This window comes from Callospermophilus lateralis, chromosome 18, assembly GCF_048772815.1.
Source record: "Callospermophilus lateralis isolate mCalLat2 chromosome 18, mCalLat2.hap1, whole genome shotgun sequence".
Taxonomy (NCBI): Eukaryota; Metazoa; Chordata; class Mammalia; order Rodentia; family Sciuridae; genus Callospermophilus; species Callospermophilus lateralis.
This window is the reverse complement of record NC_135322.1, coordinates 41,617,309-41,689,397: the sequence shown is the minus strand read 5'-3', so window position 1 is coordinate 41,689,397 and position 72,089 is coordinate 41,617,309. Positions and strand designations below refer to the sequence as shown.

At 43.3% G+C, this 72,089-nt stretch overlaps 2 protein-coding genes across 2 annotated transcripts; one reads left to right on the top strand and one right to left on the bottom strand.

Moving 5' to 3' along the window:
* Positions 1 to 35,157: 35,157 nt before the first annotated feature.
* Prss54 (serine protease 54) lies at positions 35,158 to 45,619 on the top strand. Its single transcript, XM_076839453.2, is given in 7 exon segments — positions 35,158 to 35,196; positions 35,198 to 35,246; positions 38,825 to 38,996; positions 42,616 to 42,874; positions 43,418 to 43,549; positions 45,029 to 45,337; positions 45,404 to 45,619. Coding segments are annotated over 7 exon segments (1,173 nt in total). The 5' UTR covers positions 35,158 to 35,160.
* Positions 45,620 to 46,066: 447 nt separating this feature from the next.
* Positions 46,067 to 68,631, bottom strand: Cfap263 (cilia and flagella associated protein 263). The gene is made up of 9 exons (XM_076839467.2): positions 68,531 to 68,631; positions 66,837 to 66,963; positions 65,949 to 66,107; positions 63,821 to 63,976; positions 62,746 to 62,826; positions 59,096 to 59,251; positions 54,199 to 54,306; positions 47,547 to 47,702; positions 46,067 to 46,153 (listed from the first exon to the last, which is right to left on the bottom strand). The coding sequence occupies exons 1-9, from the start codon at positions 68,629 to 68,631 to the stop codon at positions 46,067 to 46,069; spliced, it is 1,131 nt and encodes a 376-aa protein (XP_076695582.1).
* Positions 68,632 to 72,089: the final 3,458 nt, after the last annotated feature.

Here is a 72,089-nt window from a genome sequence, read left to right as displayed (position 1 = left end):
GAGAAGGATAAGCTCAAAGTTGCCATCAAGATGTATTTCAGACCCGCCATCCTGTCCTGGAGTCACAGTCACTCAACCCCTCTTTGTTTTCTGAAATATAAATTGTGTTCCAGTAGTTGTCCTGCATATGTCTTTCAGATAAAATTTATAATACTAGTTAGCCTCTTAAAATTCCAAGAGTAACCATCTTTTCTGAGATGATCTAGCCCAACATTTTTTCCCCCTATTTAATTGTGTCTGTAGGACTTTCTCCCCTTCTGTTCCTAATCAAGGATTGTGAGAAGGAAAGACTTTCACCTGGGAGTGAAATCAGACTATACCGAGCTTGTCAATCCAGTTTATTGATTAGTAGAGTCAGGACACATATATATTTTTTTCTTTCTTTTTTTTTTTTTGGTAGCAGAGATTGAACCCAGGGGCTCTTAACCACTGGGCCACATCCCCAAACTTCTAAATATTTTATTTAGAGACAGGATCTTGCTGAATTGCTGAGGCTGGCTTTGAATTTGTGATCCTCCTGCCTCAGCCTCAGGACACATACTTTCATATATTCTGGAAAAACCTATAACTGGTAGGCCCAGAATGTCTAATTAATCATTAAAGATAATATCCAAAATCCCCAATAATTGCAATATAATTCCTAATCAAAACCATTTTTAGGTATTCATCTCAGTTTTAAAAAACAAAATATTGGCATTTCCTGCTTGAAAATGATGTAGAACTTCTAATATTTTAGGATGAGAGCCTGCTTGGGGGACTGTTTTACATTGTCAGACTGACAGGTTGTTTCTGGATATGACACCAAAATAATAATAATAATGGGTTGGAGAGGTTGGAGGGGAAGGGAGGGGGCATGGGGTTATTAATGATGGGGGAAGTGATGATCATTATTATACAAAGTACATATATGAGGACACGAATTGGTGTGAATATACTATGTATACAACCAGAGATATGAAAAATTGTTCTCTATATATGTGGAATACTGTCACATATAAATAAAAATAATAATAACAAAAGGTAAGTTGAAGTAGTTGAACTTAAAATTTTTGTACAGCAAAGGATACTGATAAGAGTGAAAAGACAACTCTCATGGGATGAGAGAGAATATTACAAACTACTGAAAAGAGATTAAGATCCAGAATATCTCAAGGACCCTATAACTCGACAACACCCCCCAAAAAATGACTAAATTAAAAATGAGTCAGAGACTTGAATAGGCATTCTCCAAAGATGATGTACAAATGGCCACTGCCCACATGAAAAGGTGCCCACGAAAATCACAACCACAATGAGATGCCACTTCCTACTTAGAAACAAACAAACAGGAAAACAAACTAACAAACACAAATCCCAGGAATTAGCAAGTGTTGATGAGGCCATGGAGAAACCGGAACCCCGGGGACTGAGAGTGGGAATGTAAAATGGAACCACTGTTATGAAAACCAGTATGAGAGCTCCTCAAAAACTCAGAGACATGTGATCCAGTGACACGAGCTGCCCGTGGGCTGTGTGTGGATTGTGTTGCGCAAAGTAGCCTCTTGAGGGGACAGGCCTGGCTCTGCAAAGTCCCTGTAAGGGATTGAACGCGTGATGCAGGTGCGCCTCCCCCTCTAGCTCTGCCTAGGATTCTACGCAGCACCTGTGATGGGTGTGGCTCCCAAGACGTCAATCAATCTGCTGACCTGGAGACGTCTCCTAGCAAGACTCCACCCTCAAAACCTTATCCCCCTCTGATGCTCCCGCTACAAAATAAAGGGATTCCGGGCTCACGCTCTCTTTTCCAGGCCTCTTTGGAAGCTGACCCCGGTTTAAAAACTACTCTCTCTGTGGCGTGATCTTTTGCTGCTTTCTTAGCTTATGTTGCAGCCAGCTTTTTAAACCCAGCTCATCCCGTCTGCATGGGTTGTGGATGAGAATCCAGCAATTCTACTTCTGGGTAAACACCCAAAAGACTGGCCGCAGGGACTGGAACAGACACTGTACCCCGATGTTCATGGCAACATTATACACAGTCGCCACAAGGTGGAAGCACTCAAATGTCTATCAACAGATGACATGCAGGGGAATATTATTCAGCCTTAAAAAAGAAGCTGTGTTTCATATTACAACATGGATAAATCTTGAGAATATGGTGCTAAGTGAAATAAGTCAGTCGCAAGAAGTATATGATCCCACAAACAGAAGACCCCCCAGAGGAGTCACATTGGTAGGCAGAAAATGGAATAGAGGCTTCCAAAGCCTTTCAGGAGGCAAGAAATCAGAATTGTTTAATGGGTACAGAGTTTCAGTCTTGCAAGATGCAAAAAGTTCTAGAAAGGGATGGTAGTGATGGTTACACAATAATGCAAATGTGTTCAATGCCACCAAACTACACAATTAACAATGGTTAAATTGGTAAATTTTACCACAGTTAGGGCTAGAGTTGTAGCTCAGTGGTAGAGCACTTGGCTAGCATGTGTGAGGCACTAGGTTCAATTCTCAGCACCACATAAAAATAAATAAAAATAAATAAATGTTATATATATATATATATATATATATATATATATATATATATATATATATAAAGTTTAGGCTGGGCATATAGCTCAGTTGGTAGAGTGCTTGTCTTGCGTGCACAAGGCCCTGGGTTCAATCCCCAATACCACCCCCCCAAAAATTATAAAAATAGAAATAAATTTAAACAAAATTTGCTAATTAAAAATAGGTGGTTAAAAGAAATGATTTCTGAGAGAAATGACTTCAGAAATTAATGCCATTTAAAAGCATTGTGTTAATTCTTACCAATAATGAAATTATCCTTTTCAATAGTATTTCCAGAATTTCCTGATGTGGGTATTGTAGGTGCCTGACAGACTAACTTTATCTCTTAGGAGAGGACAACTTCAAATAGGTGACACAATTAAAAAGTTTAAGAGAGAAGAGAGAAAGTTCCAGAGGTGTCCAGTCCAGGGGTGGGAAACTGTCTAAAAATGAAAGATATGAAAAATCTTGACATTGCTCTGAATTGAAGAATCTAGCATGTGTGGGGCACTGGGCTCAATTCTCAGCATCACATATAAACAAATAAATAAATAAAGGTCCATCATTAACTAATAAAAATATTTTAAAAAGATATTGTACTTTTATCAGAAATATTTCAATAGAATGGCAAATTGGGGAAAATACTGCAAGATCAATCTTTTTTTTTTAACACAATGCCTTTATTTTTATGTGGTGCTGAGGATCGAACCCAGGTCCCGCCCATGCTAGGCAAGTGCTCTACCGCTGAGCCACAATCCCAGCCCTGCAAGATCAATCTTAAAGAACTATTTATTTGATAAAGCCCTCCTATTGACAAACTAAGAAGTCCAATGAAATCAAGAAAAAATGGACAAAGGAAAATAACCAGCAGCTTCAGAAAAGAAAATAAAAATGGTTTTATGATGTCTCATGAAAGAAAATAGTTTACAGCCAGGCACAGTGGCACACGCCTATAATCCCCGTGGCTTGGGAGGCATGAAGATTGCAAGTTCAAAGCCAGCTTTAGCATCCTAGCAAGGCCCTAAGCAACTCAGTGAGACCTCGTCTCAAATTTAAAAATTTAAAAAAGGGAGGGGGTGGGGGGTGTGGCTCAGTGTTTTAGACGCCCCTGGGTTCAATCCTTGGTACCAAAACAAACAAAAACTTATCAACTCTTACTGAAAGGGAAAAATGAACGTTTATGTTTTTATGTCTCAAAATGGCAAAAGTTTCAGATGATAATGATATAAATGTGAGGGAGACTAACACAGATTGTTTCTGGAGAAAATAGTGAACTCAAGCTTTAGGCTGGGAAAGGAAGTAATTTCAATATAATTTTTAATGTTGGAGAGAGAGAAGAAGACAGAAGGGGGAGTTTTGAACAACAGGAAGTTCCAGAGGCTGGAGGAAGATAGTCCTGTTGCCTGGGTTACTGGAGGGAGGCTTTGTCAGGGACAAGAGCAGAGAACCCAACCTGGAAAAATGTGGTGGTTCATCAAAGTGGAGATGGAGGGACTTCTGCTTTTGAAACAATGTCTAATCTAAATGCTACATTTTCATCAACTGCATCAGACTGCAATGCTGAAAAAGGTCTTTTTATTAGATCCATTATAGCCATGGGAGGAAAAAAACCAACAGACTATTCTTGAAAACTCGCCATTCTTTCAATTTCCAATCATAGGAACTAAGGTCTGTCAGTAGCCAAAAAAAGAATTCTCTGGGAACTGGGTCATAAGAAGTTCCAAGGCAATTTCCAATGTGCACAGTCCCTCTGGGCTGCTCTTAGTCACATGGGATGTGGTGGGAAAAACTCCTAATTAAACATCAGATCTGCTGCCTTTAGCCCCAGCTGTGATATCCAAGGTGATGCAGGCAAGTCTCTAACTGCCCCCACTTCTGGAAACCTAGGGTGGAAACATCCAAACCCTGTCCTTTCTCCCTCTGGTTCTCTATCACGTGCTATCAGGGCTAGAATACAGAGTAGTCACCATGGTTTTCTGGGAGGCAGCAAAGTGGAATTCAACGGTGTACGAGCAGAGAAGGTACCCCCAGGCATGGAGACTTGCCCCTCCCTGCCAGGTAGGTAGGACAGAATTCTCTCTCTGGAAAAATGGCTGAGTGAGAAAAGCAGGTGTCCAGGTTGCTGCCCTGGACCGCTGCGCTCCCTCTAGGCATTTCCTCTTGTCCACCACTAGGAGGTGATCTCATGAGTGCTGTGCAGTCGCATGACCTGGTGCTCCTGGGAGCTCACAGGTGCCCTGAGTAGTCATGCCTATTTTCACCCTTCCAGGTTTGGAATAGTTCTCATTGTGGAAAATTGAAAGGGTTGCAGGTTGGTCATCTTTCAAAAATCATTGTGATCACAATTTTCAGACAAGCCTGGTGCGTGCTCATGTTGTCCTAGTTGCTCAGGAGGCAGAGGCAGGAGGGTTGCCCAAGCCCAGGAGTTTGAGGTCAGCCTAGGCAACAGAGCAAGACCCTGTCTCAACAAACAAACAAACAAACAAACAAAATACATTGTGATTACAGTTTTCTTCTCTGAAGCCTTGATGTCCTTGAACTTCCATTTAAAATTCAAGCTCACAAACACTTTTTTATTTGGCTTTTGATAGTTCTGGGGATGGAACCCTGGAACACTCTACCACTGAGCTGTATCCCAGCCGTCTTTTGCTTTTTATTTTGAGATAGGGCCTTGCTAAGTTGCTGGAGCTGGCCTTGAACTTGGGATCCTCCTGTTTCAGCCTCCTGAGTTGCTGGGATTCCAGGGATGCACCATCACACCTGGTAAATGCTGACTTTTGAGAACATTTTCAAATCTATCATAAATAGGGCTTAAACATACTGTCTGCCAAGTGAGGTTTTATCTTTGCCAACTTAATTTATTTCTCTTGTCTAGAGATTTGAAATCTAATCCCCAGCTGCCTCTCTATGCCACTTGACACCCTTAAGACTCTGTAAAATAATGGTCTTGGAGAATTTGTTTTTCTAGCAACAGAGAATTTCCAATACATGAAATCTTACTTTTGAACTCTAATGCGAAAGCAGGTGCTAGAGCTAAAAAGGGCTACATTCATACTTTGGGGGTTCACTCTGGTCTATAAGATGCTGCAGGGAAGCCAGGGTGTGACTGGAATAACAAGTTTCCAACAGAAACAATGTTCTAAGCACTGCCATTCAGTTATGGTGACAGCCACAGGTAGACCCTTTCTTGAAAGGCCAATCTGCTTTGAGAGTTCATTTCCCTGAGCCAAAGGGGAGGCTGCCACCCTGCCTTGTTGGAAGACAAATGAAAAAGTCACCTGTTACCAATTAAGAGAAGAAAGAAAAACACATATTAATTTTAATTAAAGTTTTAACATTCTCAATAGGTTAACAAAAATCAAGCAGTGTCGTGCCCCCTTCCCTCTCCCGCCCCAGCGTTTCCTCCTAAAAACAACCATCAGCTCCGTTTGCTACTGAGCGCCTTTTCTCTTATTTGCAAATGGCAGTTTCTGTGCCAACTAATTATCAGCGTTGAAACTTTTTAACTGAATTATTTACAAAAAATATTTATTTTTTAGTTGTAGTTGGACACAATACCTTTATTTTATTTATTTATTTTTATGTGATGCTGAGGATCGAACCCAGGGTCTCGCACGTGCTAGGTGAGCACTCTGCCGCTGAGCCACAACCCCAGCCCTAATTCTTTTTTTTAATATATATATATATATATATATATATATATATATATATATATATATATATATATACAGTATATCTTTATTTTATTTATTTATTTTTATGTGGTGATAAGGATCGAACCTAGTGCCTCACTCATGCCAGGCAAGTGCTCTGCCATTGAGCTACAGCCCCAGACCCTGTTTATCTTTTTTTTTTTTTAAGTTTTTTAGTTGCTGATAGATTTTTTTTTTTTAAATTTGTATGTGGTGCTGAGAATGGAACCCAGTGCCTCGCACATGCTAGCAAGTGCGCTACCGCCGAACCCCAGCCCCAGCCCGAGGTTGATCTTAACTCTTGAACGTGACTACACCAGGCCACCCTTTTTGCAAAAGCGTGCGTAATGTTGCAAGCAAGACCGCCACCTACCGGCGGAAGGAACCGTTGCAATAAGCTCCAGCGTGGCGCTCGGTTGGCGGGGCTGAGGGATGACATGAAGGAGCGAATCGGGGAATGGCTGATTGAACGAATGAATGAGCGAGCGGTGAATGCGGAAGAAATGACGCCGTGGGCGGGTGTGGGAATGACCAAGTGAATGGAAGCGAGGTTCCTCCGTCCCGGTAGTATTTCTTCCATCCATCGCTTGCCCGGGGCTTTCATAAGGGAGCTGATGAAGGTTTCTTCGCCAGCGGGGCTTCCTGCAGGTTGTTCCTGCAGAGAGAGGAGAAGCTGCAAGGCTGGCAGCTGGAAGGTGTTTCCAACTTGTCGATCGATCGTCAGGCTTCTCCGGCTGTCCATCCAGCCTCTGCACGGTGGATCCCGGGAGAGCGTCAAGGCTCTAGTGATGCCCGAGGCTCACACCCAGGGCCAATTGCTCTGGGGAGAAAGGCGGGGGGCGTGGAGGGATTTAGACGATCCAGATGATCTAAAAGTGCAGCCAAGATCAGAAACCTCTGCCTTAATGCTTGGTTGCAGCATTCTCGAATAATTTCATTTTTAAAAGTTCTAAACCATTCGGAAGCGGGTCCCAGTATGCCTACATTTGGAAACAGGGGAGTGTAGCCCAGCCCTAAGCCACACTGAGCTGGCTCTAGATTTGATGCTATTCTCTGAACCTTATTCCCTTGGGGTCTGACAGCCCCTGGAGGAGACCACCCGCTCTCCCCATCCATTGGCTGAAGAAGGGCGTGGACTAGCGGTGAGGAGAGCTTTACCTGAAGCCAGGAAGCAGGGCCTTGAGGTCCACTTGGCTTAATGCAGCTGATGTGAGACATTAGATGGACTTGGAAAAGCGGAAGGAGCATCTTTCTTTTCAAATCTGTTAATAAACAGAGCAAATGAAGCCAGCCTCATGATCGGACATCCCAAGCCTTTCCTAGCCATGCAAGGGTCTATTAAAATGCACCAACAACACATTTCACATTTATAGTTAAAACGTTTTTTAACTTCATATGTTTGTTTAGTTAGAATTATTATATGTTGCTGTTGAAAAAACAAAATGCCTAATCCTTGTTTTCATTAAATATGCTTAAATATTTGCTGTTTGGGATGTTATTAGGCTGGTAATATTTACTGTTTCTCTTAATTACAATGTGACAAAAATAATCCACTTAAATATTCATGACTAATTCTCAAATTAGGTATGATCCTGTCCAAGGACTTAGTTTGGATTTATAAAATTTTATTGAAGGAAAATACCCATTATATTAAACGTAACCATTTGGGCTTTTTTTAAGTGTACAATTCAGTGGAGTTAAACACATTCATGACATTGTGTGACCATCACTATCTAGTTCCAGAACTTTCCCACCATCTTTTGTACCTACTAAGCTGTCATTGTTCATTCCACCTTCCCCCACATGATTTCATTGATATGAAATACCCAGAACAGGCAAATCTATAGCTATAGAAAGCAGATTCATTGTTGCCAGAAGCTGGGGATGGGGTGGGGTTGAGAGAAATAGCAATAAAAATATTCTAACATTGATTATGGGAATGTGTGCACAAATATGTGGATCTAGTAAAAATTACTGAATTGTATACCTTACATGGGTGAATTTTTGGCATGTGAATTATATCTCAATATATCTACTTAAAAAAGCGCCAAACTTCCAGGTATGGTGGTGCATGCTTATAATCTCAGCATGTTGGGAGTTTGAGGCAGGAAGATTGCAAGTTTCTTCCACAGTTTAGCTATTGTGAATTGAGCTGCTATAAACATTCATATGGCTGTGTCACTGTAGTATGCTGATTTTAAGTCTTTTGGGTATAGACCAAGGAGTGGGATAATTGGGTCAAATGGTTGTTCCATTCCAAGTTTTCTAAGGAATCTCCATACTGCTTTTTAGAGTGGTTGCACCAATATGCAATCCCACCAGCGATGTGTGAATGTGCCTTTCCCCCCACATCCTTGCCCCCCTCAGGTTTTTAACTGTTCAATAACGTATTGTTATCTACGGGCACTCTGTCAAAGAGCAGTCTCCAGAATTTACTCATCTTCTGGATTGGCAATTCTTTATTCCCATCTCCCCCAGCCTTGGGCAACCACCATTTTCTTGTTTCTCATGTAACTGGAGTCGAATAGCATTTGTCCTTCTGCAATTGTCTTATTTTGTTTAGCATAGTGTCTTCCAGATTCACCCACCTTGACAGACAGATCATATGTGTGTGTGTGTGTGTGTGTGTGTGTGTGTGTGTATTGAGCTACATCTCCAGTCCTTTTTATTTTTTATTTTGAGACAGGATCTCACTAAGTTGTCTATACTGACCTCAAACTTGTAATCCTCCTGCCTCAGCTTCCCAAGTAGCTGGAGCATGTACCACTGCACCTGGCTAGAATTTCCATTTTTAAAGGCTGAATACTATTCCATTATATATATGCCACATTTTGTTCACCATTCATCCATCGATGGACTCTCTTATAACTTTTTCCATTCTTATTTGAAAAAAAAGCCTATTCTTTCCAAAAGTCAGAATTCAGAATATATAGTAATTATATTCTCCTTATCTTTAATACCCTGCTTTTCCCCCTTTGCCTAATCCAATGAGGACTGAATAAGTGGGTGGAAGTGTACCACTACGTTCCTGTTTCTATTGATTTGTCTTAGTTACTTCCTGCAATTATCTTTACATGTGTAACAGGATGATAAAATGGGCCTCTCTTTTAGCTTTAGCTGAGGTCCCAAAGTGGGGTGAGATAAATGCCACAGGTGCCAAGAGCCCACCTCTGTAGAAATCAGATTGTCTATATAGGAAATGCTAAGAGGCTATAAAGACAACCAACTTTGGGGCTTGGGGTGCAGCTCAGGGGTAGAGCACGTCAGCATGCACAACGCCCTAGTTCAATGCTCAGCACCCAGGAGAGAAAAAAGAAAGAAAAAGAACAACCTTATACTTAGCATTGAACAAGATTAAAGTATAAGAATAACTTATGGGGGATGGGGTTGTGGTTCAGAGGTAAAGCGCTTGCCTAGCATGCGAGAGACACTGGCTTCGATCCTCAACACCACATCTTGGATTTTGTCCATCTATAACTAAAAAAGAAAAAAAAAAGAATAACTTATAAAAGGTTCGTGTGGTAGAATTTTATTCCATTGTTAAAAGTTGTACTTTTAAAGAATAATGATGTAGAAAAAAGACCATAACCTATTATTGAGGGGAAAAAGCAGGACAGAAAATTATATGATTAAATCTCATGTTATACGTGTATATGGAAAAAAGGAAAGAAATGCCCCAACTAGGATTTCAAGTACTTTTTCTCCTCCTTCTCCTCTTTCTCTTCTTCCTCCCCCACCTTTTCTTTTTGGCACTGGTGATTGAACCCAGGGGTACTCACTCTATCACTGAGCTACATCCCCAACCCTTCTTATTTTGTTTCAAGACAGGATCTCGCCAAGGGTCTCAGGCTGGCCTTAACTACCTGTGATTCTCCTTCAAGGATTTGGAAAATGACAACTTCCCAAGACTCTGTAATCCCGGAGAAGAAAGAGAGGAAGGTGGCAAAACACTGATCCTTCCCCAACAGATCCTCCCCAGTGACAAGACAATCTTTAGGAAGGAGGCGGATATCAATCCTAAAATGACAGTCCCTGGGAAGAGGGCGAATATCAATCCTTTCCTAGTAAATTCTTTCCCAGTGACAATGAAGCCACTCAATAAACCCTGTCCCAGTGACAATAAAATGACCCCCAGAGAACAAGATAAGCACTGAAGGCTGAGTCCTGGACCCTCCAACCTCTCCCAGTAAAAACAAGGTTAAAATTTTTACAACCCTTTTCCTGAATGCCCAAACCGACACATTCTGCTGAAGTGATAAAGTCACCTCTCACTGTAACCTAGAAAAATCCAGACCCCTTCTGTAACTGGGGGGCCATTTTCTACCCCAGAAGTGAGCCCCTCTGATGGCTGACTGCGCTGCTGAATAAAATACATTGCTGATCCATGAAGTCTGCTCCCCTCCCGGTTATTTGTGCTTTCATTATGGGGTCTAAACCATTTTGGTTATTTTTTAAATGTTTTTAATTGTTGATGGGCATTATTTTATTTTTATTCATTTATTCATGTGTGGTGCTAAGAATCAAACCCAGTGCCTCACACATGCAAGGCAAGTGCTCTACCTCTGAGCCACAACCCCTGCCCCAATTTTGGTTATTTTTGCTTTCATTCCTGACTCAGCTCCCTCAAGTCACAGTGCCCAACTTTTTTCTTCTTCATATTTGTCTAAATTTTAGAAATTTTCCACAATAAATATGTCTTGTTTTTTTTTTTTACTTCTGGGATGAGAAAAATAATGTTTTTTAAAAATAGTGTAATCACCTTCTTTTGATACCTTTGCTCTCCAATTTATGACCAATCCATGAACAAAAACCAGTAATTGGCTTGGGATCCATCCTTCTCTTACACCAAGCTGCAGAGGGAGCTGGGGACCAGGGCTCCAGGCTCATTAGCAGGCAGGTTTGTCTTGTTTTCCCTGTAAATGACCAGAATCTCCTAAAAAGATGTGTAAAGTTTGCCCACTTTGTTCTCATGTGGGTGCTTTGTAGCTGGTGCTGGGACTGATGCAGTACTTCTACTGGTATGTTTAATCAAGGCTCAGAAAGTCCGTTGCCATAGACACAGAGGACCAGGATGATGTGACTATTGCCATTTGCCTCATGAGCTGGTTAAAACTGACCTTTAAAACGTAAGCTTAATTATCTTCACTGCCAAAACAGGCCCCAGGGACTATGTTTTATGAATTCATGTTTTGACAATCATTTCCTTCTTTCCTCATCATTAAAACTTATTTTCTGGAACTGCCACGGAATGCACACTGGGACTCTTTAAATGGCACATTTTCCAAATCTACACAAGACCAAAAAAAAAAAAAAAAAAAACTCATTTGCACCCTGCCTTCTCCCTGGAGAGGAGGAGGGAAAGGAGGTCCCAGGAAGAAGGAGGCCCTGTCCCTCACTCTCTTGCTCCTTTAGTGGGCTTGCCTGTCAAGGTCAACACAGCTGGAGGCAAAGATTAGAACCGACCTCGAACACTCCACTCCTTCCTCAATACAGCAACATCTTGTTTTATAAGAGCTGAAAATGGATTCTATAATGAAATTTGCTGTGGTTTAAGATGGGAAGTATCCTCATAACTCTTGCTGGTACCAGCCACGCCTGTGCACAGCTGCAGAGCCCCAGGGCTCACTCTAATTGGTAGCCACCACAGTACAGCTTCATTCATTCATTCTTTGAACAAAAGATACAACAGTAAACCAGGCAAGGGAACTAGCTCTGTGGATCTACTTTGAATGGGACAGGCTGATAGGAAACAAGTACTCTCAGAAATAGTTTTCCAATCCCCCTGGTGTGGGAGGAAGGAAGGAAGCCAGAAGAGTCTATTTCTGCTCTATGGGGTAGGGTGCAAAAGAAGGCTTCAGGCTAAGACTCCCCAAGGAAGTGACATTTAAATGAAGACCTCAACAATGGCAATTTTCTATATAGGAGATGACTTAGGACAGTTATCAAGTTAGAAGGGGAAGGGGCTGTTGAAACTGTCTATCTCTAACGAAACAAGGGAAGGGGATGGATAAGGCCCCCCTCAAACATCCTAACTGGACATGATGAATGAGATGACCAAAAAGAGAGAGTTTGAATGTCCTGAGGTCAGTGTTCTAGTGGGTTATTTGGATAAAGGATCTAAACACAAATTATGTTCATTGTAAAACAGTGGTTCTCAAACTTTTGGTCTTAGGACCCCTTTATAAAAATTATTGGGGCCAGGCATGGTGATCCATGCCTGTAATTGCAGTAATTTGGGAGGACAAGGCAGGAGGATTGCAAGTTCAAGGCCAGTGTGGGCAACTTGGTGAGACCCTGTCTCAAAATTTAAAGAAATAAAAAAATAAAAAGGGCTGGGGATTTAGAGCACCCCCTGGGTTCAATCCCTGGTATGACTAAAAAAAAATTATATATGTGTATATATATATATCTCCAAAGAGCTTTTGTTTATGCCAATTATATCAACCCTAAATAAATTACCTATTAAAAGTTAAAACTGAGAACGTTTAAAGCTATTTTCTATCAATACTTTTATATGCAATAAAGTAATATTAACACAATATAATTTTGTGAAAACTAACTTCATTTTTCCAAAACAAATCAACAAAATTCAGAAAGGAGTCACATTATTTTACATCTTCATCGATCTTTATGATATCTGGCTTAGTAGTGGACAGCTGGATTCTTAAATCTGCTTCCGTATTCAGTTTCTTGTGTTGAAGTATGTTGTAATGAGCAAAATTGTGCCTATCCCCTCCGTCTCCTAGTTCCATGAAGTCCAGCCCAGCACATCAGAATGTGGCTATTTGGAGACAGGTTACTTGAAGACATAATTAAGTTGGGGGACATTGGGGTGGCCCTAGCCCACTATGACTGGTGTTTGAGATGTGTGGACTCAGGCATGGGAAGACATGTGAAGACACTGCACTATCACAAGCCAAGGAGAGGGGCCTCAGAGAAACCGCGGACTGTTGATCTTGGACTTCTACTTTCCAGAATTGTGGGAAAACGAATGTTTGCTTTCTAAGTCACCCACTTGGTGGAGCTTTGTTTTGGTATTTGTTCCAGACTAATACTAATGGAAAAAGTTTGGCCTCATACAGATAAATAGCTAGAAAAAGTACACTGTTTATTTTATTTTTTTAAAGAGAGAGAGAGAGAATGAGAGAATTTTTTTAAGAGAGAGTGAGAGAGGAGAGAGAGAGAGAGAGAGAGAGAAAGAGAGAGAGAGAGAGAGAATTTTTTAATATTTATTTTTTAGTTATTGGCGGACACAACATCTTTGTACGTGGTGCTGAGAATCGAACCCGGGCCACACGCATGCCAGGCGAGCGCGCTACTGCTTGAACCACATCCCCTGCCCTGTTTATTTTATTTTATTAAATTATTTTTTTTTTTTAGTTTTAAGTGGACACAATATCTTTATTTTACATTGATGTGGTGCTGACGATCCAACTCAGTGCCTCAAGCATGCTAGGTGAGCACTCTACCACTGAGCCACAACCCAAGCCCTAGCCTGTTTATTAATGGTCTTTTTAGATCATTGTTAATACCCATCTTTGATAGTGGACTCAAACTTGTCAATTGATAGTTTATCTTATAGGTGAGTATCACTGTGCACTCTGAAACCTTATGAATTAACTTTTTGTTCTCTTATATTAAAAATCTATTGGTTTGCATCCTTTTTTTGAATGGGTCTTTACTCATGCATGATTTTATAATATTATGTTTTGGTCATTTGGAAAATATTGATTCATTGAGTTATATAAGGCAAATGTCTGGAAATTTTTTTGAACTTACATTCATTGATGTCATCAAGCATCTAATTAAAAAAGTATGGAAATCTCAGAAACCTGTCAAGCTCATTGTAGTGGATACACATTTTCCAAATGCTACTTTTCATTTAAAAGCTCAAATTTTATCATTGCTAACAAATAATTTAGTTGTTTTCCTTAAGTAACAGGCTTGCTTTCTTTTCAAGAAAATGTTTGCTGAATACCTTAGTCTGAGAATCTATGTGTGTCAATCACTTTTTCAAATAAAAATGATATTTCATCATAAAGGGGGTTAGTTGAGCTAGTAACTCAATCACAAAGTTGTTTTTCTTTTTTTTTTTTTTTTTCGGGGGGAAGGTACTGGGGATTGAACTCAGGGGCATTCTACCACTGAGATACATCCCAGTCCTGTTTTGTATTTTATTTAGAGACAGGGTCTCACTGAGTTGCTTAGTGCCTTGGTAAGTTGAACTCATGATCCTCTTGTCTCAGCCTCCCAAGCCCCTGGGACTACAGGCATGCACCACTGTGCCCAGCACAAAGTTGTTTTTCTTGAAATAACCTTTGTTCTTTAGTTTGTAGAAGAAGTTTTCTAGTTCATCACACAGAATATTAGAAAATCGTGGACTTATGTCAAAATTTAGTTGAATTAATAATTTAAATGATTTCATTAAAGACATCACTAAGCAAAACTACGATCCCGCTTCCTGAGTGTGTTATGGTAAACCAGGCCAGCTTCATCTTCGGGCCTTCCAATCTGTTTTACTTTCAAATGTATCTCAAAGTGGACCACTTTCTCTGAAATCCAGTTTTACCTCCCAGGTCTGTGCTTCCACCTTCTCCCTTGGATTATTGAAGAAATATCCTAAGTGGACTTCCTGTTGCCAATACTGTAGTCTTTCTGGTCTGTTCTCCCCACAGCCATCTACTCCTCTCCACACTCTATCCCAAATAAGACACACACACCCTGCCTCTCACCTAGCTTTATTTTTCTTCCTAGAACTTATTGTGGACCTTATATTGTATCTGAGTGTGTGTGTGTGTGTGTGTGTGTGTGTGTGTGCTCACTATTAGCAGGACTATTAGCAGGTGAGCTCCCTTGGTCAAAGACTATTTGGTTTATACATCTAGAATTGGGTCAGCACATAGCAATTGCTCAATAAACATGAGTTGGATTTAAAAAAAAAAAGTGAATGCTCGAGAAGGCCAGCACCCAACTAAACTCTCCCTACTAACCCGAAAATGACTCTCCTCTTTCCCTCCTTCCCTCCATTCTTTCTTTGTGCTTTCATGTCAGGCCCTATGCTTCACATACAGTATAAAGGTCAACCAGACACACAGCTCTCCCTTCAGGACTCTCCAGAAGACAGACATGTGCCCAAACAGTCCTGATGTGGTCCAGTGCATCAGCACCCAGCACTTGGAGTAACAGAGACCTGGGTTCAGAGTCTTGGTCTTAACCTTTCCAAGTCTCAGTTTCCTTATCTATATTGCAATAATAAAAGTAGCAATGACTGCTTAGGTTTGTCGTGAAGATTAACTGAGCTAATAAAAATACATTTTGCATATTGATGATTAATTGATCATCTCTTTATGGTGGTGAAGATGGTACTGGAGTATTAAAGACCAGATCCCAAACAAACACACAGAGGATTCACAGAGAGACAGGGACAAGAGGTAGGGGCAACTTCCAGGAGGAGGGAATGTGAGACTATGTCGTGGGACTGAGGTGGGGGAGCGATGGGTGTGTCCCTAGACAGGTTGACAGAAGCTGATGGCAGAGACTTTGAGACCACACTGAGGTGCAGAGGGCTTCTTGCCTGTGGGTGAGGAGGGGAGCCCTAGACAAAGCAGCACAGGGTGTGGGAGTTGGGGGTTGGATGAGGCAGGGAGACCAGTGAGGGGCGGGCCCCACACATGTCATGGGGATGGGTAGGGGGAGGTGGGGATAGCAGATGGAGGCGAGGGAAGAAGCCGGCACTCAAAGGAGCTCCAGTTCCCTGCCAAGAGCTGGACCGAGATGATGAAAACTCTCCTTGCTTTTCCCCCATTTCTTCTGTCAGTTGAAGTATTTGTTGCCAGAAATTTCCTGCCACTCTCGTCTCTCTCAGTGAGAGGAGGTAGGTAACCCGGGGGGTCTGTTTCTACAAGGAGGGGGAACACACCTTAACAGCTAGTCTGACAGATGGATCCTCAGTCTCTGACATTGCTTTATTCTATAGCAAGGGACACATGGAGGGACATGTGGAGCCTTTCCTTAGATAGTTGGTTGATTGGGCTACGTCATGCTTCATTCCCCAAAAAAGATCCTCTCATTCTAGGTCTTAGTCAATACGTGTTCATTGGCTGATAAATGTTAAAGATATCATGTAGTTTTTGAGACACAATAATCTTTGTTACTAATTATTTATACTAGAAGGTTCTTAAAATTAACTGCTCCTTTGAGTCCCACTGAAAGGCTGGAGGGACAACAGCCTACATTCTAGAAATGTTCTTTACTATATAAAACTGACACAGGCTTATTAAAGAAAAAGCACAAAATTGAATGAAGCCAAAATAAAAGATTCCCATCTCCTTCCCACCACCCCCGCATCCTTAACCCACTCCTCCGAGGTGTGGATGTAGCTTGTCAGACATTTTCTAAATGTATCTTTTTATAATGTACTTAAAAAAAAAAAAAAAAAAAAACAGAAATGAGCCCACACTCTACATCCTGTTTTGTAGCTTGGTTTTCTCCACAATAGATGGCCTTTTGGAAGTCCGGGCACTGGGTGTACCCCATTCTGTTTGGGCTGCTGAGTCCTCTCTGTGCAAGATTTGTTCTTACGGGACATCTTTAGTAGAAAAAAACAGACTTCAATTCCACCAATTTAATTTGCACTGGGATTCTTGGAAAAAGGACTGTTTTTATCCTTTGTAAAGTACCGGCCTGTGGCCAGATGCCAAGTGCCTCTCACTTAGGGAAACTCCAAACCCCCTTAAGGAATTAGGAGGTCCCAGGCAGAACTGGGCAAGGGCTAGCCCCAGAGAGTAGGAGCAGAGGATTTGTTTCTAGTTCAGATTCTTGCAGGAGATCCCAAGAGCCCCAACAAAACATGGTTAAACACATTTTGCATTTCCTCCAGGACTTTGGTCACTGACATTGAGAAATATAATGGTAAGTTGATTTTTATTGAGAAGTTCCTCCCAGGAAAACCAACTGTAGCATTCACTCAGAAGGGTCTGAGGATGTTTCTTTGGTGATATGGAAACACACAATCCATGCCACTTATAGAGTTCTATATAAAAACATTTGCCACCGCATTATTAATATTTTAAAAACTGGTAACAATTTGAATGTCCATTGGCAAGGGAGTGAATAAATAAATTGAGGTGCATTCATAGAATGGAGTATTTGATATAATGAAAACATGTGAGTTGGGTCTTAAAGTTGAGTGAAAGAGCACGTAGCAGATGGTATATATGGTGTAAGACCACTTAAAAACATGCAAAATGTTATAGATGCATGTAATTTGTGGTGAAAAAATGTAAAAACACAAGAATTATGGTACTGATGACCTTGTAGAGATAGGAAGGGAGAAAACTTACCAGCTGCCAATATTGACGACTTCACCCACAACTGTGATGTTAATTTCTCTTTTTTTCTTCTTTTTTTGAAATTTTCAAAGAATCTATTGAAGCCTTTCCTTTACCCACCCCACTTTTTGGGGCCCAGTTTTATGCATATATAACTGAAAAATATTGTATATATTTATGATGTACAATGTGGGGTTTTTTGGCGGTATTGAGGATTGAAGCCAGGGCCTCACGCATGCTTAGGCAAGTGCGCTATCATTGAGATACATCCCCAGCCCTTTTAATTTTATTTTTGAGACCAGGTCTTGCTAAGTTGCCCAGACTGGTCTCAAACTTGAAATCCTCCTGCCTCAGCCTCCTGAGTAGCCGGGATTGCAAGTATGCACACTGTGCCCATCTACAAGGTGATTTTTGATATACATATATGTTGTGAAATGATTGTCACAAGATAATATATTTGTGACATCATACAGTTATTCTTTGTGTGTGGTGAGAATATTTAAGATCTATTTTCTTAGCAATTTTCAAACATATAATTCATTATTTTTATTATTATTATTAGTTGTAGTAGTAATAGTAGTACCAGGGATTAAACCCAGAGGAATTTAACCATTAAGCAACATTCCCAATTTTTTTTTTTTTTTTTTTTTTTTGAGACAGGGTCTCACTAAGTTTCTTAGGGCCTCACTAAATTGCTGAGACTGGCCTTGAACTTGAGATCCTCCTGCCTCAGCCTCCTGAGTTGCTGAGATTACAGGCATGCACTGTACCTGGCCACAATATATTAACTATATCCACCATGTTAGTACAGAAAATCTCCAGAATTTATTCATCCTGCCTAACTGGAGCTTTGTACCATTGGAGTGTCTATTCCCCCGCCCCCGTTCCTGACATCTACCATTCTATCCTTTGCTTCTTTGAGGTTGATTTTTAAGATTCTACATATAAGCAAGATCATGCTGTATTCTCTATTCTGTGCCTGACTTATTTCACTTTAGCTTAGTATCCTACAAATTCATCAGTGTTATTGCAAATGACAGGATTTTCTTCTTTTTAAAGACTGAATAACATTCTGTTGTGGATAAATACCATGGTTTCCTCATTAATTCATGTGTTAATGAACACTGATGTTGATTCCTTATCTTGGCCTTGTGAATATTCCTTCTTTTAGCTATTGGGAACGCAGATATCGCTCTGATATGCTGATTTCACTTTTTAGCTGAATATCCAGAAAATGGCGTTGCTGGATCCCATCCTGTTGCTGGAACGTGGTTTCAGTTTTCTGAGGAAGCTCCATATTGTTTTCCATAATGGTTCTACTAGCTTAATTTCCCAACAGTAGTGGACAGCGTTCCTTTTCACCACATCTTTTGATAATAGCCATTCTAACAAGGGGGAGGTGATACCTCATTGTTTTCATTTGCATTTCCCAAATGATTTAGTGATGTGCAACATTTTCCACATGCTTTTTTGTCCATTTTGTATCTCTTCTTTGGGAAATGCTTGTTCAGGTCCTTCATCCATTTAAAAACATCAGGTTATGCCAGGTGCTGTGGCTCATGACTGTAATCCCAGCCGATCAGGAGGCTGAGACAGGAGGATTGCAAATTCAAAGCCAACCTCAGCAACAGTGAGGTGCTAAGCAACTCAACGAGACCCTGTCTCTAAATAATACACAAAATAGGTCTGGGGATGTGGTTAGTGGTCAAGTGCCCCTGAGTTCAATCCCTGGTACCCTAATAATAACAACAATAATCATCATCCAGTTACTTGTCTTTCAGCTACTGAGTTCTTTAGGTAGTTTGGATGTTGACCCCTTATCAGATGTATAGCTTCCAAATATTTTATTCCCTTTTCATAGATCATCTCTTCACTCTTGGTTATTTCTTTTGCTGTGCAGAAGCTTTTTTAGTTTGATGTAAGATCCACTTGTCTATTTTTGCTTTTATTGCTTTGGGGTCATGTCCAAAAAAAAATTGTCCAGGCTGATGTCAAGAATCAGCTTTTTCTCTGCTTTTGCCTAGTGGTTTTCCAGCTTCAGAGTGTGTGTTCACATCTTTGATTCATTTTGAGTTGGATTTGGTACACTGTGTGAGACAGGGGTCCAAGTTCACGCTTGGGCTTATGGGTGGTGTTTTCCCAGCACCCCTTCCTGAAGAGCTGCTCCTGTCCCCATTGTGTGCTCTCCGTGCTTTGTCAAATTTTAGTTGACTTCCTTGCTAGTTATTAAAGCAAAGGTGGCTTGGAGAAAACTGGAATAAAAGTGCTGTCCCGAAGGGATATTCCTTAAGGGATTCGAACTGAGTAATGAAAAATTCATCAGCTTCTAACAGAAGCAGAAACAGAGATACACAAATGGAGGGCAAGTCAACCGAGGCTACAGGGAGGCCATTGAACTATTATGACTACGACAATCGGGTCATTTGGGGACAAAAGCTGTTTGCTAAATTCAACTTTTGACATTAGAAGTGGAGAAAAGTACAAAAACAAAATAGCATGAAATTAGGGTTTTCTAGAATTAGACTTAATTCGGGGTAAAGCCCTGTGTGAATCCAGTAGAATGTGCAATGAGTGCCTTCTAGAAGCCTTTTTGGAAGCAGCAACTTCATAAACTGCTCTGACTTAGAGAAAGAATAAAGGTGGACTCAGTACAAACTCAGGGCGAAAAGATCAGAGAGGAGGATGACCTCCAGCTGTTGGAGTGGGGAGAAAGTTTCATGCAGAATGTGGCATTGGACATGAACTCGAAGGTTGAGAGAATTTGGTCCCTTGAGGTTGCAAGGAAACAGCTTGAAGGAAGCTTTCCCATCTGGAAATGGTAAAATGTGGGCCAACGAGGACAGCAGCATAGTTAAGAGAAAAGGCTCTTCCCTGGGTTGTTAGGTAGGTCAGCCATGAACATGTAGGTGGGGGAAGAACAAGGAAAGGTGGAAATTGGTAGCGAAGACATCAGACATAGACATCAAAGAGGGTCCTTAGGTCACAGGGCTGGGAGTCACAGGGAACTTATCAAAAGAAACATCTGGAACAGGTATGTCAAAAAGCTCCCAGCCTTAGTTAGTTATAACCCCTTAAGGGAACTACTGTTTCAAGTTCATGTCATGCCCCATCCCTGTGGCCAGGTCATCAGGACACACCCTTTGTGACCAGTCATCGGGACCCTCACAAAGGAAATCTGCTGAAGGCTATAGAAAGAGAAACCAACCATTTAAAGGGGAGGGGAATAACTAAGAACAAAGGAATCCCAAGCCCTTAAAGACTCCGGACTCTAAAATCAATACCGCTCTCTCCTCTCCAGAGGCAGTTATACTGTATGGTATCCTCGTTTCTCACTTTTCTACTATCCCCCTGTCTATACTGTGTGACTTGATTGAAGTTCTTCTTGGGGGACCCCCAAGAATGGGTGGCTATAGACCCCCACTGCTGCTTGAGCCCATGGGCGGGTCTCCTTTGCTACAGGTTCAGGTCGCAAAACAGAGATGTACAGAGGGTCTTTTAAAGAAATGGGGGTGGGTAGCTGAGATTTTGCCAACACTGACCATAAGATTCCAACTTATTCCTAGTGTGAAGCACTTAAAAATAAAGTGTTGCTGGGTTCATACCTGAAATAATTGAAACAAGAAATTTAGATAGATATTTGTAATCAATGTTCGTAGCAGCATTGTCACAGGAGAGAAGGGACTGAAGCTCCAAACCCCAGTTCTGGTCTCCCCACCAAAGAAAATTAAAATTCAGACACAAAAAGTCAAGTAAGAGAACTTGAGTATGAGTGAAAGTATGGCTCAACCAAAAAGAACAACCAGAGAGAGAGAGAGAGAGAGAGAGAGAGAGAGAGAAAGAGAGAGAGAGAGAGAGAAGAGATCAACAATGGGTACAATGTTGCTTTTAGATTTATTGCTCTTTGATGTTTGCCAGGAGAATTGGGTTCTACCTCCTGCCATCTTTATCAATCAGATGTTTATCTCCTTCCTCACATCTGGTGGGGGAGTTTTTGACCCCAGCTGGTCTTCTTCAGACCTGTCATCATCATGACAGGTGAAGGCCATCCTATTCAGAGAGGATTCATCTACGAGCCAATCCTATGTTAATGTGGGCACTGGGGGTCCGTGGCTGGACAGCATTTCCCTTAGTGTGCCTGCACTACTGAAGAAACTTCTCTTCTGAAATGTAATGAGAAACCTGTGACCATAAATCCCAGCTTTACAATGACCTCAGTAGACCCTGCCAGGAGTTAGCCCCATGGATCTTTCTTTCTTGACCCATTTCTTATTAACTCCCTTTGTTTCTCCCTGTTTATTCTCAGGGTCGGTACACCTTTTGTTATTCTTTGGGTTACTTCATTGTTCATTAAAGGCAATTTCAAAGAAACCCCATGATCTTGCTTTTATTGGTTCCCATTTCCCTGTTCATTACTAATTACTACCTAATGAGATTACTTGCAGTAGTCAAAAGGCAGAAATGGCCCAAATGTACATCCATGAATGAATGTAGACAACACGATAGGTATTTGTATAAAATGGTATATTATGTGCGGGTTTACAAAGGAATGAAATTCCAACGCAGGCTACAAGGTGGATGGATATTAAAGACAATATGCTAAATGAAATAAGTCAGACATCAAAGGACAAATATTATAAGATTCTATTTATATGAGGTAGCAAGAGTAGTCGGATTCCTAGGGACAGAAAATAAGGTGGGGGTTACCAGGGGCTGGCAGAGGGGGGAGTGGGGTGCTGTTGTTTACTAGGGAAGGCGTTCCACTTACCAGCTTAGTAGGACCCTTGGAGAGAAGAGCCCCTATCTGGATATAGGGGCTACATCAGAGGGAACAGATGGACCTCATTCATGAAGAATTGTGGCTGGTGGTTTTGACCTGTCTGGTGTTTCCTTGGAGGAACAGCTTAAAGGGCTTACCTTTATCAGAACCCTTGCAGCTCTGGGCAGCTCTCCAGTTACATGCTGATCTGTTTGTTGCAGCTACCCGAGGCCGTGGATAATAGTTGAGAGGAAAAAAAAATGGGGCACAATTTTGGAAGAAAAACCTGGGGAATTAAATTTTTTAGGGAATAAGAGCTTTGAAAAGCTCTGACACTTTCCCAGGAATCTAGAACAGAGAATCAACAAAGAGTGGAAAGTATAAAAAGAAATCAAAGAGAAATTCTGAAAAGCACCATAACTGAAACAAAAATTCAACAGAGGATTTCAGTAATGGATTTGAATAGGCAGAAAAAGAAATCAGCAAATTGAAAGCATGGTCCATATCAAGATTATTAAAAAACAACAAAGATAAATGATCAGAGCCCAAGAGACTTATGGGACATCATTAAGCATATCACATATGTACAATGAGAGAAAAGGAGAAAGAGAGAGAGGAGTGAGAATATTTTTTGGTAATGGTTGAAAAATCCCCCAATATGATGAAAACTATTTATCCACACATCCAAGAAGCACAACAAACTCCAAGTAGGATTAAACACAAAGAACAGCGTTACTCATGGCAGCCCAAAGCAGAAACCCCCCAAATGTCCATGAAACTGATGAATGGATAAACAAAATCGTGACATTCCCATTCACTACATAATATCAGGGTAGGAAACATTGATACATGCTATCACATGGATGAACCTTGAAACCATCATGCTAAATAAATCAAAGGAGCTAAACATCAAAGACCACATAGCATAGGATTCAGTTTAGATGAGTGTCCCTAATAAGGGAATTCACTGAGGCGCCAAGTAGATGAGTGATTATGAGGGCTGGAGAGGAGGAGGAATGGCGGGGGATGACTTAAGGGGCACAGGGATTCTGTTTGAGGTGAGGCAAGTGTTCTGGAAGTAGATAGTGCTGATGATTGCACAACACGGGACACCCTAAAGACCACAGAACTGCATGTATACTTTAAAATGGTTTTAGAATTGGTACTTAGGTGTTAATGGGAATTTTAACTCAAAAAAAAAAAAAAAAATCCAAAGCTGGGTGCGGTGGTACATGCCTGTAATCCCAGTGGCTCTGGAGGCTGAGGCAGGAGGATTTCGAGTTTAAAGTCAGCCACAGCAATGGTGAGGCAGTAAGCAACTCAGTAAGACCCTGTCTCTAAATAAAATACAAAATTGGGCTGAGGATGTGGCTCAGTGGTTGAGTGCCCCTGAGTTCAATCCCTGGCACCCCACCCCACCCCCAAAAACTGATTTATAAGATAATAAAGTGAAACAAAAATAAATTGCATATGAAAAAGTAACAGCAAAATATGTATTTCTGCTCTGCTGCTATGATTTTTTGGGAGATGACTTCCATCCCACTTCTCCACAGTCAGCAGCTGTGACCTTACTTGCCAGTCACAGGATATCCATTTCCCAATCTCTACAGGTTTCTAGGGTTTCAATAAAATAAATGGGATCAATGGGAACGCCATCGTGTGGCCAGGTCAAGAACCTGGTCCTTACATGGACTCCATCATCCCTGGGAATGCTTTCCTCCCCCACCATCTCCATAATGTCTTAAACCAGGAGTTGGCAAATCCAACCAGAGGGACAAACCCAGCTGGCTGCTGCCTGTTCTTGCAAGGTCCAGTAGGGTTGGTTTTCACCAAACAGACGGGAGGAAAGGGTGGGTGGGGGTCACCCAGCATTGCTTCTTTGGCCTGGTTGTCCCCTGACCCTCACCCAGAGGGCACCCTCCCGGGGTCCTCATGCCTTCCGCAGCATCTTATTCTTCCCCGTGAGGCTCCTGCCCCAGGGAAGCTGTGTGATTGGTTGATTCTGCTTCTCCCCCAAGGTGGAGCTGCCTTGAGGGCTCGGACCTGTCACCCAGTGAGATATGATCTCCTAAAAAGAATCTCATTTTTCTCAGTAGATCTGTATCAACAACAACAAAATCCTATTTGATGATCATTTTTCCATAAAAAACTTTGGAATTTTTTTTTTGTTATATAAATACCTACATAATATCTTCAATTTTGCTTCTAGGGCCCTGTAAAGCCTAAAATATTTTCTACCTGGTTGCTATGGTTTGAATATGGATAGTGTCCCCCAAAGGTCTGTGTGCTATAAAGGCTTAATCCCCAGGGTGGCGCTCTTGGAAGGTGCAGTGAACCTTTAAGAAGTGGGACCTAGTGGGAGACCCTTAGGTCATTGGGACATGCCCTTGAAACAGATTATGGAACCCCAGTCTCTTGGCCCCTCTCTTATTTCTGGCGGGAGATGTGAGCACTCATTCCTACATGTGCTCTGTCCAAACCGATGGAACCACCTGATCTTGGACTTGAATTTCCAGAACCACAAGCTGAATAAACCATTTTTCTTTGTAAGTTGATTGCCTCATGTATTTTTACTATAGTTGAAGCTGACTAAGACACTGGCTCTTAACAGAAAAGGTTTTCTGAGTCTTGAATTATTTCCTACCCTCTTTCCATCTTCCCTCCTTTCTACCTTTCCCCTCTGCCTTTTGTTTCTTCTGTTTTCTGGGTGTTATGGTTTAGATATGGTGTCTCTCAAAAGCTCACGTGTCAGACAATGCAAGAAAGTTTGGAGGAGAAATTATTGTGTTGTAGCCTTAACCTAATCAGTAAATCAATACCTGATGGGATTAACTGAGTGGTTAACTGGAGGCAGGTGAGCCGTGGCTGGAGGAAGTGGTTCACTGGGGGCATGTCTTTGGGGTATATATATCTGGAGAGTGGAGTCTCTCTCTGCTTCCTGATCATCATGTGAGCTGCTTCCCCCTGCCATACTCCTCCACCCTGATGCTCTGCCTCACCTTGAGTCCTGAGGCATGGAACAGCTGTTTATGGATTGAGATCTCTGAAACTGTGAGCCCTCAAATAAAATTTTCCTCCTCTACAGTTGTTCTGGTCAGATTCTTTAGTCACAGCAGTGGACAGCTGACTAAAACACTGGGTTTCCTTCTCTTCTTGCCATATGACGCCTACATTTCATTCCCCAGAAGCCTGACTGGGCAACTCCAAGGCCAGTGGCTACAGATGAAATATGTGGAAAGCCCTACATAGTGCTTTCTCATTTAACTGGGGGCTTTGACCTCTTAACTACAATCCATTCTCATTTCTACCACGAGGTTGTCCACAATGATGGGGAATCCGTCTTCCTGAGGGCCACAATCTCAGGGGAGAACTCAACATGAGATGGGTCATATTCCTCCCCTCTTACATGCAACTCTTGAACCATCTCTACCTTAAAATCAAATTCTGGTTTGCTTTGTTTTCTCTGCCATGTATGCATTTGTCAGACTGTGTTGAGTTCACCTAATAAAATATTTGCATATTGTCTCAGAAAACAAAACAAAATCCCCTTTAATAAAAACTTCAATCTACTGGATAATAAATACAAAATAACAAAGGACCCTTTTGTTCGAGTATTTATTTGTTATGCTACTTTTATTAAGCCATAAATCATAACCGTAAGTTTTCCTTTTTTTCCAGTAATTTTAAATGTTTAGCTTAGAAATTAATATTTGATTTAGTAACATTTGATTTAGGCGATTGGCATGAGATAACCTTGTTTTAAAGGATGGGGCATGCTGAATAAATACGTCTTTTCTGCCGCAGTCTGGCTGGGCACAAGTCACGAGCCACTCAAGCAGGAACAAACTTTATTTCCAAACTCCCCCAAACGCCACGCCACCCACGAGGCCCCCCTTCCAGGGACACTACACCAACTGGAACTCCCTCCACTGAAACTTCACCAACCAATGTGAACACCCCAGAACTCCAAAGTAGCAGGCGCCCGCCTGAGGCGGACAGCAGGGGTCTATATACAATTGAACACACAGCCTGTTTCAATCCAGCATCATCCAGTCACAGCAATTATACACAGCTTAACTTAATTATCATCATCTTAATGGCTCGCCTCTAAACCATTACTTCTGGCAAAATGCCAGGGGCCATTCCGACTGGGCTGTGGCTCTCAGCACTTTTCTCTGGAGGGGAAAGCGAGTCTATTGATTTTATTCCTGTGTCCCAGAGATGACAAATACAGTTTTCCTTATGAAACAACTTTGACTGATAGGTAGTGAAGGCCTGTTCTGAGGATTCCAAGGAGGGAGACGCTCAGGCTAAGAGGGGCAGGATGCAGGTTTAGTAGGATGTGATGTCAGCTCAGGGCATGACGTTGGGGAGCTGCAGTGTGGGTACCAAGTATCTGCAATCCTGGTCAATCACTTTATTTCCTTTTTATCAAATGTCCCAAAGACCTCACTCTTTGATACTGGAAATAGATCTCTTTACTTCAGACACAGTCCCAGAGAGGAATCAATGAACTGAGCTCCCTCAAAAGTATTTTGAGGATGGGGCTGTGTAGAGCTCTTGCCTAGCATGTGTGAGGCACCGGGATCGATTCTCAGCACCACATATAAACAAATAAATGAATAAAGGTCCATCAATAACTAATAAAAATTTTTTTAAAAAATTTTTTGGGCTTTTTTTTTTAAACAACTCTTTGTTTTTGATAAAAGCTTATGTTTTTATAAGTAAAACCCAAAGTGCCATTCATAACTTAGTGGAAATTGCTCCCAACATTGAAAGTATAATAATTTTATGTCTAAAGTGACAAAATCAGGCAGCATACTATAATTTGAGTTTTCTTTGTGCCGTTTATGAAATAACTGGCAAGTGAAAACATACCTTAGCTCCACTAATTGCCCTTAGTTGGAAAAGGCATCTTCAAGAGCTGAATGCTTCAAGTTTTATAGATGACATCAGGGATATTTTGATCAATGACGAACAAGTGGCTTTTAGGGGCTTGGATTAGGGAGTGGAAATCTTTAAGAGGAATCTTTGAAATAGATTTTAACTTCAGCTAGGGAAAAATGCTTTAAAAAAATTTTGTAGTTGTAGATGGATGAAATGACTTTATTTTATTTATTTTTATGTAGTGCTAAGGATTGAACCCATAGCCTCACACATGGCAGGCAAGTGCTCTGCCACTGAGTTATAGCCCCAGCCCCACAAAAATGTTTTTTCCCCTAATTTAAAAAGTAAATTTTAGCCAAAAATCTTATCTTTGTTTCTGGACTATTTCAGACAGGGTCTTGCTAAGTTGCTTAGGGCCTCGATAAATTGCAGAGGCTGTCTTTGAACTTGGGATCCTCCTGCCTCAGCCTCCCAAATTGCTGGGATTATAGGTGTGCACCACTGCACCAGGCTAATTTTAATTTTTCATTCTACCTCTAGCAAGTCAGGGTCAATAATTCATCCAATTTTTCTCTAGCAACATGTCATTAGTGTTCATTTTGTAAATGTAGAATCCGACATATTCAGTCTTGCCCCACCCGTTTTAGGTGCCTGTATATTTATATCACCATCATAGCAGGTATCTGGATATTCATAGTACTATTGCTTATTGAATCAATACCCTATTAGTGGACATTTGGGTTGTTTCCAATTTTTTCCTATAAAACTACAGGTAATGCTGTGATCATTGTTCTAGAGGTGCCTCTGTCATTTTGAAACACTGTAAGTGTGTATCTAACCTCTTCCTTTGGGTGTGGGGAACAGGCAGTGACCCAAGGTCTGGTCTAACTTAGAGACTTGGGAGTTAGTGAGGCTGGCCTATATCCTTCTTATATCAACCTGGATTAAATAAAACATTTGTGTAGGACTGCTTATGCTAGGTAATTTATTTTATTTTATTTTTTACTAAAATAATGTAATTTTGTTTAAACTAAATCACAAGCATTTTTACATATTTGGCTGGGTGAAAAAAAAAAACCTGTGGGACTACCCTTGCTGGGAAGGAGGAGGAATATGACTGGGGAGTTCAAATGGACTCCATGGTGATGTTCCAGTCTAGTTTATATGCTGTGTTGTAGGTAATGGGAATGCTGTTTTTTGTGTGTTTATGTTGTGTATTAGCCTGTCCTCCATTGCTATAGCAAAATACCTGAGGCTGAGTAACTTGTAAAAAGGTTTGTTTGGCTCATAGTTTTGGAGGCTGAAAGTCCAAACATCATGGCATGGGCTCTGGTGAGGGGGCCCCTGCCAGGTTGCATCACATCATGGTGCACGGCATCATGAGAGGAGCACGTGCGAGAGGGAGAGGTCACATGGTGAAACAAGAAGCCAGAAAGAGGGAAGGGGCCAGTCTTGCTCATTTACAACAACTGCTCTCTCAGGAATTAACTGGGGTCCCACAAGAACAATGCTAATCCTTTCTGAGAGGCAGCACCCCCAAAGACACCACCAAACACACGACCCCTTAGGGGACACACTCAGACCATATCCCAGCCACAGCATATTGTCACTATATACACTTAAGTGTCTCCTACTATTCGTAGGACATAGTTCATAATGTATTTTTAATAAAAGAAAGAAATTCTTGAGGTGTCAACCAAGATGAAATTCAAGTTCACTCTATGGGGACCCTGTTTTCCAGTGATTGCTGCTGTTCTTATTGTTGATGATATCTTATTGGCACTAGTCATTTATCAGACATGGAATAAAATAATAGACATAGAAGATATTCTGAGCACAAGACTGGTGGATCAATCAGGTTATCTTTTTCTTCTTTCTTTGCCTTTTTCTTTCTTTCTCTTTCTTTTTTTTTTTTTTTTTTTTTTTTGCACTGAGGATTTAAACTCGGGTTCTTTTCCACTAAAGTACCTTATTATTTTAATTATTTTGAGACAAGGCCTCACTAAGTTGCTTAGGGTCTCATTAAATTGCTGAGACTGGCCTTGAACTTGCAATCCTCCTGCCTCAGCCTCCTGAATTGCTGGGATTACAGGCGTGCGCCATTGTACCCAGTATCAGTCAGGTTTTCTTTGGTTGGTAACAAAGGAAACTTCCTCCGGCTGCTATGCTGGTGAGATTTCACAGGAGAAACATCTGTGGAGGGTGGGATGGGGACGTGCCCTTGAGGTGGCAGCAGAACCAGAACCTTCTGTTGGCCTGAATGAGTGGGTCCATCCGCTTCAATCTCTCTGACCCTTGGCTCAAGGCTCAAGTTCAGGGATGAAGGGATCTGACAGATCTGGCTGTGGCTGAAGGTCCACCCGGGGGGCTCATGGGCATGTCGATCCTGTGTGTCATTATAGCCCCTATTCACAAAGAGAGAGGGGTGGCTGGGGGAGAAAGGAAGGCTAAAGAGGTTCAGCAAAGTGTACAGTGATGAGAAATGGAAACAAATACTGTAACTCAGAAATAAGAGTGGCTCGAACTCAAGTGTGATTCATTTGTACTGGAATAAGTGAATCCAAGGGTATGATGACTTCGAGTCAGAAAGAGAGAGAGAGAGAGAAAAAAAAAAAGCAGCCAGAAGACAGGATGCATAAAACCAAATAGCAACACCAAACCCAGGGGTGCAAACAGGAAATATGAGACCACTCGAAGTTACATTTCACTCCACCGGGAAGCCACTAGTACATCTTCCAGCACATGGTGGGTTGCAAAGCTCAGCCCCTTTTGACTTGGAGCATCACTGCAGACCAGGTGGCCTGAGAAGGCCTCTCATGCAACACAGCACAGGGGACACCCCTTTGAGTTATCTTTAATCTCACAATCCCCAGGAGAAGATTCCAAGAAAAGTGAGCTGAGGTCAGAGCTGCACCAGCTGGGAGAGGAAGGGTCGCCTTAGGGCAGGTGTTCTCAGCAGCCCCAGCTGTGAAAACAAACCAGTGGAGAGAGCAGGAAGCCAAGCCACAGGCCTGGTTAGTGGTGCCCTCTGGGGCCAGCAGAAGCAGGAGCAAATTCTCTCTGGGAGAAAGTACGTTCAATTTAGACCCTTAGGGCACCCATATAGGCAAGAGGAAAAAAGTAGCAAGTATTTTGAAGGTACAAGGAGCCACTTGTGTGTGCCAGGTAGGAGACAAAACAAAAAACTACTTTAGAATCCCTCCACTTCTCAAAGAGCTGACCTTGGAACTGTCAGAATCCAAATATAGAACAGATATATGTATATATGAAGTGTTTGATGAAGGATGTATTAAGGAACATAAGACCCCAGGAAAATATAATCAGAAATAAACAGAGACCTTAAAATGGATCTTCTAGAAATAGCAAAAAGAAAAAAAGTTTCTTTGTTGAATTAAAAAAAACAAACAAACAAATGCACCAAACAAATAAACAAAAACATCTCCAGAAGGTGGTTGAACAGAAAATTAAAGATGGATGAAAAGAGAATTAATACACTGAAAAGTATATCACAAGAATCACCCAGAACACAACACAGAGTGATAAAAAGATAAAAATATGAAAAGACAAGAGATATGAAGAATAAAATGAGAAAGTCTAGCATATACCTATTTGGAACCCCAGAAATAAAGAATAGAGAGCCTAAAGAAGAGGCATTATTTGAAAAGACAACAACCAGAACCCATAAGAAAATATAAACACACAAATCTAGGAAACATGTGTATCCTGAACAGAACAAATGAAAAGGGATTCATGCTTCAACTTATAGTGAAGTCATAGTGTACCAAAAGTTCTTAAAAGGAGCCAGAGATAAAGAACAAATACAGATAAATAGTCATTATAGTCCGGGAGGAATTAAAAAAAATGAGTCATAGTTAGAAATCTCCACACAAAGCAAATATCAGACCTAGAGAGTTTTCAAATTAATTCTGCAAAATTTCAGTGAACATGTCATTTCTATCTCCCTAGCTAATTCCATGAAGCCAGTTTAACTAAGAAGAAGAGTACATGAAGAGTACATGAAAGAAAAATTCGCTGCCAGTATAACTCATAAAGATGCTCACCAAAAATCCTATTTGAAACATTGATGAATAATAGTGTTTCAAAAGAGAAAATAATGTCCATAAACTTCATTAAGCACATTAGCAAATTAAAGAAGAAAAAGCATATCCTTATCTCAATAAATGCCAAAAAGTCATGAAAAAATTCAGCCTTAGATTTTTATTAAAACAAAGTCAAACTTAGAAATAAAAGGGTTATTCCTTAGCCTAATTAAGTAAATCTACTTAACAACTTCTATCATATGTTATTTTAAATGGGAAGAGTTAGAAGCCTTTCCTTTGACCATGAGTTTGGTAAGGAAACCCTCTATTGCCAATTCTATTCAGCTTTGTACTAAAGGTCTTAGCCAAAGCAATAAGACAAGAAATGAAAGGAGTAACAATTGAAAGGGAAGAAACAAAATTTTCATTACTTGCAAGTGATATGATTATTTATGTGGAAAACACAAAATAATCTAAATAAGATTTTTTATGATAAATTTACTATAGATTAGTACAAATTCAAATAGTAAGAAATGGCTTTAAAGCATAATAGTAAGAGAAGACATCATTTAATTGAAACCAAAAAGTATAAGATATCTAGGCATCAATTCTATCAAAAGATGTACCAGGTCTATGTGGAAAAATCATAAAATTTTATTGAAAAATCTTAAAGGAGACCTAGTTAAATGATAGATATTTTGTATTTATGGATAAAAAGATTCAATATTGTAAAGATGTTAATCTATCCACAAAAACTGATATTTAAATGCTATGCAATTCGAATACAAATCTTCGCAAGGTTTCATTTGTGTATGTATATAAGTTGCCAAGTTGTTTCTAAATTATATAAAAGTACAAAGTGCCAAGAATATTCAAGATACTGCTAAAGAAAAATAATTAGGTAGGATATTAAGACATAAAAGGCTGTAATATTTTAGATTGTGTGGAATTTTCACAGGGCAAATGACAAATGACCAATATAATAGGAGAATGATCTTGGACACAAACCCAGGGATAAATGGAACTTTGATATATATATATAAGTCGCACTGGAGACCTGTAGACACATATAATGCTGGCTCAACTGGGCATCCAGTGAGAAATGGATCCACACTGTGCACCTCAAAAAAAAAAATCTAGACAGAGGACTTACTGTGGAGAACTATAAAGTTTTGAGAAGACAAAGTGGAACTGATCTCTCAAATGTTCAGCTACTAAAGTGTTTCTTAAATAAGGTGCCAAGGGTCCTAACTGATACTGGGGATTTATCCCAGAGAAACTCTTGCACATGTGCTTAATATAGAGTTTAGGAATTACATCATGTAGATAAACCTATTAAGGAGCAATGGAATAAGAAATGCATTCTCTCCCAGGAGCAGGAGAAAGAGAGAAGAGGAAACTTTTAGTAAGTACAAGATGATAATCATGTTTTCTAGCATTTCTGTTGTAAGTTTAGTGATGTATAGAATTTAATAGTGAGAAATTGGTGCCAGGCATGGTGGTGCACATCTATAATCCCAGTGATTTAGGAGGCTGGGGCAGAAGGATCACAAGTTCAAGGCCAGCCTTAGCAATTTAGCAAAGCCCTAAGCAACTTAGCAAGACCCTGTCTCAAAATTAAAATTAAAAAAAGGGGGGGGATGATATACTCTGGTTTCTTTTCAGATGATATAAATCTTTTGTTTTTTACTAAAAAAAAGGGCTGATGATAAAGTACCCTTGGGTTCAACAATCCCCTGTACCCCCCAAAAAAAATTGAATGGAAAGTTTAATGACATATAGAAAATTTACAAATATTCCTTTTAAATTGAGTAACTTACAATCTAAAGTTTTCATTGGAGTTCAATTTACATTAAACTTTTCACTGCACTAAAATTTACATTAATAGACACAGCAGACATGGTATAAGTATTCATTATCAGTTAGTCCCTATGACTGTTGATTATAATTTGACTTTCAGGGTACAGTGACTTAAAAGCAGTCCATGGATTTGATCCACTTACCATTTCTGCTTACAAAGGCAACATGTGGCCCAGACTGACAAACCCAGACTCGGAGATGGCTCCCCACCCTGGAGTTGTAAGACCTTGTTTGGTCCTGTTCTTGTCACTTTCTAGGTTTGTGACTCTAGGGAAGTGACTCCCACACTCTGAGCCACCATGTTCTATCTATAAAGCTTAACCTTCTTCTTTCCCTGGTGACTTGGATTGTGAATGAGAAAATGTTCATGAAAGTTCTTTGAGACCTTCAATGGGGAGTAAATGGAAGGTAGATAAATGGAGTAAACCAACTTTCACTTTTCCCACTGCCCATGTTTCCCATTCTGTTCTCCCAGCAGAAGTCATTCCCGCCTGGGGTTAATGGTGATAGGTGCAGGTGTGCAGGGCATCCAGGGGACCACCAGAGCCAGGAGACAGCAGCCCCTTTCTGACTGGGGCTTCCCTTCCCATCCCGCCATTTTGTCTCCCTCCAGGCATCATTACCCATACAGCACATCTCTTCTGAGCACTAGTGCCAGGTGCTTGTGAGCCTCTGTGGCTCACCGGGTTAAATCTTACCCCCGTGCTGTCAACACTTTCCTTGAGTCCCGGCATTCGTGCTGAAACCAAAGTTGCTCATAAATGGCTGAAGCACAGATTCCAACTGGCCCCATGTCTTAGCCCAGCAGGTCTACTGGGCTTGAGCCCACTGAGCTAAAGAAAACTGGGCTGACCCTTGAAGAACCACACTGGGATATAGGATGCTGAAGGAACTGGAAACCTCCAACCTACCCCATTTGTGGGCTTCCTGAGTCCAGCAGTCTGACAGACTTGGGTAGCTACAGGGTGGGTACTGAGGGCAAAGACAGACCCAGGCTACCACCAGTGAGAACTCTGTGATCTCGCAAGAGATGTCTCCCCAGCCGGACCTGGGCAGAGCCTGACGAGGTTAGATGTCAAGAAGCTTTTCATCCCAGGTCTTCCTGAGTTCCCACATCCAGACGTTTGCTTGGAGGCACCATGGTAACCACGATGCCACAATGGAACATTCTTCCCGAGGTAGTAGAACAAACTCCTCTGTTGAGCTCTGCTGTGTAAGGCCGCCAGAGTGAATTCATTTCTTCTTTAGTGAGAGCAGTTCATGGAAGAACTCTGAAGACCATCCTGAGGACCAGGAACATCCGGTGTCATGAGGAGAACAAGGTGACTTAGAACGGTGTACCCCGGTTTCTTAGGGCATCATGCATTGCTTGAAGCAAGGGTGCTGGCCTGGAGATGTGGAATGACACGAAGAACCCAAGAGCCTGGATTCAGATGGTCCTGAGATCAAATTTCAGGTCCACAGCTTGGGAGATGTGTGACCTTGGGCTGGTTTTTCTCAATGTCTCTGAGTGTCACTGTGTGAATCTGTAAAATGAGGCTCATGAGAGGGTCTATTTCCCTGGGTGGTTGTGTGAATGAATGAGCTACATTCTGGGGCTGCAACTTTGGAAAGGTACTGGCTGTTGACTTAATTAAGCCAGCATGACTTAATCCTGCAGAGGTGAATAGAGGGGTCAAATCACAGGAGAGACCTGAGCCTGGGGTGGGCTTCCACCCAAACCCTGCTTTTTCTCTCAGCAGCATTTTATGGATACAGAGTTACTGCAAGGGTTGAATTCCATGAGGCAAAACAAACCCTTCTCAGAGACCTAACTCTCTAGGACGTCCAAGGGTCCAGGCTGCATTGAGAAGAAAACTGTAAAAAAGTGGGCTGCCTTCTCTCCTTGAGCCATCTTACGAACTGCTAGCTGGACATCGTGCCCCTTTACTGCACAGAACCAAGCACTAGGGATGTGACAGGTTGGTTTCGAGGGTCCCTGCACTCACCCCTTTGTGGGGGGTGAGGAAGACCCTGGGTGTGTTTGCCGGGATGTGCGGTCGCTGAATCTCCTGTCTCCCCAGCTGCCCATGGTGTCCGCTGTGGTCCTCTCTGGGGATGGCAGAGATGAGAGGGGTGCTGCTGGTGCTGCTCTGCCTGTTCCAATCCTCTGCCGGTGAGTGGCCCGGTGAGTGACTGGGGAAGGAAGACACAGGGCAGCGGAGAGCAAAATAGCCCCTGGGACTGCTGTCTTGTAACCCAGGGTGCAACAAAGTCGGGGGGCTCAGCTGACCCCACCTGGGCCAGGAAGTGAAGTAGTCCTCAGTGTCCAGGGAGGGACTCAGGGAGCTGACACAGCACTTTGCTCTGACAGCAGGAAACAGGCATCCCCATGAACCGTAGGGTGTGGATGCAGGAAAGTGGCTTCAGAAGCCCAATGCCAGGGCTACTCCTTAGGGTAGGAAAATAAGCCTTAGGCTGCAGAGAGGGATGCCAGGCAGAGAGTCAGCAGCCTGACCGACCCTGCCCTCTGCCAACTGTAACCACCTAGTATGGGGCTGCTCCTGGGAACAGCGTGGGCTCCTTCTGCTGTAGGTGGCCTGCAGCCTGCCAGCCAGAGCCTCAGGTGGCAACTGTGGCAGCTGCAATCCCCTCCTCGCCTGATCTCCAGGATCTTTAGGACTAAGAGTTCCAACCCGCAAAAGGGTAGGCCGACAGGGGCCGGCTGACGACTAAGCCCACTACATCAGGACTGGCCCCACTCTGCGACCACCACAGCTGGCTGGGCCCTGCCTTCCCAGGAAAGATGGGAGACAAGACAGCGCCCACCCCCACGCACATGCCGGAGCTCTCCACCTGCCTCAGTCTCCTCCACCTCCACCGCCTCCTTGCAGCCCCAAGGAGACAAAGAGATGCCTAGAAAACACAGCTAAGTGACCCAGATAGACATTTTATCTCTGCATCCGATCTCATGACAACTTGGCTTCCCAAGGGTCAGTGAGGTCAACTGAGTGGGCCAACTAGAGCTTTGGAAAGGCACAAGCCATCACATGCACAAGGCACCTGGGTTAGGAGGGATTGATCAATGCCTGGACTCTGAAGATTGCCAAAGTCCCAACAAAAAATCAGACTGTAGATAAGGAATCCTACTTTTGGTGGTTCCTGAAGCACTTTGTGGCCTTACTGTACCATCTTGCTAACAGTGAGCCTAGTTATTGTTCCAGCAAAATCTCCAAGGGTCCCTTAATGAGATATTTGATCACATGATGTCCCATAATAGAGAGGTCCTCTGTGGTCTTTTAATGATACTATATTGTAGGTGACAAGTAACCCATGGTATCATGATTTGGAAACTCTGTCTCTGGCGCTGACAGGAAAGGTCACCTCCCAGACTTCACGGCAGAACTCTCGGCTCCTCTTCTGTATACTCCAGGTGCACTCTCTCGAGTCACAGATCTCCACATGGCCATCACTCATCGGCCTGTGCCCACACCTGGCAGGGCTCTGTGATGGGGAGTGCATGGCTGTAAGTGCAGTCACCAATAGTAAAATTCATACAGTCTGGGGGTGTTCATCATGTGACACCTGTGACCCAAGGCCACCAATTTAGAAGTAAGTATTGGTGCTTGCAGATCTGGATTTACAAAGAGCAACCAAAGCAATCGTTTGATTTTAAAAAATACAGTTGTCCATTCTGCCCTGAGGTTGAGCATTATCTGTCTTAGGGATACCGCCTGCAAAGCACCTTGTGTGATCTTCACTACACCTCTAAGAGGTGTGCGGGTCCTGGACCCTGCCCCATGTTTCAAAAGAGGAAATGGAGACTCAGAGAAGTGAAGTGGCTCCCCCACATTCTCACAGCTGCCTCAGAGGCTGACTTGAGTTTGGACTCTGCCTTCAGGCCCTTCCCAAACACACGTTAGACTCTCTCCTGAGAAACTACCCTGAGTAAATGCAGTGCTCAGATTCTGGTAAATGTAATGCACGGCCAGGACAGACACTCTCTCACCCACCTCTGCTTAGGGGCATTCTGGGTCCAAAAAGTAGACAGGGACCAAGTCCTGTGGGGGTGGGGCTCCTCAGACAAGGCATGTTGACTGGGGAAGGAAGACACAGGGCAGCAGAGAGCAAAGTAGCCCCTGGAACTGCCGTCTTGTAACCCAGGGTGCAACAAAGTCGGGGGGGGGGGGGCTCAGCTGACCCCACCTGGGGCTTTGAGCACGTCCATTCCCTTCCCTTTCTTTTTCCTCCTCCCTCTTTCTCTCCCTCCCTCCTTCCTGTCTCAAATATGTTTTATTTTTAATTTTCTTTAACTGTCACATAAAAATTGTACTGATTTGTGAGGTACTCCTTCCCAATTGGATCAATTTTTTAAAAATATTTTTTAGTTGTCAATGGACCTTTATTTTATTTATTTAAAGGCGGTGCCAAGAATCAAACCCAGGGCCTCACATGCTGGGCAAGCACTCTACCACTGAGCCACTGCCCCAGCCCCTGGATCAATCTTAAGAGTCTTCCTTTTCTGACATCCTAAAGCTCCATGATTCCATGTGTAGAGAACTTTTTTTTTTTTTTTAATTCAGGGCAAGACGGGACCACCCTGGACCGACCCAGTACTAGTAGGGGAGTATACTATTTAAACCATTAATCAACATTTAAATCTCACTGGAAACAAAGTCCAGGCTATCCAAGAGATTGTCCAGTTCAATAATTGGAAGGCAGACGCTGAGCAGGACTGGTGGGGGACACAGACAACCCCCAGTGGCCAGAACCTTTTAGCCCCCCAAAGACAAGAGGTCAGGGAGCCTTAGCTGGCAGAGCCCTTTTGTTCATGAACTAGGTAACTTACTGAGCAACTGCCAGGTGCCAGGCACCATGTTAGACCCTAGGGATCTATTCCAAGTAAAACAGACCCAGCAGCAGGGAGAGACGCACAGCTTGCTGGGAGAGAGCAAGGGTGGATTCAAGGATACAAACTGTGGCTGGAACATAAACCTTGAGGTTGAGAGGTTGGAGTCTGGATTCGTCTGGAATGGCCCCATAGGCTACCAGCTGTGTAAACCGACAAGTGCTTAGTCACCCTCACCCTTGATTTTCTCACCCAGGAGCTGAGAGTGGCAACGCCCAACCTTCAGGGTTGTTGGGGGGATCCTGTGAAGTAGGGAATACAGGCAATTACCAAATTTTTCTCAGGACCCTTTAACACTCTGAAAAATTATCAGCAATGTCCAAAGACTTTTTGTTTTATGGAGCTATAGCTTTCTGTATTTACCATATTAAAAAATTAAACTAGGAAAAACTTAAAACACAAGAACACACAAATTTACACACACTATTGGCCATCTGAGGGATGACATCATGAAGCCTCTGGAAAATTCCACCTACAGAAGGAGAGTAAGAAAAGCAAATCATAGTTTTAACCTGGAAGAAAAACATCTTGACTCCCCAGGTCCCAGAGGACACTTTGGGAACGGGTGACGTATTCAGAAGAGCTCAGGTATTGCCTGGCATGTAGGGCTGCGTGCTCAATAAATGAGCATTAGTATCAATGTTGGATGTGACGTTTTGGTCCAAAGATGCCATCAAGCATCTTTAATGTGGAAGACCACCTAGGAGAAGGAAAGAAAAGAAACAGGGTGGTAGAATCATGATGAGCAAGACGGAGAGCCAGCTTGAGAGGGGTCCCAGGGCTGGTGGCCCTGTAGGCGGCCACAAACCCCTTGCCCCACAGTAAGGTCCGCACTCCCTCTGCAGGTTGCGGCCTCCAGAAGTCCCCACTTAGGGACCTTTCCGAGGAGGACCTGGTCACCAGCACACAGTTCCCCTGGGTGGTGTCGATACAGGACTTGCAGTACACCCACCTGGCGTTCGGCTGCATCCTCAGCGAGTTCTGGATCCTCACCATCGCATCTGCCTTTCAAAACAGGCCAGTACCTCTGCCTTGGGGCTCACGAGGCCAGAGGGTGGGGTCGCAGGGTGGCTGTTCTCTTCTCAGTCCGGAGACACCTTGCAGGATAGGGTTGATTTCCACTGCCAGGGGGGCTGGATTCTGGCTCACCACCTGCTCTGCCGCATCTGGGGATGTGGCTCAGTGGTCCAGCGCCCCTGAGTTCAATCCCCGGGATCTCCAGCCAAAAAAAAAAAAAAAAGTCGGTGCCTCTGTGATTATAGTAAAATCAGAATGCATGTCCTGCCCGTAGAGAATGGAGCAGAAGCCACTTTGCTCCTCAGTTGCCACTCAAAAGTCCCCAGCACAGAGGCACCCTGGCGTAAAACCCAGTTCAAAGCCACTTTCGTACAGTGGCACTCCAGGGCTAAAATTTGTATCAATTTGCTAGGGGTAACAAAAGAAATTTGTCATAGTTTGGGTATTGGCAGGTTTGATTTCTCCTGAGTCCCTTCTCCTCGGCTTGTTGATGACCGCTTTCCAGCAGTGCCCTCGCGTGACCTTTTCTCTCTATGTGGACATCCCTAGTGTCTATCTCTAGTGTCCTATTGAATTAGAGACCTGCCTCTTTAACGTCAATGACCCTCTCAGTGGCTGTATCTCTAAATACAGTCCCATTGGTGGTCAGGGTTTCAACCTATGAATTTTTTTTTTTTTGGCAGGGGAACACAGTTCATTCCACAACATCCCCCAATACAGCTACGAACACACCATCTACCTTATTCCTCTCTTAACTTTTTTCACTTGATAATTTTGGAGAATTTATCTTATAGATAAGAATCATATTTGCATATTTTATGACCTTTTTGCCAGCTGTATAATACCCCATTGTGGATATAATATAATTACACAGTCCATTAACAATGGAAATTTAAGCAGGGTGTGGTGGTGCCTGTCTGGAATCCCAGGGGCTCAGGAGGCTGAGGTAGGAGGATCTTGAGTTCAAAGCCAGCATCAATAAAAGTGAGGCACTAAGCCACTCAGTGAGACCCTGTCTCTAAATAAAATACAAAATAGGGCTGGGGATGTGGCTCAGTGGTCAAGTGTCCCTGAGTTCAATCTGCAGTAACGCCTCCCCCACCCCCAAAAAAAAATGGGAATTGAAATTGTTCCAACTTTGACTAGTACCAAAAATGCTGCAGTGGACTTGTACAAACATTATTTCACACACATGCAAATATAGTGTAGTATGAATAACCTAGGTGTGGAAAGACAGAATTAAAAAAGACATGCCTTTATATAATCTCCATTGCTCTTGCCAACGGGCCCTGCACGGAAGTTCGGAAGCTCTGCTTTTCCGTTAGAGTTTTCATTGTTGCTATTCTCTATCACTTAGTCCTGGTTTTGAGTTTTGAGTTCTGGTTTTGAGTTTCACTTTGACTCAAGTGTCTTATTAAAGACAGAGTTTTAGAGTATCCAGATGCTAGGGTCCTCTGTTAGTTTTTTCCTAACATTATTCGAATTATGCTGCATAGCGAGTTATTTAGCCACTTGCTGAGGTTGTCTGTTATATGTGGAACATGCTAATATTTTCCCAAAAGTTCACTCTCTGTCTTTGATGTATAATTTGTTACTTTTTAAAAAAAATGGGAAGAGGAGGTCTACCTGATCAGTGTACTAGACTGACAGAAGTGAGTTGAAATCTCCTACTGAGAACAAGCCTGTTTCTCCTCTTATTTCCTGTGATTTTTTTACTTGGGCACTGTGTCACTTTGCCATAGACTGAATTCTTTGTCGTCTCTAAGAGCCTTTTGTCACCTTACTTAATGCTCTTCTCTGAGCCGATGTTTGGGTTTTGACTCCTGCTTCTCTTTCTTGTTTCAGGTTGCATTTTCTGTTTTTATTTCTTGTTTTTCTTTTCACTATATGACATTTCTTTTGCTTTAGGTGTCTCTGCTGACAAATTTGTTTCTTCATTCTGCTTTTCAGAATGAAAATCTTCTTTAGCTTAGATCTGTAATTTCATGCAAGACCCCCAATCCTCTGCTTCTTTCTGGACAGTTCTTTCTAGATTCTGCAGTGGCCAATGCCAGGATTTCTATCTTTTCACTTCTTTTCTCCTTTTTTATCATCCAGTTTTAATGGATTACATGGGTATGTTGGTGTTCCCTTCATTTCATTGGTGTATTTACATATTGCATTCTTTCTTTTTTTAAATATATATTTATTTTTTAATTGTAGTTGGACACAATACCTTTATTTCACTTATTTATTTTTTATGTGGTGTTGAGGATCAAACCCAGGGTCTCACCTGTGCGAGGTGAGCTCTCTACCCCTGAGCCACAACCCCAGCCCCAACATTTTTTCTTATATTAGCTGTAAAAGAATAATAGTTTAGACTCCTAAAAAGATGAAAACATTTACATACCTATCTCTGACTTACTTTCTAACTTGTTATGCTATTTGATTTTTGCAAGGGTTTACATTTTTGTTATAATCTATAAACTTTTGAAAGTTTTTTGTTTTAATTTTAGTCCAATATTAAAATGAATTTCACATACCCCAACAGTCCTTTGTCTGGATTTCCTCCATTGGACACTAGGTCTGGCTAAAATGCGTCTTTGTGTAGTTTGTGAAAAGGCTCCCAAGAACCACATTTCCTTGGTCTTTGCATATTCAAAAGCATTGTGCTGTCCTTAAACCTGGATGATCACTGAAGGACAGATTTCATGCCTTATGATTTCTTTCTTTTTGAAGATTTTAAAGGCTTTGCCCCACCTACTCCACTCTGGTTTCTAGAACTGAATTTTGCTATAGAGAAGTCTGAGCTCGCTCTATTTTCTCCCCCTGGGTAGAGTGACCACTCGTTCTTGTCCACCTGGGAGGAGTCTGGTTGAGACCTGCTGTCTCAGATTCCTGCTGTTAGCCCCTCCTCTCATATCATAGCTTCTCAGAGTTAGACGGTAAGTGATATGACCCAATTTAGATTGACTTCACTTTTGTTCTTCTGGGATAGCCAGGGACTTCTTGTCACCTTAACTTAAACTTAACTCCATCATTAGTAAAACCAGAACTTCTCCAAAGTGTATTTACAAAGTATCAGATTGGAAAGAAGCTTGTTTTAAAGTGTCAAGTGCTAAAAGCAGGAGGCTTACACAATGGGTATAACCATGTTTTTAAAAACATTCATAGAAAGTTTAACATTTGTAACAAGGTGTTGGAACAAAGGGTGTGAAATAAAAGATCCTTCAGGCTCCCAAGGGAAGACACCAGCCTGGAGACTGATCTAAAGGAGTGAGTAAAAATAAACCCAGGGGCCGGGCATGGTGGCGAACACCTGTAATCCCAGAGGCTCAGGAGGCTGAGACAAGGAGGATCTTGAGTTCAAAGCCAGCCTCAGCAAAAGTGAGGCTTGCCAAGAAACTCAGTGAGACCCTGCTTCTAAAGAAAATACAAAATAGGGCCAGGAATATGACTCAGTGGTCAAGTACCCCTGAGGTCAATTCCCAGTACCCCCAGTAAATAAATAAATAAATAAGCAAGCCCAGGGAAGATGAGTCGGATACCCATATTCCAGGCTGGGAAGTAAGGCAACTGGAAATGCGAAGCTCCTGGTTGCCTTAGCTTCTCAATGTTCTCTTTCTTCCTCTCTCTCCAGGAAGTCTGCCATAGTTATTGTTGGTATAGCTAACATGGATCACAGAAATATTGCTCACACAGAGTATCCAGTCGATACCATCATCATCCACGAGGACTTTGATAACCACTCAATGAGCAATAACATAGCCCTCCTGAGGACAGACTCGGCCATGCATTTTGACGACCTGGTCCAGTCCATCTGCTTCCTGGACAGAAAGCTGCATAAGCCACCAGACTTGCAGAACTGCTGGGTGTCAGGATGGAATCCCACGTCTGCAGTTAATGCAATCCTTCTCCTAGAGGAGGCTGTGTGTGTGCTGGCAGTGGGGTGACTCAGATGAACTGTTCTAGGGCTTACTGTAATAATTCAGGCTATTTGAAGTTCTGGAGTTGGGCTGGAACCCTCACCCAATCATGGAATCTCTATATTACATGGGTCCTTTTTCCTCTAGGCCTATATCCAAACTGGAAGTACAGAGGTAGTGGACAGCCTGAGATGTGCACAAGGTTATGGGGGGTAGGGAGTGGGGGTGGGGATATTATTCCCTAGATTAGAGCTGACTGTCCAGCCATCCCTGGAAAAGAAACAAGGCAATAGACATTCTCTAGATGTGGAGGAAGGGTGCATTGTTCTCTGCCTGTTTACACATTCAAGTCCAGAACGATGACAAAAACTCAGACATAGGTTCTGGTTTCTAGAAAGAAAAGGGATTTATGGGCACATCAACCTGTTGTCATTTGGATATGTGAGTTGCAGCTGCACTGACACAGGGGACTGCCTTCTTCTTAATAATTCTTGGGCTCTCTGTTGCATGGTCCAGACAGGAAATCACATGACAATGAGTATCCTGAGGAGAATCTCCGTGAAAGACATTGACCTGTGTCCCTTACACCTACTCCAGAAAACAGGATGCGGCAGTCACACACAACGGGAAACCGAAGCCGTCTGCTTGGTAAGAACAATAATGTAGAACCTGAATCCTGAGACTGAGCCTTGGGTTCGTCCAGGTGGGCCTGGAGGCTCCTCCTCCCTGCATGGGAACCTCCGCGGGGGCATGCCGTGGGATTCAGGCAGATGGCTCAACACAGATCTGCTGAATGAACAAACCAGTTCCCATGTTCAGTGTGGCATGATTACGCAGGTCTAAGTCACAGATTTTTAAATGGGCTGAAGGTGCCAAACTCCATGTGCAGATATATCTGAGCAGGTCTGTAGGAGAGGAGTCACTGAAACCAGCCTCTGTGGAATCTAGACTCTCCTCTAGTGCTGGTCAATGTCAGATATTGGGGTTTCCTCCTGTGAAAAGCCCTTCCCTCCCCCTGTATGAGGGCTGTACAGATAGGCCCTTCCTGCAGAGTTGCTCTTTCTTCTCTTTACTCTCACCTCTCTTCTGGAGTGACTTCCTCAGGAAAAGGGAGGCTTATTGAAGGAGGATACCCCAAACAGACCAAACACCCTGGCCTCACCCTGGGAAGGGGCCGCAGTGGCCACTCTTCTGCCTCTCTGCTTCTCCTGGATGAATCTACTCCTTTTGTCAGACACTCGGGGTCTGCCTGCGTTCAAACAGTGAGAGCAACATTTCACTGCCTGCTCTTCCAGCCAGACAGGCCTCACTGGTCCACTTTGGCTGAGTAGCCATTGGAGGACAGCCCTCTTCGCAGACCTAAGACGGGCCATGGGCTAGAGGTGGATGTGGGACATTCCTTTAAGAGGAGGCCTGGAGTGGGGAGTGGGTGGGACAAGTAAGGTAAATCATACCTAGTAATGGTCTTGTTGCTTTTCCCATTTTTCTCAACTTTTTTGTGGAAAACTGGTGGCCTTTTATAGACATCAAGATGATAGAGAATGCATCCTGTGTGCACGGTACCATGGAGCTTTGCATGTGTTAGAGGCATTTACTGTGTCCCCACTTGGACTCAGAGAGAGCCTCGTTACTTGGCTAGGGTGGGGAAATCTGGGAGGCCAGCCCAGTGGGCATTCCCTGGGGGCTCTGCCCCACTCTCTAGCCATTCCCTTAGGAACTGCAGGTGGAAAGGGGCAGCTTAGGTGAAAGATGGGAGCAAGCTAGGGAGGAGAAGGGGAGAACAGCATGCATTCAAGGACAGTAAGTAAAACCAATATTTGAGGAATGAGAAGCCCAAAGAGGGAAGATATAGTCAAAGTACTGGGGACATGAAAGGGACAAGAAAATGCAGTATGAACCAGGAAACTTCAGGCAACCGTAGGAGTCCACAAATAATTTGCATAATAAAAGGAAAATCATGTTGGAATTTGTGGTGGTGGCTGTCTAGATTTGAAATAGTATCCCTCAATTTGCCCTATTTCCAGGGAGAACCCGTGTAAAACATTTCTAGAACAAACAGCACAAGGATCTATTAAGAAAAGAAAACATGTTTTTCTAAGACCTGAAGCCTTCTGTCCTTTGTCGCAGGGGGAAGCAGGAAGCCCCATGATGTGCCAGCTACAGCAGTTGGATCTGTGGATCCTGAGAGGAATCCTGACCCAAGGTGGAGATACATGCCCAGGCATCTTTATATACACCAGGGTGGAAGATTACAGCGACTGGATCATGTCCATGACTACCAGGGATGACCATCCCCTGTTCTCACTCCAACACTGGGACAATTTTATGCCTCGTCCCTCTTTCGAAGAGCACGCTACCGTGACACGGAGCACACATTCTGAAGTGAGCCACAGGAGCACACATTCTGAAGTGAGCCACAGGAGCACACATTCTGAAGTGAGCCACACCAGACGGTCCCAAACCTCCTTCCAAGAACAAAGTAGTTCCACTATGACTTCACAGCTGAGGAACAGCACTAGAGATGAGCTAGACTTTAGGGAAAAGGGTCTCCGGGAATCGGGCAGATCTTCGGAGGCGGCCCTTCAACCCATGTACTATGACTATTACGGTGGGGAGGCTGGGGAGGGCGGGTCTTTTGCAGGTCAGAACAGGTTACATCAGCCTCAAGAAATCATCTTGGTTTTCTTCGTGCTTGTTTTCTTTGGCAGCGGTGTCTAGTCTAAGGGGAGCTAATCCACCAAACTGAAGAGGAAGCTCAGGATGCCACGTGCCAGGCATTCGCCATGATGCTGGGGTGTCTGTTTTTGATAGTTGCACACCTGGGCTGCCACGGACGGCCCCACAGCACACACTGGGCTGGCTCTCCCTCCTCTGTCCCACTCCCACATGCGGAAAGGTCACTTTCATTTGTGCTTGTGAACTAAACGTGGGCTAACAAGTGTCAAACCGTTAGCGTGCCCTGTGGTTCTTTCAGTGACAATGGTTCCAGGGGCCAGGTTCCAGGGGCCAGGCGGTGAAGACTCCCCGTGGGCAGATGTAGCCTGGGAGGTGATGGCCAGCCTGGCTGGGGATTCGGGACACCAGTGAGAGGACCCTGTGACTAGAAGAGAGGGGAGTGCTTTAATGGATCATTTCTTGGTCAGCCATCCGTGCTCCTGCCCCTGGCTATTTCCCAGGGGAGCCAATTGCTTGCAATTCCTCCTGGCTTGCCTTTATTTTATCCCAAGCCTTGCGGTAGCCTTTCAGGGACATCTGCAAAATGGCAAAAGGGGAGGGGGAGAAGGTCAGTTGAGGAAATCTGAGTGCCTATACCTAATGGGGCACTCATCCAGCCTTGCTACAAGTGTGGGCCACCTGTAGGGGGCAGCACTCTGCCCTGCAGCATGCCACCAAGGGGAAGTGGCCATCAGGAGATCCTTCTAGGGAGCCTGAGGAGTTGCAGATTCCGGCTGGAGTCTGGGGGGCCCAAGTTTGAATCCTAATTTTCTCCCTGCCACCAAGTGACCAGGGAAAAGGCAGGAGAAAGGAACAAGGGAAGTGGAGTGAGGTCCTAGACGTGAAGACACCAAGCCCCCAGTTTTCCAAGCGGCCTGACCCGGAAGCTATTTAAAGGATGTCTTCCAAGTGGCCTTGGTTTGCATCCTGGCTGTGGCAGTCTTGACACCAGTGCAGTGTCTCTACATTGCCCATTTCTCTTCCACAGCTCACAGGGAGCCAGGGCACTTCCTGGGCACACAGGACCATATTCAAAGGCTGTGGGATTAGTTTAAGACAAAGGCCCACGGTAACTCTGTCAATGTATGGAATCGGGTTCTGAGTGATATTAAAAATCCATTGTTATCTCATTTTTTAAAAACTGGCTTCTCCATGTATAAAGTAGCAACCACCAAATTACCTATGGTGTGGAGGGATTCAGAAGCTTCTAGAATTCACTAAGAAAACAACTCCCTGGGAGTAGGTGGTGCATGCCTGTAATCTCAGTAATTTAGGAAACTGAGGTAAAAGGATTCAAGTTTGGGGCCAGGCTCAGTAACTTAGCAAGACCCTGTCTCAATACAAAAAATAAAAAGGGCTGGGGATGTAGCTAGGAAGGAAGGGAGGGAGGGAGGGAGGGAGGGAAGAAAAGAAAAGGAAACAAACAAATAAAAACACTTGACTGCCGGATGTGGTGGCGCATGCCTGTAATCCCAGCTGTTTGGGAGGCTGAGGCAGGAGGATCGTGAGTTCAAAGCCAGCCTCAGCATCTTAGCAAGGCACTTGGCAACTCAGTGAGACCCTGTCTCTAAAATAAAATATAAAAAAAGGGCTGAGGATGTGGCTCAGTGGTTGAGCACCACTGGGTTCAATCCTCGGTACCAAAAACAAAAACAAAAGCCTCCAAACACTTTATTACTACAGAGTGTCTCCCTGATACCTAAAAATACTGTGTCCCTAATGGTGAAAAAGGAATTGTTGGTTTTTAAAATCATCCTTCATTTTGGTTTAATAGTTGAAGCAACTGCTAAGATTTCTCACAGATGTAGCCCACCCAAACATCCATAGTCAGCCCCCCAAACAAAATCCTAAACAAAATGTCACAGGCAAGAAAGACTGACAACCCCACGGAAATGTGGAGTCCCAGCCCACGGGGCTCTCAGGGGCTCACCTCTGCGATTTCCACTTTCCTTTCCCACATCTTGATGGTCTTCTCCATCTCCACATTGAGGATCTTCTCCCGGAGGTACATCATCACCTGTGGCGCCCGGAACTCGGCCAGCTGCTTCCGCAACTTCTTGTTGGCAGCCTCGGCTTTGGCCCGGTCCTGGGTTGGAAAGGACCAATTACCCCAGGGAATCCTGGTGACTTCTCCTCTGAGGACTTGCTGGCCCTGCCATCTCTCCCCAGAGGCTCCATGTAGTTCAAATGATAACGGTTCCATATTCAGTGGGCAGGGAAATCATGAAGTTCTGCTGAGTTTTTTTGTTTTGGGTTTTGTTTTGTTTTTAACAGATTGTGATGTCTTAATCCAGTTCAGAAATACTAATCTTCTTTCCCTTCATTTCCCTTTTTTTCTTTTCTTTCTTTCTCTCTTTTATTAAGGAATTCTTAATTTGTATGTATGTGAAAAATTGTGTATTGAAGTACACTTTGATCAGTCTCAATTCACTTTCCTGTCTTCTTTTATTGTAAAATACATATAAAATTTGCCATTCAATGGCATTACATACACTCACACTGTTGTGTGACTTCTCCACTATCCATCTCCACAACTTTTCCATCTTGTCAAACTGAGACTCTGCTCACTAAACACTAATTCACCATTTCCTCCTACCTTCACCCCTTGGTTACCACCAATCTTCCTGTCTCCATGATTTAGACTACTGTAGGTCCTCCCTCTAAATGGAATCATACAGTATTTGTGCTTTTGTGACTGGCTCATTTCATTTAACATAATGTCCTCAAGATTCATCCATGGTATAGCATGTATCAGAACATTGTTGTTCTTCTTTTTTTGAACTCAGGGCACTTGACCACTGAGCCACATCCCCAGCCCTATTTTGTATTTTGTTTAGAGTCAGGGACTCACTGAATTCTTAGCACCTCACCATTGCTGGGGCTGGCTTTTAACTCACGATCCTCCTGTTTCAGCCTCCCGAGCAACTGGGATTATAGGCACGTGCCACTGCACCCAGCATGTCCTTCCGTTTTAAGGCTGATTTTTTTTTCTTTGTACTGGGAATTGACTCTAGGGGTGCTTTACTACTGAGCTACTTCTCCAGTCCTTTTAGTTTTTTATTTCAAGGCAGGGTCTTGCTAAGTTGTCAAGGATCTTGCTAGTTGCTGAGGTTGGCCTCAAACTTGTGAAAATCCTAATTCAGTCTCCCAAATCACTAGGACTACAGATGTGCACCACCCTGCCCAGCAGAGTTAGAGAAAGAAACCACTAAGAAGAGTCCTCTTGCCAGAACTATACTTCCAGCTACTTGAAGGCTGAGGCAGGAGGATCCACAAGTTTGAAGCCAACTTGGGCAAATCAGTGAGAACCTACCTCAAAATAAAAATGTAAGAAGGGCTGGGGATGTAGCTCAGTGGTTGAGTGCTTGCCTAGCATGTGTAAGGCCCTGGGTTCAGTCCTCAGCATCACAGTGTCACACACACATAAACAAAAAGAAAAATCCTCTTGAGGTTTGGGCAAGCTTCAAAGACTAGCAACAACTTGCCCCTGCAAAGGGCCCTGACTTTAATTGGATTGGGATGTGATCAATTGATGTCTTGGGGTGTTGTTGAAAGCAATAGAGAAATTGGGTAGCAATTAATAGAGATTAATAGCTAGGTTTGATGCCAAATGAGGCAGCCAGAAGTTTGGCAGAAAGATGAAAAACCAAAGGGAACTCAGCTGAAAAAGAAATCAGCTCTGTTGTCAGGGAGACTGTATCAAGACCAAGGCTGCACCCTCTGAGAACAACATCAGAGGTCACTAATAGCAAGGGAAGCAGCAAACTCCTGACCTAGTCTAACCAAGTCAGCAAACGATGACAAGCCAAGAAAGGAGGACAGGGATTACCCAAAGTCACCATATCATCTAAAATGTATGCTTTTAACAAAAAGTATGAGATGATAGACAAAGAAATAGGAAAGTGCAACCCACACAGGGAAAGAAGCAGGCAACATAAACTGTTTTGGGGAAGTCCAGATGGTGGACTTGATGATCTTCAAAGCAGCTATTCAAAGAACCAAAGTAAATCATGTTTGAGGACTTAAAGGAATACATGATGATAATGCCTCATCAAGTAGAGAATATCAATTAAAAGACAGATTATTTAAAGAGAACCAAATGGAAAATTGGTTTTTAATATAACTGAAATTTAATATTTTTTAATATAACTGAAAGTAGAATTTCCCCACAAGGGAATCAACAGTAAATTTAAACCATCAGAAAAAAAGAATTTGGGACTGGGGTTGTGGCTCAGTGGTAGAGTGCTTGCCTGGCATGCATGAGGCACTGGGTTCAATTTCTAGCACCACATTAAAAAAAATAAATAAAATAAAGGCATTGTGTCCATCTACAACTAAAAAAATATTTTTTAAAAAATCAGTAATCTTGAAAGTAGATTGATAGAGATTATGCAATATGAAAATCAGGGACAAAAAAGAACAAATTAACTGAATGTCAAAAAAAATATGGATATGCATGCAATGCGAGTGACAGAACAAGAGAAGAAGAAAGGAACAGAAAAAATATATTCACTTGATGGCTGAAATCTTCCCAGATTTGATTTTAAAATTATATCCCCAAAGAACACCTCCAAGTATGGTAAACACAAAGAAATCCACACAAGGCAAAGAGATTGTTCAAAGCAACAAGAGAAAACAATTCACCCTGTATAAGATGAAAGAAAGCCTAAGGAGATTAACAGTGGACTTTCATGTGAGATAATGGAGACTAGACGGCAATGGGATGAAAGGAGAAAAAATTTAAAATGACTCTTACCATAAGTTTTATATCCAGCAAAAATATTTTTTCAATAATAAAAGCAAACAATTGAGCACACAAAGATCTTGATTTCTAATGCTATTCTTGAAAGGAATCAGGACTTCTTGGGGGGATGGTCGATTTGGGAGCTGGAACAGGAATCCCAAGATGAACCTAGAGACTCTTGTAGTGCTAGGAAGATGGCACTTCAAATTTCTTCATATTTTTTTTTAAATGAAGAAGTAATAAAAACATTCCCAAATAAACAAAAACCTAGAGAATTCATTGATTGCAGACCTGCTTTATGAGAAATGGTAAAGGAAGTTCTTTAGGTTGAAAACAAGTAACAATAGATGGTAGGAATTCAGAATTCACATTTTTTTAAAAAAAAATAAATTTTTAAAAATGTAGATAATTATAAAAGATAATATTATTGCATATTTCTTCTCTTTTCTGATTTAAATAGCAAGTGCATAGAATAATACATGTGTATTAAGGAGGGTCTATAACATAAAAATGTAACATATTTGATGGTAACAGCATAAAGGCGGCAGGTTGAAACAAAACTGTATTTAAATAAGAAAGTAATAGCAGATGATAATTCAGATCCACAGGAAGAAATGGAGAAAAACACAAGAGGACCCAAAAAAAGCTATTATAACAAAATCTATGAACAAACTTCATCTTCTTTTTTTTTCAGTTTTGAACCATTTCCTTACACCGTTTAAAAAATTAACTCCAAATGGATCATAAACCTAAATGAAAGAACTAAAACTATAAAACTCTTAAAGAAAGCGTAGAGGCAAATCTCTATGACCTTGGATTAGGCAAAGGATTCTTAGATATGACACCAAAGAACAAGTGTAAAAGGAAAAAAAAAATTGGACTTCACCAAAATTAAACTTTGGTGTGTTGTAAACAATAATACCATTAAAAAAGTGAAACAAAATCCACAGAATGGGAGAAAATATTTGCAAATCATATATCTGATAAGAGACTGAGTCCAGAATAGATAAGAGTCTTATAACTCAAGGATAAAAAAGTAAATAACCCAATTAAAAAATAAGCAAAGAACATGAGTATACATTTCTCCAAAAAGGTATAGACATGTGACCAAAGATGCTCGTCATTAGAGAAATTCAAATAAAACCACATTGAGATACTACTACACACCAACAGCAATGACCATTATTTTTTTTTAAAATGACAAGTGTTGATTAAAATGTACAGAAATTGGAAGACTTACACATTGCTGGTAGGACTCTAAAATGGTGTAACCACTTTGCAAAACAATTTGGCAGTTTCCCTAAATGTTAAACATAGAATTACCACATATAACTCATGGTCTCCTTTGAGGTATATGTCCAAGAGAAAAGAAGACAAATAGTCACAAAAAAACCTGTTCAAGACCCAGCATTATTCATCTTTGCCAAAAAGTAGAAACCCAAATATCCATCAACTAATGAATGGAAAAAATAAAATGTGGTCTATCCACACAACAGAAAATTATTCATCCAAAAAAAGAAACAAAGTATTAATGCATGCTACAAGGTGAACTTTGAAAATATTATTCCATGTTAAAAAAGCCAGACATGAAAGACCACATATTCTATGACTCCTTTTATATGAAATGTCCAGAACAGGAAAATCTGAAGGAATAGAAAGTAGATTAGTAGTTGTCTGGCTGGAGAGGAAATGAGGTAATGTAGGGAGGAGAGGACTTATAATAGATACAGGGCTTTTTCTTGGGGTGATGAAAATGTTGCAAAAAGTTATTGTGCTGATAGTTAACATAATTCTGAATACACCATAAACCTTTGAACTATATACTTGAATGGGTGAGATAGGTGAATGATATGATATGTGGGTTATATCTCAATAAAACTGGTTTCAAAAAGTTAACAAAGAGAATCCCGGGCATTTAAATACACTGAGTAGTGAATGGTAGGCTTTTAAAAGTCGATTTTAAGTTTTACTTGTTATCTAATCATTATCAACCCCAGGAGAAAACAAGTAAGTGGCACAAGAATCCTTCGTGGAGTGAGAACACTGGCTTCTGTTTCAGCGTTGTCACCTGTCGCTCTGTACTGAGGCTGGGTCTTTTGCAGAAAGGGTTGATTCTCCATTGAGGCTACTGTTACGGTTTGGATCTAGAATGTCCCTCACAAGTTTGTGTGTTGAAAAGGTCTCTGATGCAGTGAGGTTCAGAGGTGAGGATATTGGGCAATGATTGGGTCGTGAGGGCTCTGACCTCATTGATATGTGGGTGGACCATTGGGAGGTAGGACCTAGGTGAAGTAGGACACAGGGGGTGTGCCCTGGAAGGGTTTATCTCATCCCTAACCCCCCCCCCTTCTCTCTTTCTGCTTCCTGGCTGCCGTGAGCTGACAGCTCTACTCTACCAGCCCTTCCACCATGATGTTTCTGCCTTGGAGCCAGCTGACCATGGACGGAATCCATTGTAACCATGAGCCAAAAGAAACCTTTCCTTCTCTAAGTTGTTCCTGTCAGTATTTTGGTCACAATGACAGCCTGACTGATGTAAATATGATGTGGATGGCATGACAAAACTGAGTCACAAGCAACCCTGTGGGCCATTGGGGGCAGGTTTGGGGCCACACTGATGGGCACACTTCAGACCTACTCAAGACAACAACACTAATTGTACTAATGGCTTTCGAGTTGACAAAGCATCATTATGTGTGGTCTCACCTGATTGCCACAACAAGAGCTGTGACCTCTATGTTACATTTTGAAAACCGGCCTGTCTCATTTGAAGTCTTATCCAGATGGGAGAGAGATATATACAGCTCAGTGTTAGAGTGCTTGCCTAGCATATATGAGGCCCTGGATTAGATCCCCAGCAGTACCAGAAATTAAAAAAATAATTAAGTAAAGGTTTATTCAAGACCAGAAGCTGGCAGCATGAAACCCAAGGCCAGGCCATTTAACTGTGGTGCTCAGTGCTCTTTTTCTCCCATCCTTCCCAAAAGCTCACTTCCTATGTGTAGCTGAGTCACATCCTGTGTGCATTCAAGTTACAAAAATTCAGCTCCATGTGCTCAGAAAATAATGCAAGAGATAACTTGCAGGCCAGAGGGCTAGAGATATGGCTCAAGCGGTAGCGCGCTCGCCTGGCATGCGTGCAGCCCGGGTTCGATCCTCAGCACCACGTACAAACAAAGATGTTGTATCCGCCAAATACTAAAAATTAAATATTAAAAAACAAATTCTCTCTCTCTCTCTCTCTCTTAAAAAAAAATCTTAAAAAAAAAAACAAACTTGCAGGCCAGATATGTAGGGAGGTCAGCTGATCCCTCTTACCTTTCCACACAGTGACCACAGGTTCTGGAGTGAGCCTGGGGCAGAGGTCATAGGTCTGCCATCCTTCACAGATAGGCACTGCACCGAGGAACCAAGGTCAGTGCCAACCACTGCACCAAGAAATATTTTTAAAAGAGCATCTCTCTCTCTCTCTCTCTCTCTCTCTCTTATTCAAAACATCGTATGTTGTCAAGTGTACTTTTGTCATATCAGTTATATGACCATGTTATATATATTTTCTATGCAATTGCAAGACAAAACTGTGAATATCATATTTTATGGATGCATGTGTTCTGTGGACTCTGTGAGATTTTTAATTCACTCTGGACCCTCACTCCACAGTAAATGTAACACTCCTGCGCTGTAAGTCCACCTTCTGCTTTGATGGCTCAGAGCTCTTTTGATTTTTCTGGTCTAGGCTTCCCGAGATACGTAACCAAGTACCTTGGATTTGGGTGGCCATTCACACAAATCCTCGCAGACAAGAGACAAACGTCAGAAACGTCTCGCCCTCTCCTACCTCCTCTACTTGTATGGTTTCTTTATCAATTTTTTCAAGAAGCTCTTTTCTCAGCAAGATCTCCTTGCCCAGAGAGATGAACATTTCCATCGCTCGGTGAAGCTTGCTCTGAAACACAACAACACAGAGAGTCTTGAGCTGAGAGGCCTCTCAAAACGGCGGGAGGGTAGACAGCAGAAAAACAGGACCATCCAGGAACTCGGGCTTGCCCTTCTCACGGGTGCCCAGGTTTTCAGAGACCTCGAGTCTGAGAACTGGCAGGGGAGGAGAGATGGACAGTGGTTGGAGACACCAGAATCCACTGTTTACTAAGGGATGCTTTGTACAAGTCCCAGACCCCTCTGAACTTGGTCCATTCACCTTATATTTTGGCAAGGTTACAGGAGATATCCTGCTAGTGCCTAGCATACAGAGGACTTTGGACAAATGGTTGTCATGACTACCTGGTGAGGATGGAGAGGGAGGGGTACTCCACAGGAAGTGGGTGCTACCATTATCTCCAGTTAGGTCACTGAAGCAATTTGGCCAAGATCACAGAGATGGGGAAGGCAGGATTTGAATCCAAGCAGTGTGATCCCATGGGCTCCATTGACCATGATGCTGGGGGCCGGAGGGATCCTGCAAAGCTCCCTCAAAGGTTCCCATTTCATCACTTGCCCTTCACCAGCTCCCCAAGGTCCCTGCTTCTCAGACTAGTCCCCCTGTGCGTACTGTCCCCCAGGGGGAAGTCAACCAGAATAGGTGAGATATGCTTTGCCTGGCTGAGGAGTGGGTCAAGGGAAGGAGCCAGTAATTTCTGGGTGCTTCTCAACAAACTCACATAATCCACCCACCCACCCTGTCCCAGACACTGTTTAGGGTAGCCAGCCAGGTCCTGCCTCTGGGAGGCCAGCTCAGAGATCTGGAGGCAGTCAAATAAATGCAACAAGAAACAGCAGACAGGACAGGAAGGTTGTCTGGGGAAGGAATGCTGGAGAGACAGCTGAACTGGGGACAGCTGCAGGAAGAGGGAAGAGAGCAACAATCCAAGCTGAGGAAAGAGCCTGGGGAAGAGGTGCAAAAAGAACTGGGAGAGGAGAGGAGAGAGCAGCAGCAGAGTCCCACAGTGGAGGCAGAGCAGGGCTGGGCAGGGGTGCTGCTCCAGGGGTCAAAACTTAGGCAAAGCGGAGCCAGAGCCCCCTGCGGGGGGGACCTTAGGCTCTGGGAGTCATTCTCCTCCCCACTCCTCATCTCTCCAGCCTGCACTCCTTTAAGGCTCATTTCCTGCCCTGCCTCCTGCACCTGAATAGGAGACCAGACTCAGGGGGTCAGCTTGGGTTGGGGGAGGCAGGACAAGATTCCGCTGCAAGCCAGCCATTCAGGGGGATGTTTAGAGGACAGAGAGGACCTGCAAGGGCCACAGCAAGGCCAGGGCTGGCTCTATTGGGGCAGGGTCTTCACAAAGTGTGGCATGAGCTGGCATTCAAGGCTCTGTTCAGATGCTGGTCACTTGAGGAGGCTGCCGCTGGAAAGGCTTCCAGAGCTTTCTATTGTGGTGTAGCCAATTACCCCTAGACTCGGAGGTTTAAAGCAACAGCTATCTGTTCTCTCTCAGTTTCTATGGGTCAGAAGTCTGGGCACAGGGTGGCTGGATTCTCTGCCCATGATCCCCACCAGACTGAAATCAAGGAGTGGCCAGGACTGTGATTCTCGTCTGGGGCTCGGGGTTCTCTTCCAAGTTTACTCATTGTTGGAATAATGTACTTCCTCGAAGTTGGAGCATTGAGGTCCCCGTTTTCTTTCTGGCTGCCAGCAGGAGGTCACTCTCAGCTCCTAGAGGCCTTGCTAAGTGCCTTCCACATGGCCTCTCTATCTTCAAGCAGTAATGGAGAGATTCTGGCCTAGGAAATTCCCCTGTGCTTCACGTATCTGACTCCTTGGCAGAGGAACTCTGCTTTCAACAGGATCATGTGATTGGTCAGCCCCAACTGGATAAGCTCCCCATCTTCAGGTCAAATGTGCCATCTGACATAACCAATGTAACAGGCAGAACCTCATGACCGAAGCTGTCACATTCATAGCCTTGGCTGGAATGAGAAGAGTGAATGCACCTGGGGGCAGGGTCTGGGGGACGTCTTAGCAGTCTACCTTCTCTAGGGCACCCAGTCACTAGTTCTGTCCGTCAAGAGTGACTTACTGCAGCCGAAAAGCCATAGGCTTGTGCTCTATCAGACACACCAGGCAGGTTCGAGGACATAGAGTCACAGGAGAGTAATCATGATCTGATTCAGGATCACTCAGGAAAGTCACAGAAGAGACCTCATCTGTCTTGTGCTGTTTAGGCACTAGACCCTCGGCACTGGATGTGTTTGGCAGAAGGTAGGCCTTGGTACTTTTGCTAATAGAGGGAAGTTATTCTGTGTGTTTTTAACAAGGACCACTTTGGGGTCTTTGATATTTATTTCAAAGTGGCCCCTCCTGTTACCTGTCTCCCCCCGCACACACACACACACACACACACACACACAGCCAAAACTGTCAAGTGAACTGCCTTCCCCGCCCCACGCTGCCCCCTGAGTCTGTTCTCCTACTCACGTGCAGGATGTGCAGCAGGAAATGAGTCTTAAAGAAGTGCAGCCTGAAGAGAGGAGGAGTGGGGAGGAGAATGACTTCCAGAACCTAAGGTCCCCCCGGGCAGGGGGCTCTGGCTCTGCTTTGCCAGTTTTGACCCCCTGGAGCAACACCCCTGCACGGCCCTGCTCGGCCTCCACTTTGACTGTGACCATGCTGCTCTCTCATCTCCAGCAGTTCATTTGATAATATTGGCTGAGCACATTCTCTGCTGGGGGCCACAGCACAGACCACGTAAAATTCCATCCTGGGTGGTAAGGCACAAAAAACTTACATCTGACAGGTGAGGCGTCTTGCCCGGATGAAGCATCTCCCCCTGCAATCCCAGGTGAGGTCTGACCGACATTCACAGCTGTTCTGCCTCCATTTCCCCAGGAGAGCTGAAGTGGGTCATGGAGGAAGTGGGTCGGCTTGACCCTTGACCTACTCTTGTCTACCTTTGGACTCCCGTGGGGCAGCTCCCCCAAGTTCCGCCATCTGCTTGCCATCACATACAAGAGATCTATGGGCACAGTGGCCACCGCGCTTTGGACCAGAATGGCTCCTGTTGGGCCCCCAGTGGCCTGTGCAGCTGCTGCTCCTCTGGTGTTGCCACTGTCTGCACTGTGAGCTTAGATTCGACCTCACAGAGCTCAGGGCCTGCACCCTGGGCAGATTCGCTTTATAAAGCAGTAGCTCTACTTCCCAAATTCCAAGACCAGACAGGTCCTGTGCTGGTTAGATTCCAGAGGATAAGATCCAGGTCCAATGTGACCTACCACCTGTTAGCCAAGGTGGTCCGCAGCAAAGGCCTGGGAGGCCCAGGGACTGGCTTCATCTTGAAAAAACAGTGATCAGATACCAAGTGTGATGAGATAACCTAAAAGTTGGACGTTCGTGACACATGAACTTCAGAATGCCGGCACAATGTTTTCTACATACTGTAACCCAGGAGAAGGCAGCTGAGGGGGACACACACTGAGCTGGGCATCCTGGCTCTGCCACTAACTTGTGGCTTGAATCTTGCTAATGCTCTGCATCTCGGAGCCTCCGTGTTTTCCATTATGAAAGAAAAATGTTGGACAAGCATCAGCCTGATATAAGCATATTCAAATTTACATTTTTAAATGACACTGTGTGGGCCAAATGAAGGCCACCTGTAAGCTACCTATCTAGGCTCACAGCCACCACTGCCACCTGGACACTAGGCCCGGAGACAGCAAACTTTTTCTATAAAGGACCAGTTAGTGAATGTTTTAGACTTCGTAGGCCCAGAGGCAAAACAACCATAACTATTACATATTCACTTATATTAATAAGAGAAAAAACCCAAATCCTACAAATGTTTTATTGATGATCGTATGTTTTATTGATAAAATTATAATTGAGTATGATATATTGGAGTACGGGTCTACTAGGGAATAGAATGGAATTTCAAGAGAAGAAGTAACTTTGCCTAACCGGGTTTCATAGTTAGCATTCTCTATCATCCAGTCAGTTGCAGATGTTCTATAAAAGCCACTCTTAGCTCACAGGACACCGGATGGAAGTACATTGGCCCAGTTTGCTGACCACTACGTTAGGTGGTTGCTAGAAGGTAACCAGATGGCCTGGTCTGCTGGGGACAGGCCCTATTCATGCCCAGAATCCCTGCTTAATTATTAATAGTGCCTTTTCTCTCCCAAAAGCATTGCATTTGGATGATAAATAATTTAGTAGTTTTCTGATTTTATAGCTAAGACTCTTTTCCTTTGCAGGGTTAGAAGCAGGGAAGTACTTACTATGTGCCTACATTAAACAGGGCCCTAAATGCGGTGGTGTGTAAAACTGTGTGTGTAAAATTTATCCCTATTTCACTTAGGGTAGGACTAGAACATTGGTTTATTTTTTTAAAAAAGAAAATCTCACTGGATATAGTATTGTATGCTTATAATCTCAGAGGCTCAGGAGGCTGAGGCAGGAGGACTGCAAGTTCAAAGCCAGCCTTAGCAACTCAGAGACCCTGAGCAACTTAGTGAGACCCTGTCCAAAATTATATATATATATATATATATATATATATATATATATATATATATATATAAAAAGCCTGGGGATGTGGTTCAGTGGTTAAGCAACCCTGAGTTCCATTCCTGGTACCCAAACGAAACAAAAGAAAACCCTCCCCACATGGTTCTCATGTGCAGCCAGGGTTGTGGGACCATTTGGATGCTGAAGTGTTGGGTTTGAAACCTAGTCCTCATCCGGGGGCTGGAAATCTGGAAGCAGTAGGCCTGGTGGGGGTGTTCAGCACTGGGGTGGGCCTTACTTTGTATGCATTGAGGATCTGCAGGGTATTTCCGGATGACAGTTTCAGCTGGATCAGTTCTTGATTCCGTGCTTCAATCGTCTCTAAAAACTGAGCATTCTCAATCTTCAACTGCTGAAAATCAACGTCATGGAGAGCCTCGCCCACCTCTTCCTTCTACGGCTCAAAAAGAAGAAAAGATGTTATGTTCAGGTGTGACTTCACACCTGCAACTTGGTGAAACTTTGGCAGTCGGTCATCACTTAGTCATTCAATGAACATGTCCTGGACATCTGCTCAGTACCAGGCATGGTGCTAGGTGCTGGAGATAGATTAGAGTAAATGTAATGCTTCTTGGCCTTGAGGAATACATATGAGGGTCTACGGCCGCAGGTGCTAACTCAAGAGTGGTGTGGGTGGGGGGCAGTGGGCAGACCGGGGCAGAGTGCACCCAGAGCCCTCAACCAGGCCAGGGCAGGCTTCCCAGAAGAGACAGTACCCAAACAAGGATGTGAAGGAAAATTAGGAATCGGGCCATTAAAAGTCATTTTAAAATCTGGAAACCCCAGAAAAAGCAGTCTGTAAATTCCCCTCCTTTGATCCTAGGGCATTCCTGTAGAGCAGGTGTGTCTGCATGGCCTCTCTGATTGGCCCCACCAGGCTTCTGCCATCTTATGTTTGTGGTGGCAATAGCTCAACTCAGGGGCTGCTGTTCCCCACAGTGCTCTGCTCTGGCTGTGTGAGTTCCAGGGCTGCTTCTTCCCCTTCCCCTCAAACAACATAAAGTCCTTACGCCCAAATATGACCCATCCTCCTTCTCCAACGCTCCAACCTGTTCTTTATACCTGGGAGTCAACCTCTCTCCTGAACCTCAAAAAGCTTTAGCTCTGGGTCTTTGCTGCTGTGGTGGCCTCTGTACAGCACTGTGCCTCCTTCCCTTCTCTCAACCACACATTAGTCTGAGCTCAACAGTGCAGGGTCCAATCTGTGTCATTTCTGTGCAGCAATGGTGTGTGGATGGAGGTCATCCTTCTCCTCCCAAGTCAACCTTAAAGTCCCTGTTTCAAAATGGCTAAATCTGCATGGACTCCAAGAACAAAAACTCACGATCTGTAGGCAGCTCCACTGGGGCAACGATCCTTCTTACACTGACTCGAAGCTCTTTCCCTGACACCTCCAGCCCAGGCCTATCTCAGGCCTCAGGGCACTGCCAGTTGGTATGTTCACCCTCCATAAGTCCTCTGAGACAGTGGTCATGGCCATCCTGGGCCCATCGTCCCAGATCTTCCCTCGTGTTTTCCACTCCCCTCGCCAATATCTTCACTCTACATGAACTCTAGTCTGTTGTTCTTCCCAGGGTGGAGCTCACGCCGGATGTAAAACTCCAGGTCAGGGCTACTCAGAACAGCGCAGAGCAAGGCCAGCCCTTTCCTGGTCCGGGCGCCATGTTCCTATGGGGGCAGCTGGGCCACAGCATTCCAGCCAAGCTGACCATCAGGTCCCTAGGGCGTAGCCAGCAGGTACTGGTACAGGTATTTCAGGGGATCAAAGTGCAGGAACTCACATTTGTCCTTAGTCATGTCATTACAGCTATTCCAGCTTGTCGAGATCTTCCAGGATTGTCGGGGGCCGCCAGGAACAGGAGCTGAGCGTGGAGGAGCTGAGCATGTACCCTTAGCCTTGAGCGATGAAGGTGCGAGACTGGCTTCTGCTCGGAGTGCGAAAGCAAGTGGGCCTCACCTTCACTCAGCAAGGAATTACAGCTCTGGGAGTGGGCGTCACCCAATGGGACTGGGCTACCCCCCCTGAAACCCAATCCCTTGCCTCATTTGGGTGTCTTCCCCTCAATAAATAGGATTTCAGACCGAGGAGTAGGATCAGCTAGGGTCAAAAGGTGGTTCCATTCCCAGTTTTTCAAGGAATCTCCGTATTGCTTTCCATATTGGCTGCACCGTTTTGCAGTCCCACCAGCACTGTATGAGTGTGCCTTTTCCCCACATCCTCGCCAATACTTGTTGTTGTTTGTATTCTTAATAGCTGCCATTCTGACTGGAGTGAGATAAAGTCTTAAAGTAGTTTTGATTTACATATCTCTAATTGCTAGAGATTTAAAAACAGCATACACAGCCACATCAGTGTTTATTGTAGCCCAATTCACAATAACTAAACTGTGGAGCCAACCTTGATGCCCTTCAGTAGATGAATGGATAAAGAAAATGTGGTAAATATACACAATTCTCAGCATTAAAAGAGAATAAAATCTGCAGGTAAATGGATGGAGTTGGAGAATATAATGCTAAGTGAAGTTAGCCAATCCCCCCAAACCAAATGCCAAATGTTTTCTGTGATATAAGGAGTCTGATTCATAGTGGGATTGGAAGGGGGAGCATGGGAGGAATAGACGAACTCTAGATGGGGCAGAGAGGAGGGAGGGGAAGAAAGGGAAAAGGGAGTAAAAAAAATGGTGGAATGAGATGGACATCATTACCTAAGTACATGTATGAAGACACGAATGGTGTGAATATACTTTGTATACAACCAGAGATATGAAAAGTTGTGCTCTATATGTGTAATATAAACTGTAGTACATTCTGCTGTCATATATAACAAATTAGAATAAAAATTTTAAAATAAGTAAATATTATCGGCATGCTGTCTCTCTTTTGCCAGCCTCCCTTGCCTTCTCTGTGGGAGCTGGGGCCAAGGAGCCATCACTGAACCCCAAGAAAAAGGTACTTTCTGTGTCTGTGTGATTATTCAGCCCAATTCACCTGGAGTGACTCTGACTGATTTAGTCGCATGCCGCAGCACTGGATCCTGACACAATCAAGTAAGTTAGTTTTCCCGCTCAGTTTTGTGTCACCGTCCACGGCCACCTCTGATGCACGTGCCCACATTTGGCACATCAATACTCATATTTGACTTAGTGATAAAAGTCAAGGAGGAGGGTGCCACATGTCATGCCCCGAGGCCCTGAGCCATGTCTGTCTTATGGCCTTTAAGCAGGAACCCTTAGGGTCAGCTGCACAAAGATTCACCAAAGCACAGTACGGGTTGTGCTGCCTCAGCCATATCCCCCAAAGGGGCCAATGAATATGTCACCAGGGTCTTTTAGATCCAGTCCAAGTCCATCTACCTCCATGTGCCTGCGTAGTAACTGCTGGTTTCCTATGGCTGCTAAAATGACTTGCCACAAACCAGTGGCTTAAAATTAGGCGAAGTTATCATTTTACAGTTCTGGAGGTCGGAAGTCTAAAATGGGTTTGGGACTTAAATCAGGATGTTAGCAGGGCTGCTTTCCTTCTGGAGGCTCTGGGACAGAACCTTTCCTTGGAATTTCTAGCTTCTGGAGGCGATCCACATATCCTGGCTCAGGGCCCCTTCCTCTCTCATGAATGGAGTCACTCTGATCTCTGCTTCCATTACCATCATCTCTCGTCTTCCTGCCTCCCTCTGATAAGGAGGGAGATTATATTAGGGTCCAATCAGTAACCTAGGATCATCTCCCATGTCAAGATCCTTAAATTACTCATACCATGGAAGGCAACGCATTAATAGATTCCAGGGATGAAGACAGGGACATCTTGGTGTGGGCGATATCATTCAGTCAACGAAATAAATAAATAGAGAAGTAGATAAATAAATAAATAAAGGAAGAACAAGCCACATACCTGCCTCAATTGTAAAAGAAGTTTTTTCCTCTGAACTTTGAGAGAAATATTTTTCAAACGTAATTTATCCCTCAAATTATCCTAACAAACAAACAAAAAGCATAAGTTAATGAATTTCTTTTCTGTTGTTTTGAAAAGTAGACCTAGGGGTGCAAACCAAACCTGAACCCTAATGTTTAGTCGTTTATTTTCAGATCCCTCTATTTCTGCCCAAGAAAGCCATGTGATGGCATTGCACTTAGGATCAAGATGCAGAGAAAACTGGGTCTGCCCCATGTGGATTTTACAATGCTTTTAAATTCAAGATTATTTGGATGTGGTATAGGGGACTTTCCTGACAAAATGATCTCATGATTCTTGTTGGTCGTATATTCTTCTGATAGCTATTACTCATAGCATGTTAGAGTTACCAAGCTGATCTAACTGTCTTCCAGGGCCCAAATCTTGCCATGATATAAAATCTCCCAGAAATGAACACATTATGGGCCCCCACATTCTCTTTCCGTTCACATGCCAGCCTGGTGTCCATTTCCTAATAGTAAGGACATCCAAAGAGCTTGAGATTGACCTGTCCCACTCCATGTAGTCACCTGACTAGCCCAGCCCCACACCTCTTCAAGAAAATACATTAGATCTTGAGACAAATAGGAACAACAGAAAAGAGGAAGTTGGCTGGGTATGGTGATGCACACCTGTAATCCCAGGGGTTTGGGAGGCTGAAGCTGGAGAATCACAAGTTTGAGGCCAGCCTCAGCAACTTAGCGAGACCCTGTCTCAAAATAAAAAATAAAAAGGGCTGGGGATGTGGCTCAGTGGGTTCAATCTCTGGTATAAAAAAGAAAAAAAAAGTCAGATATTCTGCCAATATTCATCCTGCCTGACTGGTTTTAGCCTAGATAAAAATGCATTCTAAAACACACCACATACACACCCCCACACACACACACTCTTCAGGGGATGTGAAAACCATGTATATATGGGCAACATATACAAAGTTAGGCAGCCCCACACGCATAATTTGTGTCATTCTATGAACCCATTCTCCCTTTGGAAGCTCTAACCCCCGCCAACTCACCCGCCGGTGGTTCATGTCCTCGATGTACTTCAACACTTTCTCAGTGGCCAAAATACTCCCTTTCTTCTTGGATATGGTTCTTAGAATATCTTTTTCAAAGTCATGCACTGCTCTCTGGACTTCAGTCCACCGAATATCAGCTTCCTCGATGATAGCCTGGGCAAGGCAGCACAAGAGAGGAGAGTTTCCAAAGCTTCTCAAGGATAAATCCTCTGAGGATACCCAAGTTCCCAGGTCTTTGTCCCCAGGCAACATGCCTCTTGGTTTTAGAGCTCTCCTTAAGGTATAAACCTGACTATATAAATATTAATATTAAAAACCATGCTTCGGAAAAGTGATAGTATCCATAAAAAGTGAGCAATCAAAAATGAGGTCTCAGATATGTATTTCCATATCTGAAATATTATGCAACCATTAAAAATTATGTCATGTGGAAAATACCTGAGAGGATACACAGCAAAACTGGAACCCAGTTAAATCTAAACAGATGAAGTGGTGAAATAATAAAGCATTCTTATTATACACTTATGTAACTTGAAAAAAAAGATGTTACCAGTGATGGGAAGTAATATGCCATATACATATGTCAGAATATGCTCTACTGTCATGTGTACCTAAAAGGAATAAAAAAGTTTTAAAAGATGTTATCAATGAATCTATATCTATATATAGATATGCATATAGAGAGCCCCCCTTATCTACACTTTCATTTTCTACAACCTAACCACCTGAAAGCATTAAATGGAAAATTTCTGAAATACGTAATTCATAAGTTGCAAATTGTGCACCATCCTGAATAGCATGATGAAATCTCATGCTGCCCCTCTCTGTCCTGACTGGGACATGCATATCCCTTTGTCCAGTGTACCTTTCTATAACATGCTACTTGGCCATCAGTCACTTAGGAGCCACCTCAGATCAGCTGTGGTGGCACTGCAGGGCTTGCATTCAAGTGATCCTTATTTTACTTAATTAGGGCCCCAAAGAGCAAGAGTAATGATGCTGGGACAATTTTATTACTGTTTATTGTTATAATTGTTCTGTTTTATTATTAGTCACTGTTAATCTCTTACTGTATCTAATTTATGAATTAAACTATATCATAAGATGTATACAGAGGAAAAAACATGGTACATATAGGGCTTGATACTATCCAAGGCTGCAAAAATTCACTGGATGTTTTGGAACACATACTCTGAAGATAAAGGGGAACCTTGGTATATTGACGTAGAAAGATATTGTTAAAAAAAAAAAAAGATACAATTCACAAAACAATGGTCCTTTTAAAAAAAGAAATTCATATATGCATAGGAAATGATCTAAACTCCAGAAGTAGATAAATTCAGTGGTCAACCATAATGGCTTCTGGTTGGAGGTACCATTGTGAATGTTTTCAATTTAAAATGCTGTATAACAAATATGGATTGCCTTGGAATAAACACACACACATAATTTTTTAAATTATTATTATTATTAGTTGTTGATAGACCTTTATTTTATTTATTTATATGTGGTGCTGAGAATCGAACCCAGTGCCTCACACACACTAGGTAAGCACCCCACCACCACTGGCTACAACCCTGGGCCCCCACACACATAATTTTAAAGCATAAAATGAGAAAGTATCTATGGTCTCACTGCAAATCATTCCAGTTCAGGACTCTCCCCATGGCACTACTGCAAATTTTTAAGGGCATGTATGGTTATTGTGGTTACATTTTTAAAAAATCCATATCCTAGTGACATATCTAAAATATTTAGAGATAAATGGTATGTCTAGGATTCTCTGCATATCAGCCCAGTGGGGCGAGGGGGAAACAGTTGGGACATCGATGATCCAAGAGTGGCCATATGTTGGCATTTGCTGCATCTGAGTGTTGAGTCCATAGGGATTTGTGGTGTTAATTCTCTACATCTGAGTATATTTGAAATTTTGCATTTAAAATGCTTTATATTTTGTTGTTGCCTCAAGCAAGTGGTAAGTTCTTTAAAGACCTGCTCTCAATCTGTCTTATCCTACTTCTGTTTCTTTCAAAGCATCAATAATAACACAGACACCCCACAGGAACTTCTTGACTAGGTGGAAATGGGAGTCCAAATAGGTTCATGAGACTGAGAGGAGGGTCACCTCGTGGTACTGCAGGTCCCGCTCAGCATTTGCCCTCATGTGCCTCAATTCGTCCTTCATGTCTTCCAGCTCCTTTTGCACAAGGTCAAGTTTTTGTTCGACATTGAGGCTTATCATACGGTCACCTGCCCGGGGTTTGGATTTACGCCTGCTCCGTAACTGCAACCCAACAAAACCAAAGTCACTGTCAAAGAGGTGGGCATCAACGTGATTCTTCAGAACTGCCAGAACTTATCTCAAAAGAGAGCCAGGGGAAACAAACTCCTGGTGAAAGGATTCTGGATATTTGGCCAGAGGTGGCATTTATTTCACAAGTCAGCCTAAGATCCTATGCTAGTTGCCTTGAAGACCCATGTTTGACAATGAACTAAAAATTAGTAACTGAAAACGTCTTGCAGGTGGAAAGACTGTGAATCACTGTAGACTAGAATTTAAATCAAGATCAGGAGAAGGCTGGAACTCAGCGCTTCCTAAACTGAACACAAAGAGAAACTGCATCCAGGGGCACAGTTGTCAGCAAAATAGACAAATAATTCAAAGTCTTGGATTTCCTAGACATTTAAGGCAAAGGTCATAAGTAAGTGATCCAGGTAATGCTTGGGCCTCAAAGTAACTTTATTTGATTTTCAAAGGATTAAACCTACACAGATAGGCCCTCTGAAACAAGGGCTACCAACAGGTCTTCTACGGCTGAATCCTCCAATTTAAGGGAATTCTCTAAAATAAAATAAGATATGCTGGGAGAGTCAATTCACCACTAATTGAACCTGACTCCCTTCACATTGATTTGAAATGGAAACTTTGGCACACTACAGGTAGAAACACAAATACCACCTGCATATAAGGGGACGGATAGGATAAAGTACAGTTCAGATCTCTATTAGGTACCTGTGCAAATTCTGCTGCTGTTATTTTAACATCTGAAATTCGTAGAGGTCGGTATTCCCTAGACTCCAGTTTACAGCAATATTTCTCAAACATCTCTGTCTCCGTTTTGAGAGCAGAGTTTCCATAGCTGCAAGACAGTGGGTTACTGAAGTTAATTAGGTTCTAATAGGAGTTTAAATCCCAAATAACCAGCCCTTAACATTTATCGGCCACATGTGACCTTCTGCAAGACATGCAGCCTCTTAGTATCTTATTTCTCTCACTTATAAAAAGGAAATAAGAATTGCATCTCCCTGTGTCGCAACAAGGAATGCAAAGATTTTAGGACAGTTGCTGGCCACATGCAAGTGCTGTTTAAGGTTCGGATATCTTTATTATTATGTGTAATGAGCCCCAAAAGTCACAACACTGGTATTATATTGAAAATTGTTGTACTGGTTTCATCTTCAAGTGTCATCTAACTCATTTGTGAAATTCCTTCAGAATCACTACTTTTTTGAAACTACACATATCCACCAACTCCAGGTGTTTCCTTTGGTTTATGTTTCTCAAATCTTTTATTTCTAGCACCCAATAGATGAAAGAATCTGCTGGAAGTTTATCATAAACTGTGAAAAACTTTGAACAATGTCTTTTTAAACAACTAGAGATGACAAATTTAGTTTAGCTTCTTAACTTCTCATATATATAACTTACATGTTTTAGATCTGTGTGCATAATGCATATATATTTTATATATACATGAGTGAGAATGGCTTTGATGTTTTCATATGTTACTGAGATAATTCCTGTTGGACTGAATTTTAAGATTAGTGGAGAAGGTTGACTAGAAAACACAAAATACCAAAATGTCTAGCTTTCTCAGCATATATCACATTCCCTCCCAGTATAGCCTGTGGAATTGTCCCTGAATCTGAATCCCAGCATGAGTACTCTCAAGCTGTGTGAATTTAGGAAAGTGCCTTAAATTTGTGTGCCTCCTAGCATTGCTGTGTCATTATATAAGGTCATATATGCAAAATACACGACACATAATAACACTCAAAAATTGTTGCTCTTGGTAATAAGGCCTCAATTCTGGCCTAAACTATTTATAGATGCATAGGAATAACATCTGTTCAACTTCCAGAGTCAGGATATTCTGAGCAAAATCAGTAAATTGTGCGATGTCCCTTAACTACGTCATAGAATCACTTACTAGAGTAGATATAGAACAGACTGCTAAAAACCTACTGGACCCGTCATTCTTTTCAGTCTACCTCCATACTTACTCTCTGGTTCAAGCTCAGGTTGCCTCACAACAAAATCATTTGGACAGCTTCCTTCTATCCTGCTTCCATATTAATTGTACCATAGAATCTTAGCATTGGAAAGCCTTTTCTGCTGCAGAACAGGGGAGCAGTTAGGCACACAATCTGGCACTACTCAGACACCAGGCGAAACTCCAACGTCACCAATGACCCTCTGGGCTTCCACCCCCCCCCCGCCCCGCCCCTTCGCGCCTTCTCCAGGTCCCGGCAACTGCTTGTCAGCTCAGTGGCAACGGAGACTCAGGACACCCACTTGGGGGGTCTTGGACTTCCCAGCGTTCAGTGTGGGCTTGGATGGTCTCCAGGCTGGAGCCAAGGTCCGAGGCCACTCGGCAGGGGATCCACCGTACCGAGAAGCGGCCAGCAACAGCCCACGGGGGGTACCTGAGCTCCTCCACCAGCCCGCACAGCTGGATAACAGGAAGCTCGCTGTCCTCTCCCGTCTGGGAATCGGTGTGGACGCTCTCAGAGTCCTCGTCGGTCATCGCTGTACCCAAGTGGCCCTTGCCAATGCCGAGCGTGCCCAGGAGCGCCGGACGCCAGCCGCCACGCGTCACTCAGGCTGCTACTCAGGGGAGCGTTGCCTGGGCGACCGGACGCCGGCAGAGGGGCGGGGCTGCGGAAGGCCCCGCCCAGTGCTCCTCCGCCTGTCACCGCGCTGACCTGATCCAAGTTCCTGGCCTTCTCAGCCACCTAAGCCCATTTAGTTTCTTTCTTTCTTTTTCTTTTTCTTTTTTAACAATAGCTTTTAAATTGACAGTCATACTAGCAGCTACCGTTTGCTCAGCACTTCCTATGTCTTTGGCACTGTGTGAAAGCACAGTTTATGAAAATCCTTGCATCAACCCTGTAATATTATTATTCTCCCTATTCTTCAAAACAGGTTCTTGAGATCCAGACAGTTAAAACGTTTTGTCAGTCTGTCTTTCCCCACGAGGTCCATACCCTGCTCACCACCTGCTGTTTCATGCATGCTAGCTGCAGTTTCTCTGATATCAACACTTTCGTATAAATTCAAGAAACATGACTAAATAGGCACTAATCTCTGCTGAGTCCTGAGTACCCGGGGGAATACGCGGAAAAGACATTCTGGCCCTCAAAGGGTTTCTAGTTAATTGAGGAAAATGGCCCATAAACAAGCCAATGCAGCCTGTTTGACGGTTGATCCCAGTAGCAACATACTTAACACAATTGTCCACTTAGAAGTGGTTAAATGGTAATTTCATATTTTGTTATTTTAAACCACAATTAAAACAAAAAGTAAAGCAGTGAAACCAAATGTGAACTTCAGGATGTTCAATCCCTCATACCCTAAATAAATAAATAAATCCTGAACTTGACCTCTTCTCATAGCTATAACCATCCTGGTCCAAGTCACCATCATCTCTTGCCTGAATTCCCGCAGTTACCTCTCCACTGTGTATTGTTATACACCAATAAAACTGGACCGAGGGTGGGGTGGGATTCTTACAGAGGGAGGGTAAGAAGAAAAGAGGAGGAGGGGAGAGGCAGGAAGGAAGGAATGAAAGAAGGAAGGAAATTCTGCCAACTCCCATATAAAATTAGACCATGCCTCCTTGGCACAGAACCCTCCATGACTTCCCATGTCACTTAGAGCAAGATCCAAAATCCCTTATGGTGGTGTACCCTCTCCACCCCGCACCTGCTGTTTCCTCTCAGACCTCAGTTCCTGCCCCGACCCCTTTTCCTTCTCCTTTCCAGTCACACTGGTCTCCTGGCTGTTGCTCAAGCATGCCAGACATGCCCCTGCCTCTGGGCCTTTCCCTGGCAATTCCCTCTGCCTGGACACTCTCCCCTCAGGTGAGCCACACGACTGCTCCCTTCACTTCCTTCAGATTTGATTCTCTTTCAAGGATGTCCCCTCCATTCTGCCCGCTTCTCAGCCCTGGAAACTAGCCAGCAAAGTAGGTTGATTCTGAAACAAACACCCGGAATCCAAGGGGCAGAGTCAGTGTGTTTTCAGGCTTCCTGTCAGGGCAGAAGAGTTCACCCCACCACTCCTGGGGACAGGGCTGCCAGCCCTCACTTTGCCCCTTCAAGTTGTCACCCTACCCATGTTTGTGCTATTGATACTCCTCCCTCCCTGGACCCCTTCCCCCTGTCCCATTCCTGCCGCCCTAGACACTGTGCTATAGTATGCAACTGCAATGTCCCCAAAGATCCATGTGGTAAAGGCTTGGTCCCCAGCTTTGGTGCTTTTGAGAGGCGGTGTTACCTTTAAAAGAAAGGTCCTAGTGAGACATCTTCAGGCGTGCCCTCAAAGGGGACAGTGGACCCCAGCTCTTTCTTCTTCCTCTCTTTTACTCCCTGGCCATAAAATGAGCAACTTTGTTTTGCCGCACACTTCTGCCATGATGGGCTGCCTTGCCGCAGTCTCAAAGGAATGGGGACAATTGATCATGGACGGACACCTCCAAAACTATAAGCCAAAGTCAACCTTTTTTCTTCACAAGTTGGTTATTTGAGGAATATCCTCTGGTGACAGAAGCTGACTAATCCACCCTTCCTGGATTTCCCCAGGCTTCTAGCTGAGACTGGTTTCTGTCAGTGAGAGGTATCCATGGGAGACCAGAAAGCAGGAAGAGAGAGCACCCAGGAATGTCTTCCCTGTGACCTCCTGTGACCTTCCTCCTTTGGCACTACAGTTCCGGCCGGGCACAGCACCTGTACAAGCACACCAAACTGGGTCCCCAGGTGCCTTGCCTTGCTTGATGGTTCCAGCTCTGCCTGGGTGAGTACCAACAACCCCTTTGCTAAGGTCTCTTAGGTGGCACTGTGTGGAATTCTATTTCCTAAAGGATCCTGACTAATAAATACATCTAGGCTCCACTGCCTGAGGATTGCACCTCAGCTCCAAAAACTGTTTGCCCACTGGACAGAGAGATTTACTATACAGATACCCCAAAGAGGGGACTGCCAAATACAAGTCACTCTAAACCGTAAGTCATTGACTTCTGTTCTTGGAGTTTGGCTCTTGAAAGTGGTCGCCAGTGTCTAGAAGAAGTGGGGAAGGGAATGGCATGGAGGTGGGGGAGTCAGAAGCAGATTGTTTATGACCCAGGGTTCCAGCCTTGGCTTGGCCACTGGCTACTTAAAACGTGTGTTCGAACACTTTTGGTCCCTCAACTTCCATCTCTGGAGAACGGGTACAATACTTTATAAGTGACTACCCTATGCATCTTACAAGGTTACTATCAGGCTTAAATGGTGTGAAGCAAGAAAAGGTAGTAGTTTAAATGTATGAAGCCAAGATGGGCACCCAGCACCTCCTCCATCTGGGAGGAGCCATTGTCCCAGATTGGCAGCAGTTCATAGTAGATTATTATGTGACAAACTGACTCAGCTTTCAGGCTTTAAATAATAATAGTGATAATTGCCATTGCTATTTCTTATATATTTATTACCCATTAGGTAATGTTCTGATTGCTTAATAAAACACATACCAATTACTGTTTCAGTTACTATTTATTGCATGCTGGCTCTCTGTTCCACGCGGCGTGGAGCACGTTCTATGGTTATCTTGTTTCTTCATCATGAAGATTCTCTGAGATACAGAGACCTTCATGACCCTATTATACGCATGATGAGAGACAGAGGTTCAGAAAAGTTATACAACTTGCCCAAGGTCACGTAGCTATTCTGGGTGGGGCTGAAATCCAGGTTCACCTCGCTCTGCTCAGTGTTCCCACCCTATCCATCCTGGTGGAGCAGGGGTCCCCAGAAGACAAGTGAAGACCCCCACCACACGCCCCCCAGAGGACTCTGGGCAACTCTGAGATGTTTTTGTTTGTCCTAACTGCCGGTGAGTTGCAGCTTGCCTTGGTTTCCATAGTTTCCATACAAAGGACTGCAAAAGCCAAAGAGATTTGTTCTCTCCCAGTGCTGGAGGCCACTGGAATCAGGCCACTCTCCCGCTGGAGGC

What these genes read in the sequence shown, in the direction of transcription:
- Cfap263 (XM_076839467.2), bottom strand. Translation starts at nt 68,631, where the DNA reads ATGACCGACGAGGACTCTGAGAGCGTCCACACCGATTCCCAGACGGGA. An exon ending in AAACCATACAAGTAGAGGAG is followed by an intron (nt 47,703 to 54,198) that starts GTAGGAGAGGGC and finishes TTTCCAACCCAG; the next exon opens with GACCGGGCCAAAGCCGAGGC. An exon ending in GGAAAGTGGAAATCGCAGAG is followed by an intron (nt 46,154 to 47,546) that starts GTGAGCCCCTGA and finishes GCCATTTTGCAG; the next exon opens with ATGTCCCTGAAAGGCTACCG.